The 72,089-nt window shown below is 44.8% G+C and overlaps 1 protein-coding gene and 1 pseudogene across 11 annotated transcripts; one reads left to right on the top strand and one right to left on the bottom strand.

Moving 5' to 3' along the window:
- The first annotated feature begins 1,861 nt into the window (after positions 1–1,861).
- LOC109883389 (DNA-directed RNA polymerases I, II, and III subunit RPABC4-like) lies at positions 1,862–4,134 on the top strand (annotated as a pseudogene).
- Positions 4,135–16,871: 12,737 nt separating this feature from the next.
- Positions 16,872–49,770, bottom strand: rnf19a (ring finger protein 19A, RBR E3 ubiquitin protein ligase). 11 transcript variants are annotated; one of them, XM_031789163.1, is made up of 10 exons: positions 49,075–49,770; positions 41,192–41,400; positions 40,898–41,042; positions 38,097–38,259; positions 28,452–28,566; positions 28,097–28,258; positions 26,035–26,248; positions 21,943–22,083; positions 20,589–21,742; positions 16,872–20,520 (listed from the first exon to the last, which is right to left on the bottom strand). In XM_031789163.1, the coding sequence occupies exons 1-9, from the start codon at positions 49,662–49,664 to the stop codon at positions 20,977–20,979; spliced, it is 2,505 nt and encodes an 834-aa protein (XP_031645023.1). In that variant the 5' UTR covers positions 49,665–49,770; the 3' UTR covers positions 16,872–20,520; positions 20,589–20,976. The 11 variants fall into 11 exon arrangements, with proteins under 11 accessions (XP_031645023.1, XP_031645029.1, XP_031645027.1 ...); XM_031789169.1 differs by having other exon boundaries at positions 16,872–20,450; positions 20,568–21,742; XM_031789167.1 differs by having other exon boundaries at positions 16,872–20,422; positions 20,487–21,742.
- Positions 49,771–72,089: the final 22,319 nt, after the last annotated feature.

The raw sequence follows: 72,089 nt of genomic DNA on the forward strand, positions 1-72,089 counted from the left end.
TAGGAATCATTGCAAAACCTCTTGTATGATGGCTTATACACAATTTTAGGTCCAGACTTTGGAACTTTGGCTTTTCTAGATATGACTATTATATACCTTAACCATAACCCTTGCCTTAATTAACCATTTTCAATTTCAACTTCAGTGGAGTAGGGACGTCCCAAGGATTCCAGATAGCATCGACCCATAATGGACCAATTACAATGGAGGAGTAGGTACAGTGCCTTGCGAAAGTATTCGGCCCCCTTGAACTTTGCGACCTTTTGCCACATTTCAGGCTTCAAACATAAAGATATAAAACTGTATTTTTTTTTGAAGAATCAACAACAAGTGGGACACAATCATGAAGTGGAACGACATTTATTGGATATTTCAAACTTTTTTAACAAATCAAAAACTGAAAAATTGGGCGTGCAAAATGATTCAGCCCCCTTAAGTTAATACTTTGTAGCGCCACCTTTTGCTGCGATTACAGCTGTAAGTCGCTTGGGGTATGTCTCTATCAGTTTTGCACATCGAGAGACTGAATTTTTTCCCCATTCCTCCTTGCAAAACAGCTCGAGCTCAGTGAGGTTGGATGGAGAGCATTTGTGAACAGCAGTTTTCAGTTCTTTCCACAGATTCTCGATTGGATTCAGGTCTGGACTTTGACTTGGCCATTCTAACACCTGGATATGTTTATTTTTGAACCATTCCATTGTAGATTTTGCTTTATGTTTTGGATCATTGTCTTGTTGGAAGACAAATCTCCGCCCCAGTCTCAGGTCTTTTGCAGACTCCATCAGGTTTTCTTCCAAAATGGTCCTGTATTTGGCTCCATCCATCTTCCCATCAATTTTAACTATCTTCCCTGTCCCTGCTGAAGAAAAGCAGGCCCAAACCATGATGCTGCCACCACCATGTTTGACAGTGGGGATGGTGTGTTCAGGGTGATGAGCTGTGTTGCTTTTTAAGCCAAACATAACATTTTGCATTGTTGCCAAAAAGTTCAATTTTGGTTTCATCTGACCAGAGCACCTTCTTCCACATGTTTGGTGTGTCTCCCAGGTGGCTTGTGGCAAACTCTAAACGACACTTTTTATGGATATCTTTAAGAAATGGCTTTCTTCTTGCCACTCTTCCATAAAGGCCAGATTTGTGCAATATATGACTGATTGTTGTCCTATGGACAGAGTCTCCCACCTCAGCTGTAGATCTCTGCAGTTCATCCAGAGTGATCATGGGCCTCTTGGCTGCATCTCTGATCAGTCTTCTCCTTGTATGAGCTGAAAGTTTAGAGGGACGGCCAGGTCTTGGTAGATTTGCAGTGGTCTGATACTCCTTCCATTTCAATATTATCGCTTGCACAGTACTCCTTGGGATGTTTAAAGCTTGGGAAATCTTTTTGTATCCAAATCCGGCTTTAAACTTCTTCACAACAGTATCTCGGACCTGCCTGGTGTGCTCCTTGTTCTTCATGATGCTCTCTGCGCTTTTAACGGACCTCTGAAACTATCACAGTGCAGGTGCATTTATACGGAGACTTGATTACACACAGGTGGATTGTATTTATCATCATTAGTCATTTAGGTCAACAGAGATCCTCACTGAACTTCTGGAGAGAGTTTGCTGCACTGAAAGTAAAGGGGCTGAATAATTTTGCACGCCCAATGTTTCAGTTTTTGATTTGTTAAAAAAGTTTGAAATATCCAATAAATGTCGTTCCACTTCATGATTGTGTCCCACTTGTTGTTGATTCTTCACAAAAAAATACAGTTTTATATCTTTATGTTTGAAGCCTGAAATGTGGCAAAAGGTCGCAAAGTTCAAGGGGGCCGAATACTTTCGCAAGGCACTGTAACCAATCACGGATCACGGTAGGATGGTGACAGAGGTAAGGGAGAATCTGAACGCTGTGGCTAGCGAACAATCAGACTCCGTGTCGCGGCGGTTCGGCACGGCTGTGCTGTGATTGGTCAGAGATGGGGATGGAGAAGAAAGTGAAGCGAGTATGGAGCAGGAAAGAGAAAAAGAAAGCGGGAGAGAAATTGAGTTTGGGATTAGAAGGGGAGCGAGAGGTCTATGGAGGCAGAAAGGAAGTTTGAGGAGAGCAACAGTTTCCAACGCTAGCGGCAGTTCAGCGGTAGAGAGGGCAGAGGAAGGGCAAGGACGTGAGGAGGAGCATAAAGGGATTCTTGCCTATGTACATATTCTCATTCACCCCTTTAGATGTGTGTATGAGGTAGTTGTTGGTGAATCTACATATGTAGTTACATGATTGATGTACTACTGCAGCGCCTGCCTTACATGCTGACTAGATCGGGCACGTGTGTGCTTCCTTAGCGCCATCACAAATATGTTGATTTTGTCCATCCAATCCAGATGCGACCAGGACGTGCAGGTTGAAATATCAAAACAATCTCTTAACCAACTATTTTAATTTGGGGACAGGTCGATACACAATAAATATTCATGGCCATTTAGCTAGTTTGCTGTTGCTAGGTCATTTGTCCTGGGAAATAAACATTGGGTTGTTATTTTACCTGAAATGCACAAGGTCCTCTACTCTGACAATTAATCCACAGATAAAAGGGTAAACGGAGTTTGTTTCTAGCATTCTGTCCTCCAGGCTTCTAATGATTTTTTCTTTGGACTTTATATGGCGGTTGGCACCCAACTTTAAGGTGCATTACTACCAACTGGACTGTAGTGTGGACCTCATTTCAGCTTCCAGTCACCCACGTAGGTATATGTACTACTGCAGCTCCTGCCTTACAGAATGATTACCAGTATGTCTGTGATGTAGTAGCTGCTAAAATGTTTTTCTCCTAACAGAATGCCACACTGAAAATGAAATTAAAGCCCGTGATCCAATCAGATGCAGAGAGTGTGGATACAGAATCATTTACAAGAAGAGAACAAAGAGATGTATCCTTTGAAATATATTAAGGTTTTAAATAGGTGCTGAAACCTCTAGGAATGAATCCAGGGTTTTATGATCAAAAAGGTGGGGAGTTTGGCAATGGGCACGGTTGGCGCGGCTGAATTTGAGAGAATTTGAAGCTCCTTATCTTTTGTTTCATTGCATTTTTTAAAGCCAATTTCTTGCCATTCAAATTTCAATGGAGCCTATATACATTTTTGCAGTTGTAAAGTTTAATTTCCTGCTATTCTACACATTTTGCCATGAAGCTGAGAGAAAATATTGCAGTTTTAAAGAGAATTTCCTGCAATTCTATGCAGTTTGCCATGGCTGTGCTTTTGCTCAAACTTATCAAAATCAATACTTTTTTAAATGAATTAACAATTCTCCTTACTGTCTAGATTTGATTGATTGTTAGTTCTCAAAGATTATAGTACAAAAAAAATATGGGCCCCCCCACCCTCATACAATCCTGCAGGTGGAGGTTCTGGGCTGGCGTGGTTACACATGGTCTGCTTTTGTGAGGCCGGTTGGACGTACTGCCGAACTCTCTAAAACGATGTTGGAGTAGAGAATCGAACATTACATTCTCTGGCGAAAGCTCTGGTTGACATTCCTGTAGTTAGCATGCCAATTGCACACTCAAAGCTAGAGACATCTGTGGCAGTGTGTTGTGACAAAATGGTGCATTTTAAAGTGGTCTTTCATTGTCGCCAGCACAAGGTGCACCTGTGTAATGATCATACTGCTTAATCAGCTTCTTGATATGCCACACCTGTTAGGTGGATGGATTATCTTGGCAAAGGAGAAATGCTCACTACCAGAGATGTAAACACATTTTTGCACAAAATTAGAGAGAAATTAGCTTTTTGTGCATTAAAAAAATGTCTGTGATTTTCTTCAGTTTATGATACCAACACTTTACATGTTTTATATTTTTGTTCAGTGTGTATAAATACTTTTCTTACAGTTTGGACTTGGGCGGCCGAAGAAACGCTTAGGCGGCCTGGTCTGCCCAGTGGTTTCTTTGGCAGACAAATCCCTGGAATCATTAGTGTACATTATAGAAAAATGCCCTGAAATAGACTAGCGTCCTGTCTAGGGGCTCAAGCTGCCTCACGCAACATAAACAGGATGTAGGCTCCTACTCCTATGAGCCATTCCGATTCGCACACAAGCCAAAACTACATTCCTTGACTCTGACTCCAGTGGTTGTGTTTGACGCCCGGTGAAGTTGACGACGACAACATTGGCTAGGCACATTTTTATTATGTTCGTTTTTAGGGTGTAAATAAATTTGATTTACAAGTCACTAACTCTTTATTCTTTCTAAGAAATTCCACCTTTGACAGGCTTGGGAAGCTGTGAGATGAGAGGGCCAAGCCTATGGGTTCGTAGCTTCAACCCCGCAGCACACACACACACACACCAACTGATTAATGGACTGCTGAATACATATTTTTCTCTTGCTTTGTTTGCTCTTTTCAGTATTATGTCTACCTCTGATAAGCTACACAGGAAAGGGCTGAAAACAGCCCATATTAATATATGCAGCCTTAGAAATAAGGTTAATCAAATCAATAACTTGCTAACAAAAGATAACATTCATATATTAGTCATTTCTGAGACTCACTTAGATAATTCATTTGATGATACAGCAGTAGCAATACAAGGATATAACATTCATAGAAGAGAGAGAATTGCATTTAAGGAAGAGGTGCTGCTATATATTCAGAGCCATATCCCTGTAATGCTTATAGGGGAGGTGCTGTATATATTCAGAGCCATATCCCTGTAATGCTTATAGGGGAGGTGCTGTATATATTCAGAGCCATATCCCTGTAATGTTTATAGGGGAGGTGCTGTATATATTCAGAGCCATATCCCTGTAATGTTTATAGGGGAGGTGCTGTATATATTCAGAGCCATATCCCTGTAATGTTTATAGGGGAGGTGTTGTATATATTCAGAGCCATATCCCTGTAATGTTTATAGGGGAGGTGCTGTATATATTCAGAGCCATATCCCTGTAATGCTTAGAGAATATCTTGTCGTGTTATTGAAGCGTTGTGGTTGCAGGTTCACTTGGCACATCTAAAGCCCTTTCTTTTGGGGTGTTGCTATAGTGCAAACAGTCAGTATCTAAATCATGTGTGAAATGTTTGATAGTGTATGTGATGTAAACAGAGAGGTCTACTTTCTTGGGGACCTGAATATTGACTGGTTTTCCAGTTATTGATAAACATGCATCTCAAGGACATTCAGTCTCGTCCCGAAGCCATTCCTGCATTGTCTTGGCTATGTGCTTAGGGTTGTTGTCCTGTTGGAAGGTGAACCTTCACCCCAGTCTGAGGTCTTAGAGCAGGTTTTCATCAAGGATCTCTCTGTACTTTGTTCTGTTCATCTTTCCCTTGATACTGATTAGTCTCCCAGTCCCTGACACTGAAAAACACCACCATGCTAGGGATGGTGCCAGGTTTCTTCCACAAGTGATGCTTGGCAAAATAGTTCAATCTTGGTTTCATCAGACCAGAGTATCTTGTTTCTCATGGTCTGGGAGTCTAGGTGCTTTTTACTAAGTAGCTTCCGTCAGGCCACTCTACCATAAAGGCCTGATTGGTGGAAAGCTACAGAGATGGTTGTCCTTCTGGAAGGTTCTCCCATCTCCACAAAGGAACTCTGGAGCTCTGTCAGAATAACCATCTGATTCTTGGTCACCTCCCTGACCAAGGTCCTTCTCCCTCGATCTCTAGCTCTAGGAAGAGATGTCTCGGAGCTCTACGGACAATTCCTTCGACCTCATGGCTTGGTTTTTGCGCTGATGTGTGCCTTTCCAAATCATGCCCAATCAATGTAATTTACCACAGGTGGAATCCAATCAAGTTGTAGAAACATCAAGGATGATCAATGGAAACAGGGTACACTGGAGCTCAATTTCTAGTCCCATAGCAAAGGGTCTAAATACTTATGTAAAAGAGGTATTTCTGTGTTATTTTTAATACATTTGCAAAAATGTCTAATCCTGTTTTCACTGTCATTATGGGGTATTGTGTGTAGATTGAAGGAAAAGTATTTCATCATTTTTTAAATAAGGCTGTAACGTAACAATGTGGAAAGTGAAGGGGTCTGAATACTTTCCGAATGCACTGTATGTCATAGCTTTAATATGAACCAAGAGTAAAGTGTTTGTCCTCAGGCCTGGAATGAAAGCCAAAGTAATTCTGCTACCCAAGAATGGTAAAGCAGCCTTTACTGGTTTTAACAGATGACCGATCAGCTCTTTGCAAACTTTTTGACCAAATACAACAGACTTTCAGCAGGCTTATAAATAAAGGGCACTCCATGTGTACTGCACTGACACTGACTGGTTGACAGAAATTTATAAAAAAATATCCTAGGAGCTGTTAGATTTCAGTGCAGCCTTTGATATTATTGACCATAACCTGTTGTCAGAAGTATATATCTAATAGAACTGAGGGTTTGTGTTACTGGAAGCTTCTCTGTCGAACATGAAGGGTGTGGTGTACCATAGGGCAGCTCTCTGGGCCCTCTACTCTTTTCTATTTTTACCAATGACCTGCCACTGGCATTAAAGAAAGTAAGTGTGTCCATGTATGCTGATAATTCAACCATATACCCATCAGCAACCACAGCTAATGAAGTCACTGAAACCCTTAGAGTTGCAGTCTGTTTTGGAATGGGTGGCCAGTAATAAACTGGTCTTGGAACGTTTCTAAAACTAAGAACATTGTATTTGGTACAAATCATTCCTTAAGTTCTAGATCTCAGCTGAATCTGGAAATGAATGGTGTTGCTGTTGAACAAGTTGAGGAGACCAAATTACTTGGTGCTACCTTAGATTGTAAACTGTCGTGGTCAAAACACACAGATTCAATGCTTGGACAAATGGGGAGAGGTCTGTCTGTAATAAAGAGCCTCTGCTTTTTTGACACCACACTCCAAGAAGCAAGTCCTGCAGACTCTAGTTTTATCTTGTGTAGGGCTGGGCGATATGGCCTTAATATATTTTTTTCAAATGATATCGAAACTCAGCAAAAAAAGAAACGTCCTCTGTCACCTGCTTTGATTTTCAGCAAACTTAACATAAGATTCAACAACTGAACAAGTTTCACAGACATGTGACTAACATAAATTGAATTATTTGTCCCTGAACAAAAGGGGAGGGTCAAAATAGTAACAGTCGGTAACAGTATCTCCTCCTCATGGACTGCACCAGATTTGCCAGTTCTTGCTTTGAGATGTTACCCCACTCTTCCACCAAGGCACCTGCAAGTTCCCAGACATTTCTGGGGGGGAATGGCCCTAGTCCTCACCCTCCGATCCAACAGGTCCCAGACGTGCTCAATGGGATTGATCTGTGCTCTTCACTTGCCATTTCAGAATACTGATATTCCTGTCTATACTGCAGGAAATCACGCACAGAACGAGCAGTATGGCTGGTGGCATTGTCATGCTGGAGGGTCATGTCAGGATGAGCCTGCAGGAAGGGTACCACATGAGGGAGGAGGATGTCTTCCCTGTAACGCACAGCGTTGAGATTGCCTGCAATGACAGCAAGCTCAGTCCGAGGATGCTGTGACACCGCCCCAGACCATGACGGACCCTCCACCTCCAAATCGATCCCGCTCCAGAGTACAGGCCTCGGTGTAACGCTCATTCCTTCGACTACAAACACGAATCTTACCATCACCCCTGGTGAGACAAAACCGTGACTTGTCAGTGAAGAGCACTTTTTGCCAGTCCTGTCTGGTCCAGCGAAGGTGGGTTTGTGCCCATAGGCGACGTTGTTGCCGGTAACGTCTGGTGAAGAACTGCCTTACAACAGGCCTACAAGCCCTAAGTCCAGCCTCTCTCAGCCTATTGCGGACAGTCTGAGCACTGATGGAGGGATTGTGCGTTCCTGGTGTAACTCAGGCAGTTGTTGCCATCCTGTACCTGTCCCGCAGGTGTGATGTTCGAATGTACCGATCCGGTGTTGTTACGTGAGGACTGTCCGTCCTGTCTCCCTGTAGCGCTGTCTTAGGCGTTTCACAGTACGGACATTGCCCTGGCCACATCTGCACTCCTGATGCACTTCCCCCCCCCCCCCCCCCCCTTATTTATTTCTGCAGTGAGGAGTCACCCCCTTTAGAGAATAATTTGTAACTTATCAGCAGGGTCCAAACTTATTCCATTTCAGAATGATGGAGACCACTGTGTTCTTGAGGACCTTCAATGCTGCAGACATTTTTGGTACCCTTCCCCAGATCTGAGCCTGAGCTTCCTTCAACCTCATGGCTTGGTTTTTGCTCTGACATGCACTTTCAAACAATGTCAAAACAATTGAATATACCACAGGTGGACTCCTAGTTGTAGAAACATCTCAAGGATGATCAATGGGAACAGGAGGCACCTGAGTCTCATAGCAAAGGGTCTGAATAATTATGTAAATAAAGTATAACATTTTTTTTTTAAATCTAAAAACCTGTTTTCTCTGTCATTATGGGGTATTGTGTAGATTGAGGAGGACAATTATTTATCTAATCCATATTAGAAAAAGGCTGTAATATAACAAAAGGTGGAATAGGTGAATGGGTCTGAATTCTTTCCGACTGCACTGTATCTACAGTTTAAAATATTACATTTCACAACACTTTGTGTTCCCTCAGACCACGACTATCAAACATCTACAGTACCCGTGTCTGTATGAGTCTGTGCCCGTGTGTCTCTTCACAGTCCCCCGCTGTTCCATAAGGTCATTAAAACATCTGATTCTACTGCATCAGTTACTTGAGTTCCATAAACAGTTGAAGTCTTAAGTTTACATACACTTAGGTTGGAGTCATTAAAACTCGTTTTTCAACCACTCCACACATTTCTTGTTAACAAACTATAGTTTTGGCAAGTTGGTTAGGACATCAACTTTGTGCGTGACAAGTAATTTTTCCAACAATTGTTTACAGACAGATTATTTCACTTATAATTCACTGTATCACAATTCCAGTGGGTCAGAAGTTTACATACATTAAGTTGACTGTGCCTTTAAACAGCTTGGATAATTCCAGAAAATAAATAGCTTTAGAAGCTTCTGATAGGCTAATTGACATAATTTGAGTCAATTGGAGGTGTACCTATGGATGTATTTCAAGGACTACCTTCAAACTCAGTGCCTCTTTGCTTGACATCAATGGGAAAATCTAAAGAAATCAGCCAAGAGCTCAGAAAAAAATGGTAGACCACAAGTCTGGTTCATCCTTGGGAGCAATTTAAAAATGCCTGAAGGTACCACGTTCATGTGTACGAACAATAGTACGCAAATATAAACACCATGAGACATGGGGACAAAGACCATACTTTTTGGAGAAATGTCCTCTGGTCTGATGAAACAAAATTAGAACTGTTTGGCCATAATGACCATTATGTTTGGAGGATAAAGGGGGAAGCTTGTAAGCCGAAGAACACCATCCCAACCGTGAAGCACTGGGGTGGCAGCAGCATGTTGTGGGGGTGCTTTAATGCAGGAGGGACTGGTGCACTTCACAAAATAGATGGCATCATGTGGCAGGACAATAGATATAAATATATTGAAGCAACATCAAGACATCAGTCAGGAAGTTAAATCTTGGTCACAAATGGGTCTTCCAAATGGACAATGATCCCAAGCATAGTTCCAAAGTTGTGGCAAAATGGCTTAAGGACAACAAAGTCAAGGTATTGGAAAAATCACTTGTGGGAAGCTTGATTGCCCCAAGTTAAACAATTTAAAGGCAATGCTACCAACTACTAATTGAGTGTATGTAAACTTCTGACCCACTGGGACTGATGAAAGAAATAAAAGCTGAAATAAATCACTCTATTATTCTGACAACTCACATTCTTAAAATAAAGTGGTGATCCTAACTGACCTAAGACAGGAACTTTTTACTAGAATTAAATGTCAGGAATTGTGAAGAACTGAGTTTAAATGTATTTCTCCAAGGGGTTTGTAAACTTCTGACTTCAACTGTATGTAATAACACGGGTCCTGTTTCAGTAATGATGTCAGACCTTCTTGTTGCGTGTCTGATAATCTACCATTTATATAGGAGTGGTTAAAACATGATAATAATGGTCCACTGAGTATATCAAAACAAGTTGTGTAAACATCCACTGGTATGCCATCCAGCCCTGCAGTTTTCCTTGAAGGCCCCAATTGCATCAAGAAGTTCCTCCTCTGTAATTTGGCACATGAGTCTTTCTGTACAGATATTAATTTTATATTATTATTAAGAAAAAAATCCATATAATTAGTGTCAGTTAGTGGAGATGGAGGAGACTGAAACGAGAACATTCTTAAAGTACTTTACTTCCTTTCAAAATATAATTTGGTTGATTCATGCATGACTCCATTTGTAGCATTTCTATATTGAAGATCGAAAAACAATTTGATGCATTTTTCGCCATATCCCATCCAGTTCGCTTTATTTGATAATATATTACACTGGATTTTTCTTGAATTAAGTTCCTCCATTTATTTTTCCTCTAACTTATTCTGTGCTACCAGACTTGACACACTGCACAATTTATAGTCCAATATTTACACGTGGATGGGGGATCCTTCTGATATTATAATTAAGTTAAAATGTTTATTCTATTAAACTGAGCCATTTACTTATGTTCCTATTCTTATATGTTCTTATTGTAATTGAAGGAACCTGCTAGTAAGCATCTCATTGGACGATGTATTTTCCCGATACGCATGGTATACTGAACAACTAATAAAACTTCAAACTATTTTTACCAGGGAGATCAGATTGGCAACTCAAGTGCATTGTGATTATTTAACTAGGCAAGTCCGTTAAGAACAAATTCTTATTTTCAATGACGGCCTAGGAACAGTGGGTTAACTGCCTTGTTCAGGGGTAGAACGACAGATTTTTACCTTGTCAGCTCGGGGATTCGATCTTGTAACTTTTCGTTTACTAGTCCAACGCTCTAACCACTAGGCTACCTGCCGCCCCAATAAGTGCATCGATGACGTTGTCCCCACAGTGACCGTACGTACATATCCCAACCAGAAGCCATGGATAACAAGCAACAACCTCATCGACACCTCCCGCTATGCCCTCTGACGGTTCATCAAACAAGCAAAGCATCCATACAGTAATAAGATTTAATCCTACTACACTGGCTCTGACGCTCGTCAGATGTGGCAGGGCTTGAAAACTATTACAGACTACAAAGGGAAACCCAGACGCGAGCTGCCTAGTGACGAGAGCCTTCAAGGCAAGCAACACTGAAGCATGCACGAGAGCACCAGCTGTTCTGGATGACTGTGATAACGCTCTCGGTAACCGATGTGAGCAAGACCTTTAAACAGGTGAACATTCACAAAGCCGCTGGGCCAGATGGATTACAGTGTCAGTGTCTCCTGATCCCTCCTGTCTCAGCCTCCAGTATTTATGCTGGAGTAGTTTGTGTCGGGGGGCTAGGGTCAGTTTGTTATATCTGGAGTACTTCTCCTGTCCTATCCGGTGTCCTGTGTGAATTTAAGTATGCTCTCTTTCGATCTCTCGGAGGACCTGAGCCCTAGGACCATGCCTCAGGACTACCTGACATGATGACTCCTTGCTGTTCCCAGTCCACCTGGCCGTGCTGCTGCTCCAGTTTCAACTGTTCTAAATGTTGGTCATTTATGAACATTTGAACATCTTGGCCATGTTCTGTTATTATCTCCACCCGGCACAGCCAGAAGAGGACTGGCCACCCCACATAGCCTGGTTCCTCTCTAGGTTTCTTCCTAGGTTTTGGACTTTCTAGGGAGTTTTTCCTAGCCACCGTGCTTCTACACCTGCATTGCTTGCTGTTTGGGGTTTTAGGCTGGGTTTCTGTACAGCACTTTAAGATATCAGCTGATGTACGAAGGGCTATATAAATACATTTAATTTGATTACCAGGACGTTTACTCAAAGCATGCAATAACCAATTAGCAAGTGTCTTCACTGACATTTTCAACCTCTCCCTGAGTCTGTAATACCTACATGTTTCAAGCAGACCACCATAGTCTCTGTTCCCAAGAACACTAAGGTAACCTGCCTAAATGACTACCGACCTGTAGCACTCACATCTGTAGCCATGAAGTGCTTTGAAAGGCTGGTCATGGCTCACATCAACACCATCATCCTGGAAACCCTAGACCCAGTCCAATTTGCATCTGCCCCAACAGATAAACAGATGATGCAATCTCAATCCACCTGTCCCTTTTCCACCTGAACAAAAGGAACACCTATGTGAGAATGCTGTTCATTGACTACAGCTCAGCGTTCAACACCATAGTGCCCACGAAGCTCATCACTAAGCACCTCCCTCTGCAACTGGACCCCTTGACGAGCCGTCCCCAGGTGGTAAGAGTAGGCAACAACACGTCTGACACGCTGATCCTCAGGGGTGTGTGCTTAGTCCCCTCCTGTACTCCGTGGCCTAACACGACCCTGACGACAACAGTGGTAGGCCTGATCACTGACAACGATGAGACAGCCTATAGGGAGGAGGTCAGTGAACTGGCAGTGGTGCCAGGACAACATCCTCTCCCTCAATGTGAGCAAGACAAAGGAGCTGATCGTGGACTACAGGAAAAGGCGGGCCGAACAGGCCCCCATTATCAACAGGGATGTAGTTGAGCGGGTCGAGAGTTTCAAGTTCCTTGGTGTCTACACAAACAATCTATCATGGTTCAAACACACCAAGACAGTCGTGAAGCAGGCACAACAAAACCTTTTCCCCCTCAGGAGCCTGAAAAGATTTGGCATGGGTCCCCAGATCCTCAAAAAGTTATACAGCTGCACCATCGAGAGCATCCTCTTCAAAAGCCAAGTCAACAAACAGATCACTGACCATCTCAAATCCCACCGTAGCTTCTCCTCTGTGCGATCTGGTTTCCGAGCCGGTCACACCGCAGCCACGCTCAAGGTACTAAACGATATCATAACCGCCATCGATAAAAGACAGTACTGTGCAGCCGTCTTCATCGACCTGGCCAAGGCTTTTGACTCTGTCAATCACCATATTCTTATCGGAAGACTCAGTAGCCTCGGTTTTTCTAATGACTGCCTTGCCTGGTTCACCAACTACTTTGCAGACAGAGTTCAGTGTGTCAAATCGGAGGGCATGTTGTCCGGTCCTCTGGCAGTCTCTATGGGGGTACCACAGGGTTCAATTCTCGGGCCAACTCTTTTCTCTATATATATATATATCAATGTTGCTCTTGCTGCGGGCGATTCCCTGATCCACCTCTACACAGACGACACCATTCTGTATACTTCTGGCCCTTCCTTGGACACTGTGCTAACATCCAAACGAGCTTCAATGCCATACAACACTCCTTCCGTGGCCTCCAACTGCTCTTAAAACGCTAGTAAAACCAAATGCATGCTTTTCAACCGTTCGCTGCCTGCACCCGCACGCCCGACTAGCATCACCACCCTGGATGATTCCGACCTAGAATATGTGGACATCTATAAGTACCTAGGTGTCTGGCTAAACTGCGAACTCTCCTTCCAGACTCATATCAAACATCTCCAATCCAAAATCAAATCTAGAGTCGGCTTTCTATTTCGCAACAAAGCCTCCTTCACTCACGCCGCCAAACTTACCCTAGTAAAACTGACTATCCTACCAATCCTCGACTTCGGCGATGTCATCTACAAAATAGCTTCCAATACTCTACTCAGCAAACTGGATGCAGTTTATCACAGTGCCATCCGTTTTGTTACTAAAGCACCTTATACCACCCACCACTGCGACCTGTATGCTCTAGTCGCCAGAACGACTGGCTCCAGGTCATCTACAAGTCTATGCTAGGTAAAGCACCGCCTTATCTCAGTTCACTGGTCACGATGGCAACACCCACCCGTAGCACCCGCTCCAGCAGGTGTATCTCACTGATCATCCCTAAAGCCAAAACCTCATTTGGCCGCCTTTCCTTCCAGTTCTCTGCTGCCTGTGACTGGAACGAATTGCAAAAATCTCTGAAGTTGGAGACTTTTATTTCCCTTACTAACTTTAAACATCAGCTATCTGAGCAGCTAACTGATCGATGCAGCTGTACATAGTCCATCGGTATATAGCCCACCCCATTTACCTACCTCATCCCCATACTGTTTTTATTTGATTTACTTTTCTGCTCTTTTGCACACTAGTATCTCTACCTGCACATGTTCATTTATCACTCCAGTGTTAATCTGCTAAATTGTAATTATTCACTCCTATGGCCTATTTATTGCCTACCTCCTCATGCCTTTTGCACATATTCTTTTTTTTCTCTACCGTTATTGACTTGTTTATTGTTTACTCCATGTGTAACTCTGTGTTGTTGTCTGTTCACACTGCTATGCTTTATCTTGGCCAGGTCGCAGTTGCAATTTTAAAAAAAAACTTTATTTAACTAGGCAAGTCAGTTAAGAACAAATTCTTATTTTCAATGACGGCCTAGGAACAGTGGGTTAACTGCCTGTTCAGGGGCAAAACGACAGATTTGTACCTTGTCAGCTCCGGTTAATAGTCCAACACTAACCACTAGGCTACCCTGCCGCCCCTGGTTGCAAATGAGAACTTGTTCTCAACTAGCCTACCTGGTGAAGTAAAGGTGAAGTAAATAAATAAAAAATCCCGACTGGTTGCATCACCGCCTGGTGACTCCCCACTTAAGGCGCTACAGAGGGTAGTGCGAACAGCCCAGTACATCACTGGGAACAAGCTTCCTGCCATCCAGGACCTATATAATAGGCGGTATCAGAGGAAAGCCCAGAAAATTGTCAGAGACTCCAGTCACCCAAGTCATAGATTGTTCTCTCTGCTACCACATGGCAAGAGGTACCGGAGCGCCAAGTCTAGGACAAAAAGGCTCCTTAACAGCTTCTACCCCCAAAGCCAGAAGACTCCTGAACAATTAATCAAATGGCCACCCGGACTATTTACATTGACACACATCTCCCCTTTTGTTTGTCCACTGCTGCTACTCCCTGTTTATTATCTATACATAGTCCCTTTACCCCTACCTACATGTCCACTGCTGCTACTCCCTGTTTATTATCTATACATAGTCCCTTTACCCCTACCTACATGTACACTGCTGCTACTCCCTGTTTATTATCTATACATAGTCCCTTTACCCCTACCTACATGTCCACTGCTGCTACTCCCTGTTTATTATCTATACATAGTCCCTTTACCCCTACCTACATGTACACTGCTGCTACTCCCTGTTTATTATCTATACATAGTCCCTTTACCCCTACCTACATGTACACTGCTGCTACTCCCTGTTTATTATCTATACATAGTCCCTTTACCTTAACTAACATGTACCCCCTGCACACTGACTCTGTCCAGGTCATCTACAAGTCCAGTACACCTTGTATATAGCCTCCACATTGACTTGGTACCAGTACCCCTTGTATATAGCCTCCACATTGACTCTGTACCGGTACCCCCAGTATATAGCCTCATTATTGTTATTCTTAGTGTTACTTTTTATTTTAGTCTACTTGGTAAATATTTTATTCTTCTTGAAGTGCACTGTTGGTTAAGGGCTTGTAAGTAAACATTTCACGGTAAGGTTGTATTCGCCGCATGTGACTAATAAAGTTTGATGTGATGTCATCCCTCTACCAGATTAATCCCTACCAACCAGTCAGAGATGAGAAGTCTACTCCACCTCAGGTTTGATGTCAGAGATGAGACTGCCACAGAAGACTGTATAGGAGGCTGATGAAGACCTGGGAAGGCTGTTCAGGCCTCACAGAGTTGACATGAACTATGCTGGATGTTGGGCTCTGGCCGGTTCTGACGCCATCTGACTCCAAAGAGCATCATTAAAGCATTGTGTGGACAACGGCGGAGTGTTCAGTAACACAGGGCAGGCAGCTGCTTCCTTCATTTCCTTTCTGGAGACTAGATGCAATGCAGCTTCTTACACTTACATTTGACTCATCCAGAGCGACTTGGTTAGTTCATTCTGTACCTTGGCGCGCTCAGACTCCCTGCAGCAGCACACTAGAGAAAGGAGGTCAGACTCCATAAAGTGCACTATTGACCAGGGTCCATAGGGCTTTAATCAAATGTAGTGCACTATTAACCAGGGTCCATAGGGCTTTAATCAAATGTAGTGCACTATTAACCAGGGTCCATAGGGCTTTAATCAAATGTAGTGCACTATTAACCAGGGTCCATAGGGCTTTAATCAAATGTAGCGCACTATATAGGGGATAGGTCCATAGGGCTTTAATCAAATGTAGTGCACTATTAACCAGGGTCCATAGGGCTTTAATCAAATGTAGTGCACTATGTAAGGGATAGGGTGCGATTTGGGATGCATTCCCAAAATCTCAGAAGCTGCGAGTGACTAGATTTCTTGCCACTAAACTGCAGATTATGCAGAGAGGCTCTAGAAACACAATGTGGGAGAGATGTGGTGTTCCTCATCGAGATTCAAGTTCAACCATATATTGGGGAATTGTAATCTGAACCTCAGAGAAATAACATCCTTGTGTGTATATAACATACACTGCAGAGTATTTTACATGAGGACCTGTATTGAGTCATGTGAACCATTATTGGGCACTGTTGCCTACTTATTTTTATCACCACAACACTCCAAACTGGTCACACTTGTAACACGGCCAGTCTTTCATTCAAAACCTGCCATTGTGCATTCATTTTGGATTGTTAACATCTCCCAACAGAACCATTAATGTGAAATGTAATGAACCTTGGTTTAAATCACCAAAACATAATATATTTTCACTGTATTCGGTTTAACTATCAGTTAAACCAATAGCAAACAACGCAAGAGACGTGTTTCAAATCACCCTTAGAAGTCATGAGTTATGATGTTACTGTAGATTACCCAACTAAACTGACAGAAAACCTATAATCAATGAAGACATCCTCCAACATCAGTCATGAAAAAAAAAGTTAGATTTTTCAGATATAATTGTAACATAAGTGTACAGTTTTTATTTAATTAGGCAAGTCAGTTATGAACAAATTCTTATTTACAATGACAGCCCACCCTGGCCAAACCCTAGCCTGGACAACGCTGGGCCAATTGTGCGCCGCCCTATGGGACTCCCAATCACAGGCGGTTGTGATACAGCCTGGAATTGAACCAGGGACTGTAGTGACGCCTCTAGCACTGAGATGCAGTGCCTTAGACCGCTGAACCAGGGTCTGAAGTGATGCCTCTAGCACTAGAAATAGCATAAACTCCTCTCTATATGAGGCCTGGCACTAGTCTTCAAAGTATCATACAGAATCATATTATCAATCCAGACTGATAGTTGCACAGCACCACAACAGTAGATAAATGAACAGTTTAGGGTCAACCTTTAGGTTTAGAGAATTTAACTCTGGACTGACAAGCCAGCCCCCCCCTAAACCAGTTCCCCTCTAGTCAGGGCCTGATTTAGACCTGGGACACCAGATGGGTGCAATTCATTATCAGATAGAACAGGAAACCAGCAGGCTACAGACCTCGTAGGGTAAGAGTTGAATATCCCTGGTTTAGAGCACACATCCATGCACTCTGAGAATCACAGGTACATGAACATAGCCTCAATCCTAACGCTTTCCGTGTTCAAAGATGAATCGTTTCGTTTGAACATGTACTAACACGCCAAAAAATACCCCCCCCCCCCCCCGAAGACGTCTCATTCTTGATGAAACCATAGCCAAGACTGTTGTCACAGTGTTGACTGTAGCCAAGACTGTTGTCACAGTGTTGACTGTAGCCAAGACTGTTGTCACAGTGTTGACTGTAGCCAAGACTGTTGTCACAGTGTTGACTGTAGCCAAGACTGTTGTCACAGTGTTGACTGTAGCCAAGACTGTTGTCACAGTGTTGACTGTAGCCAAGACTGTTGTCACAGTGTTGACTGTAGCCAAGACTTGTCACAGTGTTGACTGTAGCCAAGACAAGACCTTTGTTACAGTGAAGAAGTGGAAGGGAACTGTACAGCTGAAGCGTTTCCCCCCCTAATCCTTCAAATAAACACTAAGCTATAGGTGAATGTTACTCATTAAATCAGATCATGGACCGCTTGGCAGAAGGTTTGTCTTAAATGCTACACTATATAGGGAATAGGGCTCCATTGGACACCGCCTCGGTCTGCTCTGCAGAGCAACACTACACCCCTCATCAGGGGTCCTCAGGAGTGAGGGTTCAACCACAGTAGCCTGTTCTGTCTTTGGTAGGCTAGGTGGTTACCAGATTGGTGTGTCCATTAGCATCTAGACTTGTTAAACACAATGACGGGATGGTTAGCATCTCTTGACTTGTTAAACACATTGATGACGGGATGGTTAGCATCTTGACTTGCTAAACACAATGACGGGATGGTTAGCATCTTGACTTGCTAAACACAATGACGGGATGGTTAGCATCTTGACTTGCTAAACACAATGACGGGATGGTTAGCATCTTGACTTGTTAAACACAATGATGACGGGATGGTTAGATAGGATCTGTAGCGATAACAACACTTAGACATTCTGCTTTTCTCTACATTTCTTTGGTTGCGTCCCAGATGGCACCCTATTCCCTATATAGTGACCAGGGCCCATAGTAGTGCACTACACAGGGAATGGGACACAGTCCTGTATCTATTGAAGAGACAGGATGAGGTGCAAACAGACAGAAGCAGCTTTTTCAAAAAGGCAACATAGGTAGAAAAATCCTAATTTGCATGGTTCCAATGGAGAGGTGTTTGAAACGACCTGAATGCATCACCGTTAGCCTGGCTTGTCCCCTCCAACTGGTGATAATGACCTACAACTTGAAGACAGCACAGATCATGAACTCAGGCTTAAATCACCATAGCCTTTTAATTAGAAGTGATGTAGATCTATAACAGAATGAAAAGAGAGTCAACCTCTTATCGCTCCCTTTATACCAAACGACCGCTGTTGTCCTCCTACTGATGATGGGCCAGCTCAACTCGGAGGCCTGATTCTTTCTGGAATATTTACTTATATTGTAAATCCAATCCTGACAGTTAAAATCTGTGTTGTTTAAGAAGACAAAGGGTTAAATTAGTTGACTCTTCCTTCCCTCTGCTCACCCCAACCCCGCCTGGCCTCCCCTAACACAGGATCTGACCTCACAGGGCTCAACATGGAAAATACTAAAACTACAGAACAATATTCATCAACATCTTAAAAGTAATATTCATTTTTTTTTATAGAATTATGGAAAAAATAAAAATGACTTATTGACTGGTCCCTCTTAGGTCAGTTTGACCTTTACTTTGACCGGTTTATATTATAACTGAAGCTTGACAATCCTTTACGCTGCGGTGTGATGCGACTGGCTGGCTGGCTGGCTGTTCACCACAGACATAGAAGTCTGTGTCTCAAATGGAACCCTACTCATCTAGTAACGCAGTACATGGTGAATATGATGCCACCTGAGACAGGGTTCGTTTTGAGTTGGATCCATAGGAGCTTCCTGGATGGACAGTCGTGTGGCCTTCTGGAGAATCTGTCCCCCATGTGAAGGCTAGTATAGAACACTGCTACATCATCACCCCACTGATACACCGGCCATACACCTCGTACTCTGTCCTCGTACATTTAACTGGAACTTTCCATGGGCCTTGGTCCATCTAAATGTTACCACCGACCAAAAACACTCCGGACATGAGATTTAATCAAGACTTCACATCCAGACTGCCAACGTCTCTTCTAAATGAATAAAACCCTTAAACCAGTAGGAGAGCTTTCTCCCTCCCTATAGCCTGTCTACCTTATCCCTCCACCTGTAGCATCACCCAGTCTACCTTATTCCTCCACCTGTATCACTACCCAGCCTACCTTATTCCTCCACCTGTACCACTACCCAGTCTACCTTATTCCTCCACCTGTATCACTACCCAGTCTACCTTATTCCACCACCTGTACTACTACCCAGACTACCTTATTCTTCCACCTGCGTCACCACCCAGTCTACCTTATTCCACCACCTGTATCACCACCCAGTCTACCTTATTCCTCCACCTGTATCACCACCCAGTCTACCTTATTCCTCCACCTGTATCACCACCCAGTCTACCTTATTCCTCCACCTGTATCGCCACCCAGTCTACCTTATTCCAGTCTACCTTATTCCTCCACATGTATCACCACCCAGTCTACCTTATTCCTCCACATGTATCACCACCCAGTCTACCTTATTCCTCCACATGTATCACCACCCAGTCTACCTTATTCCTCCACCTGTATCACCACCCAGTCTACCTTATTCCAGTCTACCTTATTCCTCCACCTGTATCACCACCCAGTCTACCTTATTCCTCCACCTGTATCACCACCCAGTCTACCTTATTCCAGTCTACCTTATTCCTCCACCTGTATCACCACCCAGTCTACCTTATTCCTCCACCTGTATCACCACCCAGTCTACCTTATTCCAGTCTACCTTATTCCTCCACATGTATCACCACCCAGTCTACCTTATTCCTCCACCTGTATCACCACCCAGTCTACCTTATTCCAGTCTACCTTATTCCTCCACCTGTATCACCACCCAGTCTACCCTATTCCAGTCTACCTTATTCCTCCACCTGTATCACCACCCAGTCTACCTTATTCCTCCACATGTATCAACACACAGTCTACCTTATTCCTCCACCTGTATCACCACCCAGTCTACCTTATTCCTCCACCTGTATCACCACCCAGTCTACCTTATTCCAGTCTACCTTATTCCTCCACCTGTATCACCACCCAGTCTACCTTATTCCAGTCTACCTTATTCCAGTCTACCTTATTCCTCCACATGTATCACCACCCAGTCTACCCTCAACCATCACATGATTTTATCTTCCATATTAGCAGACATGGATAAAACACCTCTCCTCCTCTGCTGTCCTGTCTTTCTCTCTACTCTTCCGTAAAACGAGCTTGCCCACTCAGTAAACAGAAGTGGATTTCAGGCTAGCTGTGAAAAAAGCTGGCATAAACATTAGGTCAGTCTGTAGTAGTAGCCCTGGAGTCAGCCAGCCAGTCAGCCAGCCAGCCAGCCAGCCTGCCAGGAGAGTTTATATCTCAGTCTGAATGCAGCCACTCCTCACAGGGCTGGAAGGCTGCTGGGATACGACACCTCCGTCCAACATGTTGTTATTGGTCTCCTTCAGGACCTCCTCCACCGCGAGGGAGTCCAGCTCCTCCTGCGTCGTCCTCATCAGCCCTAAGCTCTCCTCGGCGATGTAGAGGAGCATACCTCCTCCTACCCCTCCTTCTGTGTAGACGGGGGCCGCGGAGGAAGGTGAGGAGGAGGAGGATGCAGCGGGACAGTTCTCCAGATGGTCGTTCTCCACCTCCGGCAGGGCGGTGACGGTGACCAGGTCTGTTCCCAGGGAGGTGAGGGGGCGCTGGGGGTGGAGGTCAATGCAGCAGGGGGTGAGAGGAGGAGGTCTGGAGGTCTCCGGATCAGAGCAGCTGAACTCTGATAAGTGGCTGCAGTGGGAGTCTGCTACGGAGGGCAGGGAGCCGCTGAGGGAGTCGAACTCTGAGGAGTTGGTGCTGCGCTGCTCTAGGAGCTGAGCATCCATGTCCTCACGGGTCTCCTGGATCTTAGTTCCTCCGCTGGTCTTCTTAGTCCTCAGCTTGCCCTTGCTCTTCTTGCCCCCCGAGGAAGAAGGGTCCTTCACCCATTTGGAGGAGCGAGACTCATGGGGGCAGCCGGAGGGACACACTCCAACCCCTCTCCCCTCGCCGCTGGCGTCGTCCAGGCTGCTGCTGTTGCTATGGTGATGTAGTTTCTTCTCCTGCTTCCCCTCCATGTCCACCTCCAGATTACCCTCTCTGTAACCATGACAACAAGACATGTTAACACCACCTCCAGACAGTTCTATGTAACCATGACAACAAGACATGCTAACAGGTTGGTGATTGGTGATCATATAGGGACAGTAGTATTGGGTGACTGTGCAAAACCATCTAGTGGTGAAGTTGACAACAATGTCAACTACCAGAACTGAACCAGTGCTACGGAGGGTGCTGACCTGTCCAGAGGCATGTAGTTGAGAATGGATCCAGCCATTGCTTTGGTGCTAGTGTTGTCACTGATGGTCCCCAAGCTGACATTGGCCGACTCCCCACTCAGACTACCCTGCTCCTTCTGAACGTCAGCCTGGACCTCCAACCTGGGTAGAGAAGGAGATAAACATCAGAGATATACAGTGTTGTGAGGAGGAAGGACAGAGATAGTGTTGTGAGGAGGAAGGACAGAGATAGTGTTGTGAGGAGGAAGGACAGAGATAGTGTTGTGAGGAGGAAGGACAGAGATAGTGTTGTGAGGAGGAAGGACAGAGATAGTGTTGTGAGGAGGAAGGACAGAGATAGTGTTGTGAGGAGGAAGGACAGAGATAGTGTTGTGAGGAGGAAGGACAGAGATAGTGTTGTGAGGAGGAAGGACAGATGGATGGCACAACATTTATTACATTTATTTTATAAATAAAGATATGCAACACCAGCGCTCCTGTGTGAAAAAGTATTTGTCCCCTTACTCTCACTAACTGGTTGTGCCTCCTTTAGCTGCACTGACTCCAACCAAACACTTCCTGTAGTTGTTGATCAGTCTCTCACATCATTGGAGGAATTATGGCCCACTCTTCCATGCAGAACTGCTGTAAATCAGCAACATGTCGGTTTTCGAGCATGAACTGCTCGTTTCAGGTCCTGCCACAACATCTCAAATCGGGTTTAAGTCTTTCACTAGGCCATTCCAGAACTTTACATTTAAAAAAATCCAAGATGGCGCTGCAGTAGGACGTGTGTGTTTGTCTGTCCTATCCCGTGTAAATAGCCAGTCTTTCGCGTATATATCTTAATCTCACTTTCTATCTACGAACTAATTATACTTTCCTCACCCAATGTGGTACGGATCTGCTATTTTCATTCCTTATAACTGGAACTTCCATCAGGTGCTAGCCAGCTAACTAGAACCTAGTCTTTATTAGCCATGGCTAGCGGTCCTCTAGCCAGCTAACTAGCACCTAGTCTTTATTAGCCATGGCTAGCGGTCCTCTAGCCAGCTAACTAGAACCTAGTCTTTATTAGCCATGGCTAGCGGTCCTCTAGCCAGCTAACTAGCACCTAGTCTTTATTAGCCATGGCTAGCGGTCCTCTAGCCAGCTAACTAGCACCTAGTCTTTATTAGCCATGGCTAGCGGTCCTCTAGCCAGCTGACTAGCTAATAGTCTTTGTTAGCCACGGCAAGCAGTCCTCTCCTTTTTACCCCATCATCAGCAAGCCTTAGCTCGGAAAACACCAGCCAGTCTGCACAGTGCGATATCAACCCAGAGCATATCGGACTGCTTCTCTCTACCACATCACCGGATTCCTGCCGCTCCGGATCATTACACCGGATCATCGCAGCTAGCTAGCTGCAAACGAGTGGCTACTGTTCGCTAACGCTTCTGTCCCGAAGCAAGCACCAGTTAGCCTTGAGCGAGCCTCGAGCCAGGCCCATATACCAACTAATTCTAGGGCTACAATACCTCCTTCGCCAATTGGCCTGGACCCTTTATTGTCGGCACGGAGCCCCGCCGATCCATCACGACTGGACTGCCGACATGATCGCCCGATGTGGTCTCAACAGGCTATTCTGTAACAATGTCGCCGAAGAACCATCTACTAGCCCCGGCCTGTTAGCTTTTCTGAACGCTGTGTCCCCTGCCTGCCTAGCGTAGTAATGACTACCGAACGGCACCCTGACTCACCTAGCGTAGTAATGACTACCGAACGGCACCCTGACTCACCTATTGCTGCTCTTTTGACCCTATGATCACTCGGCTACACAGCAGATGCCCTCTGGACTGTTTCAATAACACGGTACCTCATTTGGTTTATCTGTCTGCCCCAGCCTCGAACTCAGGTCCTGTATGTACCTCACTGACCCTCTGCCCGTTCATCGCCATTTACCCGTTGTTGTCTTAGCTCTCCTGATCAACACCTGTGATTGCTTTCTCAATATGTCTAGTTTCGTCTCTCAATATGCCTTGTCTACTGCTGTCTTGGCTAGTTTCTACTGTTTTATATCACTGTAGAGCCCTCAGTCCTGCTCAAAATGCCTTAAATAGCTCTTTCATCCCACCCCACACAGATGCGGACCTCATCTGGATAAACTTGTCCCCTCCAGAGATGAAACCGCTCATCGTCACTCAACGCCTAGGTTTACCTCCACTGTACGCACATCCTACCATACCAGTCTGTACATTAAGCCTTGAATATATTCTACCACACCCAGAAATCTGCTCCTTTTACTCTGTTCCGAACATACTAGACGACCAGTTTTGATATCCTTTAACCGTACCCTTATCCTCCTCTGGTGATGTGGAGGTTAACACAGGGACCTGTAGCCCCCAGTACTACACCTATTCCCCAGGCGCTCTCATTTGTTGACTTCCGTAACCATATAAGCCTTGGTTTCATGCATGTCAACATCAGAAGCCTCCTCCCTAAGTTTGTTTTACTCCCTGCTTTAGCACACTCCGCCAACCCTGATGTCCTTGCCGTGTCTGAATCCTGGCTTAAGGAAGACCACCAAAAATTCTGAGATTTCCATCCCTAACTACAACATTTTCCGTCAAGATAGAACTGAAAAAAGGGGGAGGAGTTGCAGAGTTGTGTCATACTATCCAGGTCTGTGCCCAAACAGTTAGAGCTTCTACTTTTAAAAATCCACCTCTTCAGAAATAAGTCTTGTTTTTGACCCAGCAGTGCCCTGGACACCATATGTGAATTAATTGCCCCCCATTTATCTTCAGAGTTTGTACTGTTAGGTGACCTAAACTGGGATATGCTTACCCCGGCAGTCCTACAATCTAAGCTAGATGCCCTCAATCTCACACAAATGATCATGGAACCGACCAGGTACAACCCTAAATCCGTAAACACGGACACCCTCATCGATATCATCCTGACCAACCTGCCCTCTAAATACACCTCTGCTGTCTTCAACCAGGATCTCAGCGATCACTGCCTCATTAACTGCATCCTCATCACTGTCAAACGCTCCCTAAAACACTTCAGCGAGCAGGTCTTTTTAATTATCCTGGGAGGATATTGACCTCATCCCGTCAGTGGAGGATGCCTGGTTATTCTTTAAAAGTGCCTTCCTCACCATCTTAAATAAGCATGCCTCATTCAAAAGATTTAGAACTAGGAACAGATATAGCCCATGGTTCACTCCAGACCTGACCGCCCTTGACCAGCACAAAAACATCCTGTGGCGTACTGCATTAGCATTGAATAGCCCCGGCGATATGCAACTTTTCAGGGAAGTTAGGAAAGCAAAGGCAAGCTTTTTCAAACAGAAATTTGCATCCTGTAGCACAAACTCCAAAAAGTTCTGGGACAACTCCCAGGTGCCCACTGCACCGAGGCTAGGAAACATTGTCACCATTGATACATCTACGATAATCAAACATTTTTCTACAGCTGGCCATGCTTTCCACCTGGCTACCCCTGCCCAGGTCAACAGCCTTGCACCCCCAACAGCAACATGCCCAAGCCCTCCCCATTTCTCCTTCACCCAGATCCAAGAGCTGGCCACCTGGCCAAACTGATCAATCGGGGGAGAAGAGCCTTGGTCAGGGAGGTGACCAAGAACCCGATGGTCACTGACAGAGCTCAAGAGTTTCTCTGTGGAGATGGTTGTCCTTCTGGAAGGTTCTCCCATCTCTGCAGCATTCCACCAAATCAGGCCTTTATGGTGGAGTGGCCAGACGCACGCCACTCCTCAGTAAAAGGCATGGCGGCCCGCTTGGACTACACCAAAAGGCAGCTAAAGATTCTCTGGTCTGATGAAACCAAGATTGAACTCTTTGGCCTGAACGCCAAGCATCACGTTTGGAGGAAAACTGGCACCATCCCTACGGTGAAGCATGGTGGTGGCAGCATCATGCTGTGGGGATGTTTTTAAGCGGCAGGGACTGGGAGACTAGTCTGGATCGAGGGAAAGACGAACGGAAGAAAGTACAGAGAGATCCTTGATGAAAATCTATGAAATCAAAGACAGACTTCTAAAGAAGCCTGAATTATTCTGAACAGTAAGTTAAAGGGATTCTGGCTTCTCCACTCTAATACCCTACCTGTTATAACAGTTGACCATGGCGCTGCCAGACAGAGATCCGGTGATGCTGGCCCCAGCCAGAGCCATGGTGGAGGCATTCTCACTCAGGTTGTCCCTCATGGCGCCCATCCGGTCCATGTGGCTCCCGCTGGCACTCAGACTGCCTGTCATGCCCCCCACACTGCCCTCTCCGATGCTGGGGTTGTGTCTGGTCTCTGCCACCGATGTGGCGTCTGAGGAGAATAATATAATACATGTCACTTCAGATGCCATATTACACAGGGCCATGTTCAGCGGGACAACATTGTGGATAATGTTCAGAAGGACATTTGTTGTCAGTAACATATTCCTCTGACATGTAATTATCATTATCTTTTTGTCTGAACAGGGCCCAAAGATTTTTCACCATCACCTGATCATGTGATGAGGTGGTGATGGAGGTGAGTGGTGATGATGGAGGTGAGTGGTGATGATGGAGGTGAGTGGTGGTGGTGGAGGTGAGTGGTGATGGTGAGTGGTGATGGTGGTGGAGGTGAGTGGTGATGGTAGTGGTGGTGAGTGGTAGTGGAGGTGAGTGGTGGTGAGTGGTAGTGGAGGTGAGTGGTGGTGAGTGGTAGTGGAGGTGAGTGGTGGTGAGTGGTAGTGGAGGTGAGTGGTGGTGAGTGGTAGTGGAGGTGAGTGGTAGTGGAGGTGAGTGGTGGTGAGTGGTAGTGGAGGTGAGTGGTGGTGAGTGGTAGTGGAGGTGAGTGGTGGTGAGTGGTAGTGGAGGTGAGTGGTGGTGAGTGGTGAGTGGTAGTGGAGGTGAGTGGTGGTGAGTGGTAGTGGAGGTGAGTGGTGGTGAGTGGTAGTGGAGGTGAGTGGTGGTGAGTGGTAGTGGAGGTGAGTGGTGGTGAGTGGTAGTGGAGGTGAGTGGTGGTGAGTGGTAGTGGAGGTGAGTGGTGGTGAGTGGTAGTGGAGGTGAGTGGTGGTGAGTGGTAGTGGAGGTGAGTGGTGGTGGTGGAGGAGAGTGGTGGTGGTGATGGAGGTGAGTGGTGATGAGTGGTGATGGTTGATGGTGAGTGGTGATGGAGATAATGAGGGGCGATGGTGGTGGTGGGTGAGTGATGGGTGATTATGATGGTGGTGGAGATGGGTGGTGATTATGATGGGTGGTGGAGATGAGTGGTGGAGATGATGGGTGGTGGAGATGAGTGGTGATTATGATGGGTGGTGGAGATGAGTGGTGATTATGATGGGTGGTGGAGATGAGTGGTGATTATGATGGGTGGTGGAGATGAGTGGTGATTATGATGGGTGGTGGAGATGAGTGGTGATTATGATGGGTGGTGGAGATGAGTGGTGATTATGATGGGTGGTGGAGATGAGTGGTGATTATGATGGGTGGTGGAGATGAGTGGTGATTATGATGGGTGGTGGAGATGAGTGGTGATTATGATGGGTGGTGGAGATGAGTGGTGATTATGATGGGTGGTGGAGATGAGTGGTGATTATGATGGGTGGTGGAGATGAGTGGTGATTATGATGGGTGGTGGGGATGGGTGGTGATTATGATGGGTGGTGGAGATGGGTGGTGATTATGATGGGTGGTGGAGATGAGTGGTGATTATGATGGGTGGTGGAGATGAGTGGTGATTATGATGGGTGGTGGAGATGAGTGGTGATTATGATGGGTGGTGGAGATGAGTGGTGATTATGATGGGTGGTGGAGATGAGTGGTGATTATGATGGGTGGTGGAGATGAGTGGTGATTATGATGGGTGGTGGAGATGAGTGGTGATTATGATGGGTGGTGGAGATGAGGGGTGATTATGATGGGTGGTGGAGATGAGGGGTGATTATGATGGGTGGTGGAGATGAGGGGTGATTATGATGGGTGGTGGAGATGAGTGGTGATTATGATGGGTGGTGGAGATGAGTGGTGATTATGATGGGTGGTGGAGATGAGTGGTGATTATGATGGGTGGTGGAGATGAGTGGTGATTATGATGGGTGGTGGAGATGAGTGGTGATTATGATGGGTGGTGGAGATGAGTGGTGATTATGATGGGTGGTGGAGATGAGTGGTGATTATGATAACTCACCAGTTGCAGCCGCTGCACTTCCGACGTTCATCTCATTCTCGTCATCAAAATCGATGCGGACCCCTTTCCCGTTACCGGCGGAGACGCCACACCCACCGCTGCGACACAGAGAGATGGGCACCACCCCGTAGACGTATGCCAGCATGATGGGCACGCCGATACCTGGAGACACAATCAGAAAGCACAGAAGCTCCTGCTAATGGTGGATCTGAATGACATACTAAAGAATAATATACAACGTTCCCCTGGGAGTGACAGAGGATATTGAAGATGGCTTGTCTTGTATAGAGACCAGTTAACATTTTAACTCAACTAACCTCCAGATATGATAAGAGCACTAGGGAGAGGGACTTACCAACAGTAACTGCTGCCACCACGGGGGAGACAATGACAGATAAGGTCACGCCACCTGCTATCACCAAGTTCCTCTTATGTTTGGAGATGTCCTTTCCTTCATAGCGATTGTGAATCTGAGGAGAGGGAGGAGGAAGAGAAGACGAGTTGGAGGAAGAGAGGGAAAGAAGAGAAAGTGGAGAGGTAGGAAGAAGAGGGATGAAGGAAGAGGAGAGGGATGAAGAGGAAGGAGATGGATGACGAGACAAGAGGAGGAGAGGGGGGAGGTGGTGAGGGTAAAGGAGGAGAGGAAAGAGAGGATATGTCAGTAACAGGGACGTCAGACTTTAACACAGGGGGATTACGGACTGCAGCAACCCCCAGATAGATAAACCAAACCCATCCAAACCAAACTAAAAGCCTCATTAAAGATGACCCTGAACTTAATGAACAACTAAGCTCCTACTTCCAACTAGAGCTCAGCTAAAGTTAGACAGTGGATCGTTATTTTTGTAATCATATGTTGCCAACATGTTTGTTGCAGGGTTCCGTTAGCTGGTAAATGCTGTTTTTGACAATAAATACAATGGTTGCCAGCCAAACTGTTAGAAATAGCAGTGGATGATATTCTTCATAGGATAAATCCTCATAATGCAGGTGTGTGTGCTTCCATTTTTACTCATGCAGAAGAGGTGAGGTCCTCATAAAAGGACTTCAGCTAAGTGTACCCCTACTGGGTAAGATTGTGCTGATTATCCGTTTGCAGTGTGCCCCCCGAGAGGGGATTCTTCACCAAAACAGAGTAGACTGCCTCCAGATCAGTCCTTCAGGACAATGTAGCGAGGCTGATGAGCAACAAGCTGCTCCAAGGAGTTGGACAGTTTTGACTTCCCGCTTCCAGTTTTGACTTCCCGCTTCCCGTTTTGACTTCCCGGACAACTTTGAGCAGACAAAGTTCCACCGTAAACACAAGTAAATTAGAGGCAAATTGTGTTGGTCAGGCACGTCCTAGCAGTTGTGCTGCCTCCCTGGATAAGATCAACGTGTGTCAGGTTTTTATTTTACCTTTATTTAACTAGGCAAGTCAGTTAAGAACAAATTCTTATTTTCAATGACGGCCTAGGAACAGTGGGTTAACTGCCTTGTTCAGGGGCAGAACCACAGATTTGTACCTTGTCAGCTCGGGGATTTGAACTTTCAACCTTTCGGTTACTAGCCCAACGCTCTAACCACTAGGTAGGATGGAGTGGATTGATAGATTAGCGTAAGTAATGTGTATCATGCACAATTGGTGCATTTCAGTTGAGCTTGGAAACGAAATATCGTTGCCAACTACTCACATCGGAGTTACAATGTTATCAATCACTAGGCAGCTGTCAATGGGATTTATACGTTTAAATGAATGATTAGAATATTCCACCCTGAAACCATATGATTGTATGAAATTGATTAGAATCATGAGATTATTCTAATGATGTGTGTGGTTTTAGTCAGTAGAATTATACATCAGTGAGTGTAGTTTTTAGTCAGAATTAGGGTATAACAATATATCTGTACAATATGTCTATTGTAGTATCTTAAAAACAGACCGTCTGAGCAAGATTCGGTGCCGACCGTGGCTGGGGGCCACAGAGTACCTCCCAGGGTCTCCCTATCTTGAGGGAGGACGGGGAGTGATTCTCACGGACTCCCCTAATCTTTGTCGGCTGGGTAGCAGGACAGTGTGTGTGTAGGATACCTAATGTTTGTGTGTGAAAGTATGTGCGTAAGAAGCCAGTATAAAATGAATGGTTTTGTACAAGAGACCAGCGCTCTCATGAATAAACCTTATTGACTATTTAGCTGGGCCTCCGTCTGTTTCATTCGACCAGTATCTTGCCAATTCTAGGTTACAGACTGAGTAGTATAATTGAATTGGGTTATGAACCTTGAGAACAGAATTCTCTTTAACAGCAGCCCACTGTCTTACAGTAGGAAACAGTTGTTAATCACTAGGCAGCCCACTGCCTTACAGTAGGAAACAGTTGTTAATCACTCATCTCTAAGAGACAGAACACGTCTCCTTCCTGAGCGGTATGACGGCTGTGTGGTCCCATGGTGTTTATACTTGCATACTATTGTTTGTACAGATGAATGTGGTACCTTCAGGTGTTTGGAAATTGCTCCAAAGGATGAACCAGACTTGTGGAGGTCTACAATTCTCTTCTAAGGTCTTGGCTGATTTCTGTTGATTTTCCATGAAGTCAAGCAAAGAGGCACTGAGTTTGAAGGTAGGCCTTGAAATACATCCACAGGTACACCTCCAATTGACTCAAATTATGTCAATTAGCCTATCAGAAGCTTCTAAAGCCATGACATAATTTCCTGGAATTTTCCAAGCTGTTTAAAGGCACAGTCAACTTAATGTATGTAAACTTCTGACCCGCTGGAATTGTGATACAGTGAATTATAGGTGAAATAATCAGTCTGTAAACAATTGTTAGAAAAATGACTTTGTGTCATGCACAAAGTAGATCTCCTAAACAACTTGCCAAAACTATAGTCTTAACAAGAAATGTGTGGAGTGGTTGAAAAACAAGTTAATGACTCCAACCTAAGTGTATGTCAACTTCCGACTTCAACTGTGTATCACATGACACAAGGCACGGCAGTTCAAATAAATTTAGCTAAACATAACCCTTTTCCTTGCCTGCTACGAAAACTCAAATCTGACGTTAATTTGACAAAAGCTGGATCCCTGCTAGCCATGACCGTCCGGCCCTGGCGTTCATTTACAGTTTAATTTATTAGGCCTCATTTAAAATGTTCATGCCTAGGCTAAATTAAACGAGAGGCCTAGATTGAATTTGAAAACAGCTGTTTTGTTATTTATTTCTTAAAATGTTCATACAGATGGTTTATAGGACAGGTCGTTCACAAGTTATATTAGACAAATATATTTCTAGGTTGTGTTTAATTACAGTGTAGGTGGCTTTTTCTTCTAAGCTGAATGTTTTACCTTTAAGTGATAATCGTTTATGATTTATAGCAGGGATGAAGATGCAATGGGCAATGTTATGCTTTTCAATAAAACCCTATATTCTATTATTTTAAGATGATTTACAATAACCCTAAATGCGATTGAGAACCATAGCTGGATGCTACCCATCCAATGCATATGTATGTCTGGTCAATTTCTCAAATGTCCGGTCAATTAAAAATCTTGCCGGTCACGTTGTCCAGCACCAACCCTGGTTGGATCCCATACATTGGTTCGGTTTCAACCCCCCCCCCCGCGTAGTGCCCTACACCATGTTGGCCATTACTCCCACCATACACAGTCTGCCGTTGACACTACTCAACGTCATAGATTCTAGACTGAGTCTCAGAACCCTGGTGTAGAATACTTTATCTAATCAATGGTTCTAATCTCATCTCATACAAAAAAAAAAATGACATTTTCGTCTTTTGAGCTTCTAGTCATGAAATCTATGCAGCCTACTCAATCACTTTTTATAGCTACTGTTTACAGGCCTCCTGGGCCATATACAGCGTTTCTCACTGAGTTCCCTGAATTCCTATCGGACCTTGTAGTCATAGCAGATAATATTCTAATCTTTGGTGACTTTAATATTCACATGGAAAAGTCCACAGACCCACTCCAAAAGGCTTTCAGAGCCATCATCGACTCAGTGGGTTTTGTCCAACATGTCTCTGGACCCACTCACTGTCACAGTCATACGCTGGACCTAGTTTTGTCCCATGGAATAAATGTGGTGGATCTTAATGTTTTTCCTCATAATCCTGGACTATCGGACCACCATTTTATTACGTTTGCAATTGCAACAAATAATCTGCTTAGACCCCAACCAAGGAACATCAAAAGTCGTGCTATAAATTCACAGACAACACAAAGATTCCTTGATGCCCTTCCAGACTCCCTCTGCCTACCCAAGGACGCCAGAGGACAAAAATCAGTTAACCACCTAACTGAGGATCTCAATCTAACCTTGCGCAATACCCTAGATGCAGTTGCACCCCTAAAAACAAAAAAAAATGTCTCATAAGAAACTAGCTCCCTGGTACACAGAAAATACCCGAGCTCTGAAGCAAGCTTCCAGAAAATTGGAACGGAAATGGCGCCACACCAAACTGGAAGTCTTCCGACTAGCTTGGAAGGACGGTACCGTGCAGTACCGTAGAGCCCTTACTGCTGCTCGATCATCCTATTTTTCTAACTTAATTGAGGAAAATAAGAACAATCCGAAATTCCTTTTTAATACTGTCGCAAAGCTAACTAAAAAGCAGCATTCCCCAAGAGAGGATGACTTTCACTTTAGCAGTGATAAATTCATGAACTTCTTTGAGGAAAAGATTATGATTATTAGAAAGCAAATTACGGACTCCTCTTTAAACCTGCGTATTCCTCCAAACCTCAGTTGTCCTGAGTCTGCACAACTCTGCCAGGACCTAGGATCAAGAGAGACGCTCAAGTGTTTTAGTACTATATCTCTTGACACAATGATGAAAATAATCATGGCCTCTAAACCTTCAAGCTGCATACTGGACCCTATTCCAACTAAACTACTGAAAGAGCTGCTTCCTGTGCTTGGCCCTCCTATGTTGAACATAATAAACGGCTCTCTATCCACTGGATGTGTACCAAACTCACTAAAAGTGGCAGTAATAAAGCCTCTCTTGAAAAAGCCAAACCTTGACCCAGAAAATAAAAAAAATTATCGGCCTATATCGAATCTTCCATTCCTCTCAAAAATTTTAGAGAAGGCTGTTGCGCAGCAACTCACTGCCTTCCTGAAGACAAACAATGTATACGAAATGCTTCAGTCTGGTTTTAGACCCCATCATAGCACTGAGACGGCACTTGTGAAGGTGGTAAATGACATTTTAATGGCATCGGACCGAGGCTCTGCATCTGTCCTCGTGCTCCTAGACCTTAGTGCTGCTTTTGATACCATCGATCACCACATTCTTTTGGAGAGATTGGAAACCCAAATTGGTCTACACGGACATGTTCTGGCCTGGTTTAGATCTTATCTGTCGGAAAGATATCAGTTTGTCTCTGTGAATGGTTTGTCCTCTGACAAATCAACTGTAAATTTCGGTGTTCCTCAAGGTTCCGTTTTAGGACCACTATTGTTTTCACTATATATTTTACCTCTTGGGGATGTTATTCGAAAACATAATGTAAACTTTCACTGCTATGCGGATGACACACAGCTGTACATTTCAATGAAACATGGTGAAGCCCCAAAATTGCCCTCGCTAGAAGCATGTGTTTCAGACATAAGGAAGTGGATGGCTGCAAACTTTCTACTATTAAACTCGGACAAAACAGAGATGCTTGTTCTAGGTCCCAAGAAACAAAGAGATCTTCTGTTGAATCTGACAATTAATCTTAATGGTTGTACAGTCGTCTCAAATAAAACTGTGAAGGACCTCGGCGTTACTCTGGACCCTGATCTCTCTTTTGAAGAACATATCAAGACCATTTCGAGGACAGCTTTTTTCCATCTACGTAACATTGCAAAAATCAGAAACTTTCTGTCCAAAAATGATGCAGAAAAATTAATCCATGCTTTTGTCACTTCTAGGTTAGACTACTGCAATGCTCTATTTTCCGGCTACCCGGATAAAGCACTAAATAAACTTCAGTTAGTGCTAAATACGGCTGCTAGAATCCTGACTAGAACCAAAAAATTTGATCATATTACTCCAGTGCTAGCCTCTCTACACTGGCTTCCTGTCAAAGCAAGGGCTGATTTCAAGGTTTTACTGCTAACCTACAAAGCATTACATGGGCTTGCTCCTACCTATCTCTCTGATTTGGTCCTGCCGTACATACCTATACGTACGCTACGGTCACAAGACGCAGGCCTCCTAATTGTCCCTAGAATTTCTAAGCAAACAGCTGGAGGCAGGGCTTTCTCCTATAGAGCTCCATTTTTATGGAACGGTCTGCCTACCCATGTCAGAGACGCAAACTCGGTCTCAACCTTTAAGTCTTTACTGAAGACTCATCTCTTCAGTGGGTCATATGATTGAGTGTAGTCTGGCCCAGGAGTGGGAAGGTGAACGGAAAGGCTCTGGAGCAACGAACCGCCCTTGCTGTCTCTGCCTGGCCGGTTCCCCTCTTTCCACTGGGATTCTCTGCCTCTAACCCTATTACAGGGGCTGAGTCACTGGCTTGCTGGGGCTCTCTCATGCCGTCCCTGGAGGGGGTGCGTCACCTGAGTGGGTTGATTCACTGTTGTGGTCATCCTGTCTGGGTTGGCGCCCCCCCCCCCCTTGGGTTGTGCCGTGGCGGAGATCTTTGTGGGCTATACTCAGCCTTGTCTCAGGATGGTAGGTTGGTGGTTGAAGATATCCCTCTAGTGGTGTGGGGGCTGTGCTTTGGCAAAGTGGGTGGGGTTATATCCTTCCTGTTTGGCCCTGTCCGGGGGTGTCCTCGGATGGGGCCACAGTGTCTCCTGACCCCTCCTGTCTCAGCCTCCAGTATTTATGCTGCAGTAGTTTATGTGTCGGGGGGCTGGGGTCAGTTTGTTATATCTGGAGTACTTCTCCTGTCCTATTCGGTGTCCTGTGTGAATCTAAGTGTGCGTTCTCTAATTCTCTCCTTCTCTCTTTCTTTCTCTCTCTCGGAGGACCTGAGCCCTAGGACCATGCCCCAGGACTACCTGACATGATGACTCCTTGCTGTCCCCAGTCCACCTGGCCATGCTGCTGTTCCAGTTTCAACTGACCTGAGCCCTAGGACCATGCCCCAGGACTACCTGACATGATGACTCCTTGCTGTCCCCAGTCTACCTGGCCATGCTGCTGCTCCAGTTTCAACTTCCACCTGACTGTGCTGCTGCTCTAGTTTCAACTGTTCTGCCTTATTATTATTCGACCATGCTGGTCATTTATGAACATTGAACATCTTGACCATGTTCTGTTATAATCTCCACCCGGCACAGCCAGAAGAGGACTGGCCACCCCACATAGCCTGGTTCCTCTCTAGGTTTCTTCCTAGGTATTGGCCTTTCTAGGGAGTTTTTCCTAGCCACCGTGCTTCTCCACCTGCATTGCTTGCTGTTTGGGGTTTTAGGCTGGGTTTCTGTACAGCACTTTGAGATATCAGCTGATGTACGAAGGGCTATATAAATAAATTTGATTTGATTTGATCTCCTAAAATGGCAAAAAAAAACACACAAAAAACAGACGTAGGCTGAGCAGACAGTAGAACCATCTGGAGACTGATGTAGTTGGACAGTCACATGACCTTCCCAGAACTGGGAATGGATGGTGTGTCAATACACCCAGTCAATATAAAGATACAGGCGTCCTTCCTAAGTCAGTTGCCGGAGAGGAAGGAAACCCATTGGGGATTTCACCATGAGGCCAATGGTGACTTTAAAACAGAGTTTAATGGCAGTGAAAGGAGAAATCTGAAGATGGATTAACAACAGTTAAGCCCCAATATTAACCTAAATGACAGAATGAAAAGGAAGCCTGTACAGAATAAAAATATTTCAAAACATGAATCCTGTTTGCAACAAGGCACTAAAGTCATACTGCAAAACATGAATCCTGTTTGCAACAAGGCACTAAAGTCATACTGCAAAACATGAATCCTGTTTGCAACAAGGCACTAAAGTCATACTGCAAAACATGAATCCTGTTTGCAACAAGGCACTAAAGTCATACTGCAAAACATGAATCCTGTTTGCAACAAGGCACTAAAGTCATACTGCAAAACATGAATCCTGTTTGCAACAAGGCACTAAAGTAATACTGCAAAACATGAATCCTGTTTGCAACAAGGCACTAAAGTCATACTGCAAAACATGAATCCTGTTTGCAACAAGGCACTAAAGTAATACTGCAAAACATGAATCCTGTTTGCAACAAGGCACTAAAGTCATACTGCAAAACAATGTGGCAAAGCAACACTTTTTGTCCTGAATACAAAGTGTTCTGTTTGGGACACATCCAACACTGAAGGTGCGTAGTCACTGAGAACCACACTCCATATTTCAAGCATAGTGGTGGCTGCATTATGTGGAACTACGTTGTAGCTTTGGCTCAATGTGGTGGCCAGGTGGAACTACGTTGTAGCTTTGGCTGAATGTGGTGGCCAGGTGGAACTACGTTGTAGCTTTGGCTCAATGTGGTGGCCAGGTGGAACTACGTTGTAGCTTTGGCTCAATGTGGTGGCCAGGTGGAACTACGTTGTAGCTTTGGCTCAATGTGGTGGCCAGGTGGAACTACGTTGTAGCTTTGGCTCAATGTGGTGGCCAGGTGGAACTACGTTGTAGCTTTGGCTCAATGTGGTGGCCAGGTGGAACTACGTTGTAGCTTTGGCTCAATGTGGTGGCCAGGTGGAACTACGTTGTAGCTTTGGCTCAATGTGGTGGCCAGGTGGAACTACGTTGTAGCTTTGGCTCAATGTGGTGGCCAGGTGGAACTACGTTGTAGCTTTGGCTCAATGTGGTGGCCAGGTGGAACTACGTTGTAGCTTTGGCTCAATGTGGTGGCCAGGTGGAACTACGTTGTAGCTTTGGCTCAATGTGGTGGCCAGGTGGAACTACGTTGTAGCTTTGGCTCAATGTGGTGGCCAGGTGGAACTACGTTGTAGCTTTGGCTCAATGTGGTGGCCAGGTGGAACTACGTTGTAGCTTTGGCTCAATGTGGTGGCCAGGTGGAACTACGTTGTAGCTTTGGCTCAATGTGGTGGCCAGGTGGAACTACGTTGTAGCTTTGGCTCAATGTGGTGGCCAGGTGGAACTACGTTGTAGCTATGGTTTTATTTCTACTGGTCAAGCCACAACTGAGCGAGACAGATAAAAAAACTTTTGGTTGTACTCAACCTCTGACACTAGCACCTCTATTTCAGTTTCATAAAATAAAGAATGAATGAAACGGCGTTGTATATTCCCAACATAATTTAAAGGGATGATTTTGACCATATGCTTAATTTGGGGCATTATTAAATGCAAATAGCCAAGGCTGTGCATGAGCATTGAGGCTGAGAACAATTGGTATTTCAATGGTTCTCTGCTACCGGTGTGCGTATGGCTCTCATAGGACACTTTTTCTATGCGTACGACCATTCTAAATGCTTTCGTAAGTAGCATTACTCAATATTGATAAATGAGGCCCCAGATATACAATGCTCTGAGACTTACCCAGAAAAACTCCTCATTAAATCGCTACCGAAGGTCATTTTAACATTATTGACTCAGGCGTGTGAATACTTACGTAAATGAGATATTTCTGCATTTAATTTTCAATAAAATTGGCAAAAATGTCTAAAAACACGTTTTCACTTTCTCATTATGGGGTAGTGTGATATAGATGGGTGAGACATCTCTTTGATCCAGGCTGAAACAACAAAATGTGGAAAAATTTAAGGGGTGTGAACACTTTCTGAAGGTACTGTATATAATGAATTTATAAGTCCAATAATGTACATCGCAATTAAGGATTCTCTCTTTAAAGCAGCAGTAACATTGGCAGTGACAGCTGTATGAAATACCTCCCTGTTTCCCTCTGTTTTCAATGTGCTACTAGTACAATCAGATGCCTTTAACTGTTTGTAGCTGTGCGTGTCAGTGGCTTTTGAGGGTCATCTATACACATTCCAAAAAAAAAAAAGGTTCTAAACTATTCCTGTGTCCAAACTCACCTTCCTCCCCACGTAGACAGGGATGCCTATGATCATGGCGGGGATGGCGATGCCAGCGATCAGAGCGATGCCCACCGGTGCGCCCACCAGCGTGCCCAGCTGCCACAGAATCTTCTTCTTCCTGCTCCATGGCTTCTTACCCCAGAAGGTACATCCTGATGGGCTGGGGGAGAGAGAGAGAGGACATTACAACACCATCCTGACGGGCTGGGGGGAGAGAGAGGACATTACAACACCATCCTGACGGGCTGGGGGGGAGAGAGAGAGGACATTACAACACCATCCTGACAGGCTGGGGGGAGAGAGAGGACATTACAACACCATCCTGACGGGCTGGGGGGGAGAGAGAGAGGACATTACAACACCATCCTGACAGGCTGGGGGGGACGGAGAGAGAGGACATTACAACACCATCCTGACGGGCTGGGGGGGAGAGAGAGAGGACATTACAACACCATCCTGACAGGCTGGGGGGGACGGAGAGAGAGGACATTACAACACCATCCTGACAGGCTGGGGGGGACGGAGAGAGAGGACATTACAACACCATCCTGACAGGCTGGGGGGGACGGAGAGAGAGGACATTACAACACCATCCTGACAGGCTGGGGGGGACGGAGAGAGAGGACATTACAACACCATCCTGAAGGGCTGGGGGAAAGAGAGAGGACATTACAACACCATCCTGACAGGCTGGGGGGAGAGAGAGAGGACATTACAACACCATCCTGACAGGCTGGGGGGGACGGAGAGAGAGGACATTACAACACCATCCTGACGGGCTGGGGGGAGAGAGAGAGGACATTACAACACCATCCTGACAGGCTGGGGGGGAGAGAGAGAGGACATTACAACACCATCCTGAAGGGCTGGGGGGAGAGAGAGAGGACATTACAACACCATCCTGATGGGCTGGGGGGAGAGAGAGAGGACATTACAACACCATCCTGATGGGCTGGGGGGAGAGAGAGAGGACATTACAACACCATCCTGACAGGCTGGGGGGGACGGAGAGAGAGGACATTACAACACCATCCTGACGGGCTGGGGGGAGAGAGAGAGGACATTACAACACCATCCTGACAGGCTGGGGGGGAGAGAGAGAGGACATTACAACACCATCCTGACAGGCTGGGGGGGACGGAGAGAGAGGACATTACAACACCATCCTGACAGGCTGGACGGAGAGAGAGAGGACATTACAACACCATCCTGATGGGCTGGGGGGAGAGAGAGAGGACATTACAACACCATCCTGACGGGCTGGGGGGGACGGAGAGAGAGGACATTACAACACCATCCTGACAGGCTGGGGGGAGAGAGAGGACATTACAACACCATCCTGACGGGCTGGGGGGGACGGAGAGAGAGGACATCACAACACCATCCTGACAGGCTGGGACGAGAGAGAGGACATTACAACACCATCCTGACGGGCTGGGGGGAGAGAGATAGGATATTACAACACCATCCTGACGGGCTGGGGGGGAGAGAGAGAGGACATTACAACACCATCCTGACGGGCTGGGGGGAGAGAGAGAGGACATTACAACACCATCCTGACGGGCTGGGGGGGAGAGAGGACATTACAACACCATCCTGACAGGCTGGGGGGAGAGAGAGAGAGGACATTACAACCCCCATCCTGACGGGCTGGGGGGGAGAGAGAGGACATTAAAACACCATCCTGACGGGCTGGGGGGAGAGAGAGGACATTACAACACCATCCTGACGGGCTGGGGGGAGAGAGAGAGGACATTACAACACCATCCTGACGGGCTGGGGGGAGAGAGAGGACATTACAACACCATCCTGACGGGCTGGGGGGAGAGAGAGGACATTACAACACCATCCTGACGGGCTGGGGGGAGAGAGAGGACATTACAACACCATCCTGACGGGCTGGGGGGGACGGAGAGAGAGGACATTACAACACCATCCTGACGGGCTGGGGGGACGGAGAGAGAGGACATTATAACACCATCCTGACGGGCTGGGGAGGACGGAGAGAGAGGACATTACAACACCATCCTGACGGGCTGGGGGGGACGGAGAGAGAGGACATTACAGGTTAGAAAAGCAATGTGTGCAAACCAATCATATCCCTTTTCCCTCAATGAAAACAGCGATGTGTTATAAACATTTACATTAAAGAGCAGCTGCCTTTAAAAAGCAACAAATCTCTTTGAAAACAGCCCATGTGGCATCAATATGAGTCAGAAAGTTATTCTAGGGTAAAAATGTACTACAAAGTGTAAATAGGATCCTTTGTCATAAAGTCTGTCTTGTCTAAAATGGAGTTTGGAACATCCGTGCGTCACACAATATGTAAATGAAGGTTGGGTCCATTTGTCCACTAACATGGGGAGAGCAGCTGCAGTGTTTGCTCTCGATCCAATAGACAGACCCACCCCATCTTTGTTTCCGGAAGCCAACAGGTTGAGAAATACTGCATCAAACACCTTAGTTAGATGTCAAACTGCTCAACTAAAAACATCCAACAAAAATTTCCAACATTTATTACAGATGTCTTGAGTTATCTTGGACTCATTCTGGTAAAATGTTTTTTTTTCTAATGAGCAACAGAAAAGCATAGGTACCAATCAGCGTGTTCAGTGGTTCTAACATTGGTCATTTATCAAACGCTCTGATCCAAAGTGACTTAAATTAATGTAATGCCTATGAGGTAAAAAAAAAAAACAACCACATATCACAGGCATTACAAATAAAACTCAATCCGTACAGGCAAGACAAGTGTGAGAGTTAGTTGAAGACATGGTTGTAGTTTGTCAGCCCCTCACCTCAGGTAGTGCAGGTCAGAGATCTCCTTCATGCAGAGCCAGCAGAACTCACAGCCGCACACGGCACAGGTCATGTGGTTACAGCTGCCGTCGTTCATCTTGATGATGTAAGCAGCGCAGCGCGGACACGGCTTGATGTCATCAGCTGGTGACAGTGAGAGAGAAGGAACGGACAGATCAGATTCATCCTCTGTGTGAACTGATAAGAGCTGTGAGGAGGTATAAGCTGTGAGGAGGTATGAGCTGTGAGGACGTATGAGCCGTGAAGCGGTATGAGCCGTGAGTGAGTGTTACCTGCAGCACCACTCTCCTGGCTGTAGTTGAGAGATGAGGAACGGAAGGTGCGTAGCCTCAGGCTCTGGGCTCTCTGCTGCCGGGCGGCATCACACGTCTGGTTGGGGTGCCACAGCTGTTTACAGTGGTAACAGAACTCTGTGCCACAACCCTCACGCCCACACGTGATCTTAGGACAGCTGGCACAGCCAAAGGCAATGACTGCATACCTGGGGAAAGGAGAACAAAAACAAAAATGGTGGCCATTAGTCCCAGAGGTTTCGGTTAGAATCAGTAGTGCAGAAGGACACCAGGGGCGATGGGGGGGGGCTTTATTTGGCTCATCGCACTCTAGCGACTCCTTGTGGCGGGCAGGGCTGACCTCGGTCGTCAGGTGAACGGTGTTTCCTCCGACACATTGGGGCGGCTGGCTTGGGGTTAAGCAAGAGGGTGTTAATAAGCGCAGTTTAGCTGGTCATGTTACGGAAGACGCATGACTCGACCTTCACCTCCTAAGCCCGTTGAGGAATTGCAGCAATGCGACAAGATTGAAATTGGGGAGAAAGGGGGGGGGGGGGGTAAAGAAACATATTGATCTGGCGAGGAGAAACACACAGGTTTAACCCATTTACATCAAATTGAAGTTACCCTATTTACAGCCTCTTAACCCCATCGGTCACGAGACCCCAGCAAAAATAATCGCTTCATTTATGTGCGTATCAAGTAGAGGTCGACCGATTAATTAGGGCCGATTTTTTACACCTCTATTTTATCTTTAGGCAAGTCAGTTAACACATTCTTATTTTCAATGACGGCCTAGGAATGAGGCAGAACGACAGATTTTGACCTTGTCAGCTCGGGGGATTCAATCTTGCAACCTTACAGTTAACTAGTCCAACGCTCTAACCACCTGCCTCACGAGGAGGCTGCCTGTTACGTGAATGCAGTAAGCCAAGGTAAGTTGCTAGCTAGCATTAAACTTCTCTTGTAAAACAATCAATCAACGACTGTCGTTGCTCCAATGTGTACTTAACCATAAACATCAATGCCTTTCTTAAAATCAATACACAAGTATATATTTTTAAACCTGCATATTTAGCTAAAAATAAATCCAGGTTGGCAGGCAATATTAACCAGGTGAAATTGTGTAATTTCTCTTGCGTTCATTGCACGCAGAGTCAGGGTATATGCAAAAGTTTGGGCCGCCTGGCTCTTTACGAACTAATTTGCCAGAATTTTACGTAATTATGACATAACATTGAAGGTTGTGCAATGTAACAGGAATATTTAGACTCATGGATGCCACCCGTTAGATAAACTACGGAACGGAATAAACGTTTTGTTTTCGAGGTGATAGTTTCCGGATTTGACCTAAGGCTAGTATTTGATATAGCAGTCTGACTGAGGGGTGGTAGGCAGCAGCAGGCTCGTAATAGTCAAAGGTATATGGTTTAGAGAGAAATAGTTGACGCGTTATAATTCCTGTAATAACTTGCGGCTGAACTTGAGAGGTTCCTTCGTTATTTTACCGTTCATGTCTTCCATAGAGAATGTCTTGATCTACTTCCAATAAGGTCTGTGTTTCATGCAGGTTAGGGTGCAGGTTTAAACCGCCTCTGCGTTTTGATACCCGTGTAAATCGCACTAGGATAAGGTAACGTTTGTCAACATATTTTCATAAATCCACTATACAATTTTTTTTATCTTCGCTTATATTTAGCCAATATTGATCAGAGGTACCTTGTCCTATGGATATCTACACAGTTATAAAATTGGCAAGGTGGTGTAAACCTACACGAAACACAGAACTTATTTTAAGTGAATCTAAAAAATATCCTATGGAATAAATGAAGGAACCGCTTTTCAGATTTTGCTAGAAGGTGTCATGGGAATTATGACTCGCACTTTGGTAGTCAATTCTTACCATGTCCATTATTAAAATAGAATTTCCTGCATATAGAAATTACAGTTTTGTTTTCAACATTCATCACAGGTAACTTGAACTGTATTTTTATTCAAACAGTTGAGAGTATTTGTCTCCTAAGCACTCTTCAGTATCATTGTCACTTCAGAGCTGTGTGTTTTACAGATGGCAGAGAAAAGCAGAGCACCAGTGTGGGACTATTACATGGAATTGGCACCAGGGAAAGCAAGGTGTCTTATTTGTGATAAAGATGTAAGCATGGGGTCAGCAACGGCTAAATCAAAAAATACCACCAACCTGTGGAATCACCTTAAGAACACACATCCAAAAGCCCATATGTATTATATTAAGTTAAAATAAAAGTGTTCATTCAATATTGTTGCAATTGTCATTATTACAAAAATGTGTTAAAAAATGTCAGCATTTTAAAAATCGGCCAATTAAATCGGCATCGGGGTTTTTGGTCCTCCAATAATCGGTATCGGCGGTGAAAGGTCATAAATCGGTCGACCTCCAGTATCAAGGGTTTTACCATTTCCTTTACAGGACAACCAGGAAAAGTAGAACTGTGTTGGAATATTGCTGAGGGGACTAAAATAGCCAAATCCACTAATTTCAAGATGTGTCCACATACTTCTGTGTAAGGTTATATCTATATCGCCTTTCTACCTCAAAATCAATGTAACGTGGTTAACCTTAAATCTAAATCATCTTTTACATTTGAATAAAATTCAAACAGAGAACCCAGAGATCATGGGAAAAGACTGCACTTGACCATTTCACTTGAATCATTCCCATGGTGAATCACTAGCTACACTATGAAACTACACACTATTGAATCATTCCCATGGTGAATGACTAGCTACACTGAAACCACACACTATTGAATCATTCCCATGGTGAATGACTAGCTACACTGAAACCACACACTATTGAATCATTCCCATGGTGAATCACTAGCTACACTATGAAACCACACACTATTGAATCATTCCCATGGTGAATGACTAGCTACACTGAAACCACACACTATTGAATCATTCCCATGGTGAATCACTAGCTACACTATGAAACCACACACTATTGAATCATTCCCATGGTGAATGACTAGCTACACTATGAAACCACACACTATTGAATCATTCCCATGGTGAATCACTAGCTACACTGAAACCACACACTATTGAATCATTCCCATGGTGAATCACTAGCTACACTATGAAACCACACACTATTGAATCATTTCCATGGTGAATCACTAGCTACACTATGAAACCACACACTATTGAATCATTCCCATGGTGAATGACTAGCTACACTGAAACCACACACTATTGAATCATTCCCATGGTGAATCACTAGCTACACTATGAAACCACACACTATTGAATCATTCCCATGGTGAATCACTAGCTACACTATGAAACCACACACTATTGAATCATTCCCATGGTGAATCACTAGCTACACTATGAAACCACACACTATTGAATCATTCCCATGGTGAATCACTAGCTACACTATGAAACCACACACTATTGAATCATTTCCATGGTGAATCACTAGCTACACTATGAAACCACACACTATTGAATCATTCCCATGGTGAATCACTAGCTACACTATGAAACCACACACTATTGAATCATTCCCATGGTGAATCACTAGCTACACTATGAAACTACACGATATTGCAGAGACTTTTTTAATGTTATTTAACTAAGCAAGACAGTTAAGAACACATTCTTATTTACTATGACAGCCTACCTATTACCAGCTGCAATTGATATGGTGAAAACAATGTGTGTGGAGGCAGAGGGACAGAAACTCACACCAATACCTTTGTCAGAAAACACAAAGAATGTATGCTATTGCTAGCAATCAAGAGAAAACGGACTGAATGACTCAAACTCCCCAGATTATACTCTCCAAATGGACGTGAGCTGTGAGGGCCCAGATGATTGACTAAACACGTCACCGGATGCTATTCATGAGGACATATTGTTCCGTCTCACGATTCGGGAGCATGAAATGGCACAGGGGATGATTAGGCCTCTGCACTAGTTATGAATGTGTTTCTTTCTGCTATATGGACACGTTGGATGATACACCGAGAACAACTGGCAGCAAAAGAGCTGAGCACAGAACTCAGATATACTGCAGCAGGGAATTTCCTGTTCACAAAACTATGGAGATATGGGATCTCCAAAGATTGTGGTCATACGCAGATCCTTAAAAACATAGGTGCTGCTGGGATAAAGAAAACTAGTATAGAACAATAGGAGAGATATGGGATCAGAGCATGACCATGTTCTATATCACCCCAAGGCTTGGTGGTTATCCAGGGGAGTGGTGGAAAGATGTTTCACAACATGGGCCAGCATCCCTGTGGAGCGCTTTCGACACCTTGTAGAGTCCACCCCCAGACGATGAGGCTGTTCTGAGGGCAAAAGGGGGTGCAACTCAATATTAGGAAGGTGTTCCTAATGTTTTGTACACTCAGTGTAAATCTGTCACTCATTGAAAGCCAGTCTAAGAAGTGGAGAATCTGTTCTACCAATGAGAATGACATTTCCACTTCTTAGACTGGCTATTTGTTATAGATCTGTCACTCTCATTGATAGAACAGATTCTCCACTTTTTAGACTGGCTTTCAATGAGAATGACAGATCTACACTGAGTGTACAAAACATTAGGAACAAGTTCCTAATATTGAGTTGCACCCCCTTTTGCCCTCAGAACAGCCTCAAATCGTCTGGGGATGGACTCTACAAGGTGTTGAAAGCGCTCCACAGCGATGCTGGCTCATGTTGACTCTACAAGGTGTCCAAAGTGCTCCACAGCGATGCTGGCTCATGTTGACTCTACAAGGTGTCCAAAGTGCTCCACAGCGATGCTGGCTCATGTTGACTCTACAAGGTGTCCAAAGTGCTCCACAGCGATGCTGGCTCATGTTGACTCTACAAGGTGTCCAAAGTGCTCCACAGCGATGCTGGCTCATGTTGACTCTACAAGGTGTCCAAAGTGCTCCACAGCGATGCTGGCTCATGTTGACTCTACAAGGTGTCCAAAGTGCTCCACAGCGATGCTGGCTCATGTTGACTCTACAAGGTGTCCAAAGTGCTCCACAGCGATGCTGGCTCATGTTGACTCTACAAGGTGTCCAAAGTGCTCCACAGCGATGCTGGCTCATGTTGACTCTACAAGGTGTCCAAAGTGCTCCACAGCGATGCTGGCTCATGTTGACTCTACAAGGTGTCCAAAGTGCTCCACAGCGATGCTGGCTCATGTTGACTCTACAAGGTGTCCAAAGTGCTCCACAGCGATGCTGGCTCATGTTGACTCCAACGTTTCCCACAGCTCTGTTAAGTAGACTGGATGTCCTTTGGGTGGTGGACCATTCTTGACACAGAGGAAACTTAAGCGTAAAGAAATCCAGCAGCATTGCCACACCGGTGCACCTACTACCATAACCCATTCAAAAGGCACTTAAATCTTTTGTCTTGCCCATTCACACACTGAATGACACACATATACAATCCAAGTCTACATAGGCTTACAAATCCTTTAACTTGTCTCCTCACCTTCATCAACACTGATTTAAGTGGATTTAACAAGTGACATCAATAAGGGATCATAGCCGTCACCTGGTCAGTCTGTCATGGAAAGACTCCCATTTCTAGGTGAATTTGGTCGGGTTGAAAAGGTACATATTACAGCTGTAAGACATTGTCTTGAATCTAGGTTGTGCCTTCAGATTCTCTCAATGACTTCTCAAACTCCCAACACCGGCCTGGTCTGTTTCACAGGCATTCTGGGAAGTCTGGCGATGTTGTGCCTCTGGGTTTAAAAAAAAAAACTCTGTGATAACATGGGAGTAGCATGTGACAGGATAGGGCTGGGCAGGCAGGACACTAATATTACCCAGTGTTGCACTTCTGAAATACAAGAATACATTTTACCACTGGAGCTTAATCACACAGACTCATCAGAAACACAACCTATTTTTTTTATATTCCTTTCACCTGTTGATCTGGTTACTCGGTACACCTGACCTACCGTTGAGACAATGATTTATCAATGACCGCAGCTCAGTTAATCCCTACCATTGTGTCGCCGAGTCATCATAATGCTTCAGCAAATGTACATTATACCAGGGGAGTTGGTAGACACAATGTAAGTAGCCTAATTTATGTCCCTCTAACTGCCCTGAATGCCTCTACTGATCCTACAGCTATTGTATACAGTAATCATGTGCATATGAACCAGATTTATACTGTTAGCACTGAGGCGGTGTGCCCTAGTAGGAAGTCCACTGTGTGCAGCTCACTCTGCACTAACATAAATAACATGAGAATGTCTACTTCTGCTATGAAAACAAGCAAGCATCCCAGAAAAGTTGTTAAAACATGTACCTTAAATATTGACTGGCTTTCATCAAGCTGCCCACTCAAGAAAAACCTTCAAACTGTAACCAGAGCCTGCAACCTGGTTCAGGTTGTCAGTCAACCTACCAGGGTCGTTACAAACAGCACAGGAATGAAATCATCAACATGTATTGATCACATCTTTACTAATACTGCAGAAATGTGCTGTAAAGCCGTATCCAGATCCATGGGCTGTAGTGATCACAATATAGCATAGCAATATCTATGAAAACCAAAGTTCCAAAGGCTGGGCCTAATATAATGTATAAAAGGTCAGGCTGGGCCTAATATAGTGTATAAGAGGTCAGGCTGGGCCTAATATAGTGTATAAGAGGTCAGGCTGGGCCTAATATAGTGTATAAGAGGTCAGGCTGGGCCTAATATAGTGTATAAGAGGTCATACAATACGTTTTGTAGTGATTCATGTTGATGAAAGAATATCTGTTGGTCCGTGGTGTAATGAGCATCCAGACGTTACAACTTGCTTATCCCAGTTACTAATAAACATGCACCCAAGAAGAAACTACACTATGAAACAAAGTTAAGTGACAACAAAATATAGTAAAACGCTTTGGAGCACCTTCAATTCAATTTTGGGAAAAAAGGCAAACTCAGTTCCATCTTTCATTGAATCAGATTCAGATTCATCACAAAAACGATGGATATTTCTACTTTAAAGAAGTTTTCATTACTTAAACTTAGACATGACATGCCAGCAACAAACACTGACACTACACATTCAAGTATATATGACCAAATTATGAAAGAATTGTAATTTTTAATTCCATAAAGTGAGTGTGGAAGAGGTGAAAAACATTATTGTTCTCTATTAACAATGACAAGCCACCGGGATCTGACAACTTGGATGGAAAATTACTGAGGATAAGTGGACAATATTGCCACTATTTGCCATATCTTCAATTTAATCCTATTAGAAAGTGTGTGCCCTCAGAACTGGAGGGAAGCTCAAGTCATTCCACTACCTAAGAATAGTAAAGCCCCCTTTACGCGCTCAAATAGCCAACCAATCAGCATGTTACCAACCCTTAGTAAACTTCTGGAAAAAATGGTTTGATCAGATACAATGCTATTTTACAGTAATTTAAAATTGACAACAGACTTTCAACACGCTTATAGGGAAGGACATTCAATGTGGATAAAGAGTTACCTGTCTAACAGAACACAGAGGGTGTTCTTTAATGGAAGCCTCTCCAACATAATCCAGATAGAATCAGGAATTCCCCAGGGCAGCTGTCTAGGCCCCTTCATTTTTTCAATCTTTACTAAAGACATGCCACTGGCTTTGAGTAAATTGTCTATGTATGCAGCATGGCTGGCCCATAGATGTACACAGAGAGCTAACAATAATATACATGTCAATCTCTCCTGGCTCAAAGTAGAGGAGAGATTGACTTGATCATATATAACCGTTTTAATTTTGCCGGACCCCAGGAAGAGTAGCTGCTGCTGCCTTGGCATAATAAATAGAAATACAAATGAACCGTAATGACTGATAATGAACTCTGCCTATTGCCGTGAGGTGTGTCTCTTACCCGCAGTCGGGGGCGGGGCACCAGCGGCAGTCAGGGTCGGCCACCAGCCATCGTCTCAACATGAACTCCTCGTACTTCTCCATGAGGGGCTGGTCTCCCAGGATGATGCGGATGTCGTGGGGGTTGAATCGCTCAGAGCACTCTGGACAGCTGATGTTGACGCGCGACTCACTGATCTCTATTCGTAAGTACTGGCGCAGGCAATCCGCACAGGAGCGGTGGTGGCAGGTCATGATGTCAGGGAAACGGTCTCTGGCGTGGCGGAGGAGACAAAGAGGACACTCCAGGAACTCAGAGGAAGAGGCCACAACGGGGGCGGAGAGCGTCGAGGTCTTGTCTCCATGACATATCTCTGAATGGATGCTCTCCACGCTGGCGATCCCGTCCACACCGCCACCCTGTAAGTCCTGTGATTTCCTCTTGGGGTCTCGATCCCCACGGTGGCGCCGGCTGAACAGCGAGCGCAGGGAGAGGCGTCTCTTCTTGGGGGCCTTCCTGACGGAGGGCAGGCTGATGGAGGAGGCTGCTGAGTGGAGGTCCCTCTCAGACCCAGAACCCCCCCGATCCCCCCTCAGCTGCTGCAGGCTCATCTCCCCACCAGAGGAGGCTCCTCCTCCACCAGGCAGGGGGGCATCCACAGGGAGGGAGGGGGATGGTGAGAGGGGCTGGGGGGACAGGGTGTTAAGGAGCAGGCGCAGGCTGGTAAGACATGGTGGTGGTCTCTGGTGGCGGCCTGGGCCTGCTCTCCAGGTCTGGTCTCGTATGGCCCACAGGGCTGGATCTGTTCTGGACACCACCTGGAGGGAGAGAAGGAGTGGGTCAGTGACTGAACACAGAAACAGGGTCAGAGACAGACGTTTTGGTCAAGGGAAGTGTTCTCACGGTTTCAGTTAGAGAAGACATTTCCTCATTTAGTACAGAAAACATGTGCAACACTGGAAAAATTCCTCAACAGTTTACTAATATCAATAGATAATATCTAATGTGTGGTCAGAGAAGTGTTCTGGGACATAGGCTAGTTAATGTCATGGAACATCTAAGTGGGTGCTGAAAAAGATATACAGTAAGGAGAATTGGATCACTGAAACAAGATAATTATACTACTTCCTGGTGAAACAACATGACACGTGTGTTGGGTTCATCAAAGAGCAAGTCAAAGGTGCAGTACCAGTAATCACATCAAGACACAGAACACACCGTAGGAGATACGGAACACACCGTAGGAGATACGGAACACACCGTAGGAGATACGGAACACACCGTAGGAGATACGGAACACACCGTAGGAGATACGGAACACACCGTAGGAGATACAGAACACACCGTAGGAGATACAGAACACACCGTAAGAGATACAGAACACACCGTAAGAGATACAGAACACACCATTGGAGATACAGAACACACCATTGGAGATACAGAACACCTCCTTACCACAAAGTTGGATGCACAGAATCGTCTAGAATGTCTTTGTATGCTGTAGCATTAAGATTTCCCTTCCGTGGAACAAAGGGGCATAGCCCTACCCATGAAAAACAGCCCAGACCATTATTCCTCCTCCACCAAACTTTACAGTTGGCTCTATGCATTGGGGCAGGTAGCGTTCTCCTGGGATCCACCAAAACTAGATTTGTATGTCAGACTGCCAGATGGTAAAGCGTGATTCAACATTCCAGAGAAAGCGTTTCCACCGCTCCAGAGTCCAATGGTCGGCAATCTTTACACCACTCCAGTCAACACTTTGTATTACGCATGGTTATCTTCGGCTTGTGTGTGGCTGCTTGGCCAGGGAAACCCATTTCATTAACGGTTATTTTGCTGACGTTGCTTCCAGAGGCAGTTTGGAACTCTGTAGTGAGTGTCGCAATCGAGGACAGACAATCTTTACGCGCTTCAGCACTCTGCAGTCCCATTCTGTGAGCTTGTGTGGCCTACCACTTCACGGCTGAGCTGTTGTTCTCCGAGATGTTTCCACTTCACAATAACAGCACTTACAGCATTCTAGCGGTTGGCCGGGGCGGCTCTAGCGGTTGGCCGGGGCGGCTCTAGCAGGACAAACATTTGATTAACTGACTTGTTGGAAAGGTGACATTCTATGACGGTGCCACATTGAACGTCACTGAGCTGTTCAGTAATGCCATTCTACTGCCATTGTTTGTCTATGGACATTGCATGGCTGTGCTCAATTTTTATACCCCTGTCAGCAATGGGTGTGGCTGAAATAGCCTCACCCACTAATTTGAAGTGGTGTCCACATACACTTCAAAAGTATCTGGATCCAACAGATGCATATCTGTATTCCCTGTCATGTGAAGTTCATAGATTAGGGCCCAATTAATTATTCAATGTAGTGATTTTCTGAACTGTAACTTTGAAAATCTTTGATTTAAATATACATATATTTTTTTTTTCCCGGTGTAGTTTCCACTTGTAGGTTGTGGTGAGTTTGTCTGTATGGCTGATGGGGTTGTACACTTCCCAGTTCTCAGCCTGGCCATTTGGATATTTGTTCCTCTGCTGACACCCTTAGCCCAGTGTGTGAATCCTTTCACGAAGTGTGTGTCGTGAAGGTGTGTTCGGAAGATATCAATTGCGTAGGCGCTTTCTCTCTCTCTCTATCGTCTCCTTTTCAAAACCCATTGGATTAGAAAGCCAGAGGTCTCTCCCCTCTGACCTTCTCCTCCAATGGGTTTTGAGGGGACGTGAAGACAACACCTGGATTGTACAATATTATTATTCTCTAAATTCTTCAAGCTCTGTCAGGTTGGTTGTTGATCATTGCTATACAACCATTTTCAGGTCTTGACATAGATTTTCAAACGAACTCGGCCACTCAGGAATATTCAGTTTATTTTTAATTTCACCTTTATTTAACCAGGTAGGCTAGTTGAGAACAAGTTCTCATTTACAACTGCGACCTGGCCAAGATAAAGCAAAGCAGTTCGAAACATACAACACACATGGAATATACAAACAATCAATAATATAGTAGAAAAGTCTATAATCAGCATGTATACAGCACTGTGTTCTTGGTTAGCAACTCCTTTGTAGATTTGGCCTGGTGTCATAGGTTATTGTCCTGCTGAAAGGTGAATTAATCTCCCAGTGTCTGGTTGGAAAAAAGACTACCAGTTTTTTTTTCTAGGATTTTGCCTGTGCTTATCTCCATTTAATTTTGTATCCTGAAATGCCTCAATCCTTAATGATCACAAGCATACCCATAACTATGCTTGAAAATATGGAGTGGTACTCAGTGACTTATTTGATTTGTCCCAAACATAACACTTTGTATTCAGGACAAAAAGTTAATTGCTTTGCAATATTTTTTGCAGTATGACTTTAGTGCCTTGTTGCAAACAAGATGCATGTTTTGGAATATTTTTATTCTGTAAAGGTTTCCTTATTTTCACTCTGTCATTTAGGTTAGTATTGTGGAGTAACTACAATGTTGTTTTCTCCTGTCACAGCCATTAAACTCTGTAACTGTTTTAAAGTCACCATTGGCCTCGTGGTGAAATCCCTGAGCGGTTTCCTTCCTCTCCGGCAACTGAGTTAGGAAGGATGCCTGTATCTTTGTAGTGACTGGGTGTATTGATACACCATCCAAAGTGTAATTAGTAACTTCACCATGCTCAAAGGGATATTCAATGTCTGTTTTTAATTTGTACCCATCTACCAATAGGTGCCCTTTGTGAGACATTGTAAAACCTCCCTGGTCGTTGTGGTTTAAGCTGTGTTTGAAATTCACTGCTCAACAGAGGGGCCTTACAGATAATTGTATGTGTGGGGTACAGTGACGAGGTCATCCAGCTCTCACACAGTCCCTGCAGTCCCTTTATGTGACTTGTTAAGAAATTTTTACTCCTGAACTTATTTAGGCTTGCCTTAACAAAGGGGTTGAATACTTATTGACTCAAGACATTTAAACTTTTCATTTTTAATTAATTGTGGCCTGGAGCCATTACAGCCCCGGGGTGAACTCTCCCCTTAACATACTGTAGCACTCCTTGGGCAAACATCTGCAGTCATATATCAGACACGGGGCTCTCCTCTCTGCAGTGTTGTTCATGCCTGAAACTGAAGCCTGCCAGCAGAAAACTCCTAATCAGGAGAGAACTTGTCTACATTGTACAGCTTTACTAGTTTAGTATCAAGTTACATTTTATCACATGCTTGGTAAACAGGTGTAGACTAGCAGTGAAATGCTTACCTGCAGGCCTTTCCCAACAATGTAGAGAGAAGGCTAAATAATACAGTAATAATACACAATGAGTGTGCTAGTACAGAGTCCATGTTCTGTTTCATATCTGTGGGCCGGAGGACCTCAGTATTGTCATAGCGTTTGCTGTCATTAAATGTGAAGACTGTTATATTATCAAATCAATTCTGTGTAATGGTTCTGTAATTAAACGAATCATGGAATAGTAATTAACTAGGTAGTCGGGGCACCACGGGAAAATGTTGTTTATGGAGGAGGTTCACCTTCCAACAGGACAACGACCCTAAGCACACAGCCAACGCAAAGCAGAAGTGGCTTCGAGACAAGCCTCAATGTCCTTGAGTGGCTCAGCCAGTGCCCAGACTTGAACTCGATCAAACATATATGGAGACCTAAAATAGCTGTGCAGCAACGCTTCCCATTCAACCGGAGAGCTTGAGAGGATCTGCAGAGAAGAATGGGAGAAACTCTACAAATACAGGTGTGCCAAGTTTTTAGCATCACAACCAAGAAGACTCAAGACTGTAAATGGCTGCCAAAGGAGCATCAACAAGTAAAGGGTCTGACTACTTCTGTAAATACAATCAGTTAATCTTTTTATAAATTAGCAAAAACATTTGAACCTTTTTTGCTTTGTCATTATGGGGTATTGTGTGTATATTGAAGAGGGAAAAAATATTTAATACATTTTAGAATAAGGCTGTAACGTAACAAAATGTGGAAAAACTGAAGGGGTCTGAATACTTTCCAAATGTATTGTATATGTAGGCTTATGTAATGTATGGAACTGACATGATCCCCTACTCTACATTTCTGAGAAAATCAATTCTATAAAGTAGGCCTTGCTACATTTATTTTTACCCCTTTTTCGTAGTGTCCAATTGTTGTAGTAGCTACTATCTTGTCTCATCGCTACAACTCCCGTACGGGCTCGGGAGAGACGAAGGTTGAAAGTCATGCGTCCTCCGATACACAACCCAACCTAGCCGCACTGCTTCTTAACACAGCGCGCATCATCGCTGGTGTGCAATGAGACAAGGACATCCCTACATCCCATCCCTAGCCAATTGTGCGTCGCCCAACGGACCTCCCGGTCGCGGCCAGCTACGACAGAGCCTGGGCGCGAACCACCTAGCTACATTTCATTCAGTAATGTTACACCCTCCTGAACAGGCCCCGGGTCAGGGCCTGGCCATTGGTCGGGGGTAGCGTCCCAGGGCCATTGGTAAGGGTAGGGGAAACCTGGCACCCTCTCTACGGTGAAGCATGGCGGTGGCAGCATCATGCCGTGGGGATGTTTTTCAGCGGCAGGGACTGGTAGACTAGTCTGGATCGAGGGAAAGACGAACGGAGGAAAGTACAGAGAGATCCTTGATGAAAAGTGCTCTGGAGCTCTCAGGACCTCAGACTGGGGTGAAGGTTCACCTTCCAACAGGACAACAACCCTAAGCACACAGCCACTCCTGCGTTGTCTTGGCTATCGGACAAGTCGCTGAATGTCCTTGAGGCCCAGCCAGAGCCCGGACTTGAACCTGAACGAACAATATGGAGAGACCTGAAAATAGCTGTGCAGCGAGCGGTGCTCCCCATCCAACCTGACAGAGCTTGAGAGGATCTGTAGAGAAGAATGGGAGAAACTCCCCAAATACAGGTGTGCCAAGCATGTACTACCATACCCAGGAAGATTACTTATGTAAAGGTGATACATTTTTTTATTCGTAATATATTAGCAAATATTTCTAAAAACCGTTTTTTCTTTGTCATTATGGGGTATTGGGTTTAGATTTAAGAGAAAAAAATGATTTAATAAATGTTAGAATAAAGCTGCAACGTAACAAAGCAAAAGAAATTCAATCAAATCAAATGTATTTATATAGCTCTTCGTACAACAGCTGATATCTCAAAGTGCTGTACAGAAACCCAGCCTAAAACCCCAAACTTGTCAGTTTACTTTTCATAGCTGATCATTAAGAGTATCTCTACCACTCCTGCTGTCTCTAGAGTTGAAAACAGCAGGTCTGGGACAGGTAGCACGTCCGGGTCTGAATACTTTGATGGCACTGCCCCCCCCCCCACACACACACACACACACACAGTTTGGAACCACTGATTTAAAGCGCAATAATGTGTTCTCTCTCAAGTATGTTGCCATGATTGTCAGCTATGTAGCTGCTCTGGGGCTAGGCGATATGGCCTAAAACTCAGTGGTTCTTCCTTTTAAAGTTGCGGCAGCACAGCTTGCGGGCTGCCGCAGAATTCTATGCACGTTATTTAAGTGTCAGCCATTGTTGCCATTAATGGTAGTTAGTGCTAGTTTGCCCACCAGAGGGCATCTTTGAGAAGCTAAGTTACTGAAATGATATAGGCCTAAAGCTCCAAGACGCAAACAGAGCCTTGAATTGAACAGACTATATGGGATTGATTTTTAGAAATGTAGCTTCATTCATTTGAACATGATGGTTTTTCTCTTCCAAGAGAAACAAAAAATGTGAGTATAGTGCAGAATAATCCTTACATTTCCACATAAACATCTGATTGATTTATAAAGACCCGTCCCCATGCTGTGTCATTCAGTGACATTTATTCTCATAGTAATTCCTTATGGATCCATCCAGATGTTAGACAACATTTGGTGGGCTATGCAAAAGAGATGGGAGAAGTGACATGCCTCGCAAACATCCATTGATACTGTACATTTAAAGTCCCTAAAGTTGGCAAAGGAGTCCATTGTCCTGTTGATAGCCCATCAAGGACATGTTGTTTGCAGAGTTCAAACACTTGTGAATGCCTCCAGCTGTACATAACTACTGTAAATAAAATAAAAACACAGCATCTACAGTGGTACAAGTATATTACTGAATTCAACTTATTTTTTTACGTTTTAAAATATATAATGTTTATTTTGCTACTGCCTACAGTACATAGTAAACATGGTAAAGTACTTAATTCCTTACATAAGGGAGAGCAGGCCATGTCCAGACTTTCTCAGTGACCTCAAGTACTCATTAACTCTGTCTTTAACGCTTTTTGCATCAGTCACTAGTGAGACTCATGTATACTGTGATCGCTCATCTTTGTTGTTGTGAGTTGTAGGGGAAGGGGCTTGGGAGAAAGAGGTGAAGCGAGAGGTTTCACTCTCACCAAAAACGGTCTAAAATAAGCCCAATGCATTTCTATGCCCTTATTTTGACCCCAAGCTTGTCGCCTGCCTTCCCTCCTTCGGGACAAGACTCCCACTGTTAGGGGCAGACATGAGCATCTCATTTGAGAGATCTCTGGTGTAATTGGGAAGGTGCACATAAGGAGTGAAGGAGACTAAACCAAAAAGACATGAGAACAAGTAGACAAACGCTCATAATAAATCCTTGATTGTTGCGATACAGACATTTGGAATTTCACACAACAGCATTAATTTGATATATCACATCGGCTGTAAACCGCTCTACTGATAATCTCAGTACGTCCTCCCTGGGATGATAATCTACTGTTGGCGTCTGGGAATGCCAACCCCTCCCCCCCAGACAAACGCCTTTGTTCACCGTTCCACGGGAGCGGGCAATACTCAGCATATCATAAGGTCCTAAATAATGTCCAAGTCTACCTCTCTCCCTGCTCGACTGAATCGCTTGGTAGTAACAAACAAGTCCTCCAACACCTATCAAAAACTGCTAAACTACCCTCCTGTTCCCTGGGCCTGACACCGCCGAGCCAGCCTCGACCCCGGGCCTGACATCGCCGAGCCAGCCTCGACCCCGGGCCTGACACCGCCGAGCCAGCCTCGACCGATGGGCCTGACAACGCCGAGCCAGCCTCGACCGATGGGCCTGACACCGCCGAGCCAGCCTCGACCCCGGGCCTGACACCGCCGAGCCAGCCTCGACCCCGGGCCTGACACCGCCGAGCCAGCCTCGACCCCGGGCCTGACAACGCCGAGCCAGCCTCGACCGATGGGCCTGACAACGCCGAGCCAGCCTCGACCGATGGGCCTGACAACGCCGAGCCAGCCTCGACCCCGGGCCTGACACCGCCGAGCCAGCCTCGACCCCGGGCCTGACACCGCCGAGCCAGCCTCGACACCCGGCTCCTGATACCCAAAGGAATGAAAAGCAGTGGATGGCCCCATCGTCAAATCATCCCCACCGCCCATGGGTGACTGCTATGGTCCCATGATTTCTCTCCAGTTTACAAGCTCCAAGATGAACTTTGACTGCCCAAAAATATCCAAGTCACTATACGCGATCCCAGACTCTGCTTTTGGCATGCAAGCTGTTTTAATTAGTTCCCAGCATCCAGTGCAAGAAAGAGAGGTAAATTCACTACCGAACTCCCTCCAATAAAAACGAAAACAGCCTAAACCCAACAGTCAGAACATGTTACGTTTTTTTCCAACTGTCAATCACACTCGAGTAATCTGAGACCCACGAGCTAAGCCCAAGGGACTACTAAGGGGGAGGGGGGGGTTCTTGAACATTTGCTGTGTCATTCCAAAAAGTGATCAAATTCAACATCTTCTCAGACTCCAACCTTGACGTCCACTGCCTTTCAGAGACACGGCTCCATAAAAATTCTACATCTGCTGCTTTGTGCCTGGCTACAATGTTTTCAGGAGAGACCGGATGGAAGGAAGAGGGGGTCTGCCCGGCTGCAATGTTTTCAGGAGAGACCGGATGGCAGGAAGAGGGGGTCTGCCCGGCTGCAATGTTTTCAGGAGAGACCGGATGGAAGGAAGAGGGGGTCTGCCCGGCTGCAATGTTTTCAGGAGAGACCGGATGGAAGGAAGAGGGGGTCTGCCCGGCTGCAATGTTTTCAGGAGAGACCGGATGGAAGGAAGAGGGGGTCTGCCCGGCTGCAATGTTTTCAGGAGAGACCGGATGGCAGGAAGAGGGGGTCTGCCCGGCTGCAATGTTTTCAGGAGAGACCGGATGGAAGGAAGAGGGGGTCTGCCCGGCTGCAATGTTTTCAGGAGAGACCGGATGGAAGGAAGAGGGGGTCTGCCCGGCTGCAATGTTTTCAGGAGAGACCGGATGGAAGGAAGAGGGGGTCTGCCCGGCTGCAATGTTTTCAGGAGAGACCGGATGGAAGGAAGAGGGGGTCTGCCCGGCTGCAATGTTTTCAGGAGAGACCGGATGGCAGGAAGAGGGGGTCTGCCCGGCTGCAATGTTTTCAGGAGAGACCGGATGGAAGGAAGAGGGGGTCTGCCCGGCTGCAATGTTTTCAGGAGAGACCGGATGGAAGGAAGAGGGGGTCTGCCCGGCTGCAATGTTTTCAGGAGAGACCGGATGGAAGGAAGAGGGGGTCTGCCCGGCTGCAATGTTTTCAGGAGAGACCGGATGGAAGGAAGAGGGGGTTTGATTATTTACATTAAAGAACATATCCGATGTAAACAAATTGAGCGGCCGTGATAATGAACTAGAAGGTATTGGCCTAAAGAATCCACTGTCTCCTCAAATGCCTAATAGCCTTAAGGAATGTACAGACCCCTTTACACCAAAACACTGTTTTTGACCAGTTTAATTAAGGGAATGTCATTTCAGGACATTGTTCATCTTAAAATGGGAGATTTTAACATGAATTATGAAGACAAGTCTTGTAGGAAAATCCTAAAACGGATCATAAATACCTTCGACCTCACAGCTCGTAAAAAGGCCAACCTGGGTGACTTGTCTTACGGACAGAACCCCTCCACTGGTTTCGTGGGCACAGCACCAGTGAATGACACTCAACAGGTTCATCACCATAAGGGACGTTTCTGAGTCAGAGTTGAACAAGATGATTAGCTCTCTAATGAACTAAAGCAAATCAAATTTTATTTGTCACATACACATGGTTAGCAGATGTTAATGCGAGTGTAGCGAAATGCTTGTGCTTCTAGTTCCGACAATGCAGTAATAACCAACAAGTAATCTAGCTAACAATTCCAAAACGACTACCTTATACACACAAGTGTAAAGGGATAAAGAATATGTACATAAAGATATATGAATGAGTGATGGTACAGAGCGGCATAGGCAAGATACAGTAGATGGTATTGAGTGCAGTATATACATATGAGATGAGTATGTAAACAAAGTGGCATAGTTAAAGTGGCTAGTGATACATGTATTACATAAAGATGCAGTAGATGATATAGAGTACAGTATATACATATACATATGAGATGAATAATGTAGGGTATGTAAACATTATATTAGGTAGCATTGTTTAAAGTGGCTAGTGATACATCATATCCCATCAATTCCCATTATTAAAGTGGCTGGAGTTGAGTCAGTGTGTTGGCAGCAGCCACTCAATGTTAGTGGTGGCTGTTTAACAGTCTGATGGCCTTGAGATAGAAGCTGTTTTTCAGTCTCTCGGTCCCAGCTTTGATGCACCTGTACTGACCTCGCCTTCTGGACGATAGCGGGGTGAACAGGCAGTGAAAGCCAAAGATGTTTGGACTGGACTCCACCTTACCTACAAAGAGGTCACTGACTGGTCCCATTAGTAAGGAGGGGGGGGGGGGGGTCCAAGGGTCTGGAGGTCAACCATAAGAACACCCATCTTTAAATCTTCTACACGCAATGCAGTTTGGCTTCAGAACAAACCACTCCACAGAAATGGCCAACTACTTTCTTCTGGAAAACGTGAAGTCCAAAATGGAGCAATGTTACAAGGGTCTCAATGACTCATGTTTCCATCTCAATGTAAGAAGAAGTAAAAAACACTCTGTATGTTCTTCACAAAGAGGACAACCGATGCTACTGAACCAGATGTCGAAACCCTAGACCGAATCCAATCTGCATACCGCCCCAACAGATCCACAGATGATGCAATCTCTACTGCACTTCACACTGCCCTTTCCCATCGGGACAAAAGGAACACCTGTGTGAGAATGCTGTTAATTTACTACAGCTCAGCGTTCAACACCATAGTGCCCTCAAAGCTTATCACTAAGCTAAGGACTGGGACTAAACACCTCCTCCAGCAACTGGATCCTGGACTTTCTGGCGGGCCGTCCCCAGGTGGTAAGGGTAGGTAACAATACATATGCCATGCTGATCCTCAACACAGGGCCCCTCAGGGGTGTGTGCTCAGTCCCCTCCAGTACTCCCTGTTCACTCATGACTGCATGGCCAGGCACAACTCCAACACCATCATTAAATTTGCAGACGACACAACAGCGGTAGGCCTGATCATCGACAACGACGAGACAGGTCAGAGACCTGGCCGGGTGCTGCCAGGACAACAACCTCTCCCTCAACGTGATCAAGACAAAGGAGCTGATCGTGGACTACAGGAAAAGGAGGACCGAGCACGCCCACATTCTCATTGACAGGGCATTTAGTGGAGCAGGTTGAAAGCTTCAAGTTCCTTGGTGTCCACATCACCAACAAGCCATCCAAACACACCAAGACAGTCATGAAGAGGGCATGACAAAGCCTATTCCCTCTCAGGAGACTGAAAAGATTTGGCATGTGTCCTCGGACCCTCAATAAATTCTACAGCTGCACCATCGATAGCATCCTGCCTGACTGGTTGCATCTGTCTGGTATGGCAACTGCTCGGCCTCCGACCGCAAGGCACTCCAGGGTAGTGTGAACGGCCCAGTACATCACTGGGGCAAAGCTTCCTGACATCCAGTACCTCTATACCAGGCGGTGTCAGAGGAAAGCCCTACAAATTGTCAAGGACTCCAGCCACCCTAGTCATAGACTTCACGCAGCTACCACATGGCAAGCGGAACCGGAGCGCAAAGTCTAGGTCCAAGAGGCTTCTCAACAGATTCTACCCTCAAGCCATAAGACTCCTGAACAGCTAATAAAATTGTTATTTGCACCCCCCTCCCTCTTTTACACTACTGCTACTCTGTTTATTATCTATGCATAGTCACTTTAACTCCACCCAGATGTACATATTACCTCAATTACCTAGACTAACCTGCGCCTCCACACATTGACTCTGACCCCCTGTATATAGCCACGCTACTGTTATTTTACCGCTGATGTTTAATCATTTGTTTTAAAAAACAACAACCTTTTCTTAAAACTGCATTGTTGGTTACGGGCATGAGGTCCTAAGCATTTCACTGTCAGGTCTACTACACCTTTTGTATTCAGCATTTCACTGTAAGGTCTACTACACCTTTTGTATTCAGCATTTCACTGTAAGGTCTACTACACCTGTTGTATTCAGCATTTCACTGTGAGGTCTACTACACCTGTTGTATTCAGCATTTCACTGTAAGGTCTACTACACCTGTTGTATTCACCAGTTCACTGTGAGGTCTACACCTGCTGTATTTGGCGCATGTGACAAATAAGATAAGATTTGACTAGTTGGGCGGAAGCTTGCTGTACCAACATTAAAACCCATTCAGTGCATCTACAAACAGGCTCCCAAAGTGCTTGATAGAAAGCCCAATAGACACTTAAATCCTCAGAAAGCATGAGCTCCTATATTGGGAAAATCTTGTGCAATACAACGACATGTCTTGTATTCAGCAGGAAGCCTGGCAGGTAGGAGCACTGAGCCAGTAACCGAAAGGTTGCTGGATCGAATCCCTTAGCTGACTAGGTAAACATCTGTCGTTCTGGCCCTGAGCAAGGCAGTAAACCTACTGTTCCCCGGGCGCCGAAGACGTGGATGAATACATTCAGTTGTACAACTGACTAGATATCCCCCTTTCCAGATCCTAAATGGCCTGGCTACCCTCCACTTAAAATGTTAAAATCAAACAGAAATCCCAAACCCACTGCGGCAGATCCACAAGGTCTGCCATGAGAGGTGACTATAGTTCCCTTAAGGAAAAGCAACTTTAGTAAATCCACTTTCTCTGTGAGAGCTTCCCATGTCTGGAATACACTGCCATCAGACACACATAACTGCACCACATATCACACTTTCACAAAAAACAAAGACATGGCTAAAGGCCAATCTGATTTGTGAACATAATCCCTAGCTGTGTACTGCCGCTTTCCATGTTGTCTGTTGATTGTTTAGTGTGTAAACGGTTATTGTTTTAATAACCTGCTGAGGGACTGCAGTTGAAAATTACCCGGCTCGCTAGAACTTTTACTGTAAAGTTGATTAATGTGCACTGTCCCTGTAAACATAAACGCAATAAAGTAAATCAAATGGCTAGCTAGCTAGTAGTTACAATAACACAAATAAGCCAAACATGAACATTAGCTCGCAAATAGAAAGCTAGCTAGTTAGCTAAAAATGGTAATTGATCAGAACTCCGGGTAAAATTAAAATATGTTGGGTAGTTAGCTAGTCAGATGCCAACATCATTGTCTAGTTTGCTAGTAAACTGACTGAAATGTATTTTGTACAATTTGCTCGCTAGCTAACGTCAACTAAATGGCTTTCTGTATAACGTTACAATTTATAAAGTAGTCAAAAGGACAGTCGCAACATATTTGTAAGCTAATATAATTAGCCTATTCGCTATCTAATTTTAAACTATTTCAAACATTTGGAGGGGGGGGGGGGTGTTTTAATGTTAGCTAGTTAGTCATCCAGATGGCTAACGGTAGCTAGCGGGCTACAGCCAACACTTCGGGGAAGTCGAAACTCATCGGGGCGGTTTTTACCAAAGAAATGTTCCTGTTATGAAAACAGAAGCTTAGCGAAGTTATCTAGGCAGGAGAATCGAGTTTAGTAACATATTACAGAACAAAACGAATAACTAAATGAATAGATTATATTGAAAGCGTATTATCTTTCCTAAGCTAACTAGTTAGCTTGCAGGCCGTCGTTGCATTGATTTAGGAAGCTACTTCATTCCGACTTACCGTTTCAAAAACAAAGATCCACCTCACGGTTTGTCCCGTAAAGGGGGTGAAATGGAACTACAACGATTCACCGATGTTACTTCGGTATAACAATGGATTGATCACAAAATGGCATTTGTGTTCTTCGTTGTAACGAGTTACTTCTCCGTTCCAGACTTCTGCCCTTCCCATTGGAAACACCGACCGACCGGTTCCTTGTGGATGATTCAAACGATCACTACGGAATCTCGCGAGGACACGTACACAGTTGTTCAAGTCTTTGGACAGGCCCTTGTGGTACCGGCAAAAGTTGCATTGTGGTCACGGACCAGGCTGCCCCATCAAGAAAACATTAAGTGAAACATTTTCAGGAAACATTACAGTTCAATGTGTCTCCTAAAGCAAGACGCACTACATAGTTCAATATTTCTCCTAAAGCAGGAAACATTGCAGTTCAATATGCCTCCTAAAGCAAGACGCACTACATAGTTCAATATTTCTCCTAAAGCAGGAAACATTGCAGTTCAATATGCCTCCTAAAGCAAGACGCACTACATAGTTCAATATTTCTCCTAAAGCAGGAAACATTGCAGTTCAATATGCCTCCTAAAGCAGGACACACTACATAGTTCAATATTTCTCCTAAAGCAGGAAACATTGCAGTTCAATATGCCTCCTAAAGCAGGACACACTACATAGTTCAATATTTCTCCTAAAGCAGGAAACATTGCAGTTCAATATTTCTCCTAAAGCAGGACACACTACAAGGTTCAATATGCCTCCTAAAGCAAGCCGCACTACATAGTTCAATATTTCTCCTAAAGCAGGAAACATTGCAGTTCAATATGCCTCCTAAAGCAGGACACACTACAAGGTTCAATATTTCTCCTAAAGCAGGAAACATTGCAGTTCAATATGCCTCCTAAAGCAGGACACACTACATAGTTCAATATTTCTCCTAAAGCAGGAAACATTGCAGTTCAATATGCCTCCTAAAGCAAGACGCACTACATAGTTCAATATTTCTCCTAAAGCAGGAAACATTGCAGTTCAATATGCCTCCTAAAGCAAGACGCACTACATAGTTCAATATTTCTCCTAAAGCAGGAAACATTGCAGTTCAATATGCCTCCTAAAGCAGGAAACATTACAGTTCAATATGCCTCCTAAAGCAGGACAGTTCAATATGCCTCCTAAAGCAGGACACATTGCAGTTCAATATGCCTCCTAAAGCAAGACACATTGCAGTTCAATATGCCTCCTAAAGCAAGACACACTACAAGGTTCAATATGCCTCCTAAAGCAAGACACATTGCAGTTCAATATGCCTCCTAAAGCAGGACACACTACAAGGTTCAATATGCCTCCTAAAGCAGGAAACATTACAGTTCAATATGCCTCCTAAAGCAGGACAGTTCAATATGCCTCCTAAAGCAGGACACATTGCAGTTCAATATGCCTCCTAAAGCAAGACGCACTACATAGTTCAATATTTCTCCTAAAGCAGGAAACATTGCAGTTCAATATGCCTCCTAAAGCAAGACGCACTACATAGTTCAATATTTCTCCTAAAGCAGGAAACATTACAGTTCAATATGCCTCCTAAAGCAGGACAGTTCAATATGCCTCCTAAAGCAGGACACTGCATTTCAGTCTTAGAGGTGTCACTACAGACCCTGGTTCAATTCCAGGCTGTGTCACATTGAGTCGTCCAGGTTAGGGTGTGGCCGGGGTAGGCTGTCATTGTTAATATGAATTTCTTCTGAACTGACTTGCCTAGTTAAATAAAGCAATGTGTCATGACTGGCCGGGCCAAGTTACCGTGGACCACAAACCTAGTTTGAGGAGAGTTTACAGTCTAACCAGACACCTAAGTATTTGTAGTTGTCCACGTATTCCAAGTCAGAGCCGTCCAGAGTAGTGATGTTGGACAGACGGGCAGGTGCAGGTAGCGATCGGTTGAAGAGCATGCATTTAGTTTTACTTGTATTTAAGAGCAATTGGAGGCCACGGAAGGAGAGTTGTATGGCATTGAAGCTTGCCTGGAGGGTTGTTAACACAGTGTCCAAAGAAGGGCCAGAAGTATACAGAATGGTGTCATCTGCGTAGAGGTGGATCAGAGACTCACCAGCAGCAAGAGCGACCTCATTGATGTATACAGAGAAGAGAGTCGGTCCAAGAATTGAACCCTGTGGCACCCCCATAGAGACTGCCAGAGGTCCGGACAGCAGACCCTCCGATTTGACAGACTGAACTCTATCAGAGAAGTAGTTGGTGAACCAGGCGAGGCAATCATTTGAGAAACCAAGGCTGTCGAGTCTGCCGATGAGGATGTGGTGATTGACAGAGTCGAAAGCCTTGGCCAGATCAATGAATACGGCTGCACAGTAATGTTTCTTATCGATGGCGGTTAAGATATCGTTTAGGACCTTGAGCGTGGCTGAGGTGCACCCATGACCAGCTCTGAAACCAGATTACATAGCAGAGAAGGTATGGTGAGATTCGAAATGGTCGGTAATCTGTTTGTTGACTTGGCTTTCGAAGACCTTAGAAAGGCACGGTAGGATATATATAGGTGTGTAGCAGTTTGGGTCAAGAGTGTCCCCCCCTTTGAAGAGGGGGATGACCGCAGCTGCTTTCCAATCTTTGGGAATCTCAGATGACACGAAAGAGAGGTTGAACAGGCTAGTAATAGGGGTGGCAACAATTTCGGCAGATCATTTTAGAAAGAAAGGGTCCAGATTGTCTAGCCCGGCTGATTTGTAGGGGTCCAGATTTTGCAGCTCTTTCAGAACATCAGCTGAACGGATTTGGGAGAAGGAGAAATAGGGAAGGCTTGGGCGAGTTGCTGTGGGGGGTGCAGTGCTGTTAACCGGGGTAGGAGTAGCCAGGTGGAAAGCATGGCCAGCCGTAGAAAAATGCTTATTGAAATTCTCAATTATGGTGGATTTATCAGTGGTGACAGTGTTTCCTATCTTCAGTGCAGTGGGCAGCTGGGAGGAGGTGTTCTTATTCTGCATGGACTTTACAGTGTCCCAGAACTTTTTTGAGTTAGTGTTGCAGGAAGCAAATTTCTGCTTTTAAATCCCCATCTTGTGTAACACGTGTCATATTGTGTTGGCCCACTAGGGAGCTGTTTCGTTGTACTAAGTTCTAATCAATAGCCTAGACTGTGTGTTTGTGTATCTTATATTATAATTTTAGCTTGTTAGTAAATAAATAATCAACTCAATTGGTGTGGTATGGACTTATTTGTTGAGACTTGGGTTTGTGCAGATTCCCGGATTATGCAACGTTCAGAATGAGACTGTAGAGGAAATTGATTGATTAGCAACTGTTGTAAAATCGATATTCTGATATTCTTTGAGTTAATTTGGGAAATAGAAACTCAATAAAACCAAACTTTACCATGGTGCCCCAGGTTAATGAGTTAATAATGACCTCATTCATTTAATCACTTTGTTTTAACCGTTAATCACTCGATGAGCAGCAGTCGTCACATTAATCAATACAACGTCACGACAAGTGTCTCTGTGTGTGACGTCAAGATGTCACTAAGCTTCCAATGAAATGTAGGAATGACTCACCTTCTAAAATGATTGACTGTAGTTCTGTGATGACTAAACTGTTTTGGTTGCTTGAAGGAGGGAGGAATTCACCCCATTCCTTCATCAGTGGAAGCCTGGAATGTCAGCTGGGGCTACCTGGAGGAAAAGAAGATTTGGAAATTCTAAAAGTACATCAGTTGTGATTGAATGGATGGGGATTCGGTCACGACTCAGTCAATAACCTATAGTGGAGACCTCATAGGCGGCGCTCTCTCTCCGTCTCCCACTTGGAACACATGATGAGGTCCAATGAGGACTGATTCTGCCACAGTTTGAGCACTGAGTAGTCCATGTGTGCATCAAAAATGGCAACCCTTTTACAGTGCCTTCAGAAGGTATTCACACCCCTTGACTTTTCCCCCCTAAAGAAGTTGTGTTACAGCCTGAATTTAAAATGGATTAAATTGAGATTTTTTTTGTCGCTAGTCTACACACAATACCCCATAATGTCAAAGTGGAATTATGGTTTTGGAATCTTATACAAAGTCATTTAAAATGAGAAGTTGAAATTTCTTGAGTCATTAAGTATTCACCACTTTGTTATAGCAAGTTCAGGAGTAAAAATATGCTTAACAAGTCACATAATAAATTGCATGGACTCACTCTGTGTGCAATAATAGTGTTTAACTTGATTTTTGAATGACCTCATCTCTGTACCCCAGACATACAATTATCTGTAAGCTCCCTCAGTCAAGCAGTGAATTTCAAACACAGATTAAACCACAAAGACCAGGGAGGTTTTACAATGCCTCTACCTATTGGTAGATGGGTACAAAAATAAATAGACATTGAATATCCCTTTGAGCATGGTGAAGTTATTAATTACAAAGACACAGGCGTCCTTCCTAACTCAGTTGCCGGAGAGGAAGGAAACCGCTCAGGGATTTCACCATAAGGCCAATGGTGACTTTAAAACAGTTACATAGTTTAATAGCTGTGATAAGAGAAAACTGAGGATGGATCAACAACATTGTAGTTACTCCACAATACTAACCTAAATGACAGAGTGAAAATAAGGAAACCTGTACAGAATAAAAATATTCCAAAACATGCATCATGTTTGCAACAAGGCACTAAAGTCATACTGCAAAAAATGTGGCAAAGAAATGAACTTTTTGTCCTGAATGCAAAGTGTTATGTTTGGGACAAATCCAATACAACACATTACTGAGTACCCTTTCTGTCACGTCTACTCCCGCTCCGGCGTTCAACATCACTGGTTTACTAACCACCGGTCCTGGCAGCCCATCATTACTCACACCCCATCATTAGGCACACCTGGACTTTATCATTACCCTGATTACACCCCATTTATTTAGCCCTCATTTGTCATCAGGCCTTAGGTGTTATTGCTTGTGTCTCATGTTCAGTATGCGGCCCATGTTTGTTATTTTGTACCTGTTCAGTATTAAAGTCCCCTTCTGCACCTGCTTTCTGACTCCCGGAGTACATGTTACACACTCTCCATATTTTCAAGCATACTGGTGGCTGCATCATGTTATGGGTATGCTTGTAATTTTTAAGGACTGGGGAGTTTATTAGGATAAAAATAAACAGAATAGAGCTAAGCACAGGCTTAATCATAGAGAGGATCACATCACTTCATCTCATGCAATGTTTTTAAAAAAATGTATCATTTCTTACATTGTTAGCCCAAAAAATCTTAAGTGTTATTACATACAGCCGGGAAGAACTATTAGATATCAGAGTGATGTCAGCTTACCAACATTACGACCAGGAATACGACTTTCCCGAAACGAATCCTTTGTTCACATCACCACCCAGGGCATTTGATCTGAATCCAAAGGCCGACACAAAACAACGTCGCTGCAGAAGAGGTAGATGGAGCGGCCTTCTGGTCAGACATCGGAGGTTTGCACACCACCCACCACTTCCGAGTATATTACTCGCCAATGTCAAGTCTCTAGATAACAAGGTAGACAAAATTAGGGCAAGGGTTGCTTTCCAGAGAGACATCAGGCATTGTAACATACTCTGTTTTACAGAAACACGGCTCTCTCGGGATATGTTGTCAGAGTCGGTACAGCCACCTGGATTCTTTATGCGAAGGACGGGGGTATATGTTTCATGATTAACGACTCATGGTGTAATCGTAACAACATACAGGAACTCAAGTCCTTTTGTTCACCTGACCTAGAATTCCTCACAATCAAATGCTGACCATATTATCTCCGAAGAGAATTCGCATCAGTTATTCTCACAACCGCGTACACCACGCCCCCTCAAGCAGATACCACAACGGCCCTCAATGAACTTCACTGGACTCTATGCAAACTAGAGACCATATATCCTGAGGCTGCATTTATTGTAGCTGGGGATTTTAACAAAGCAAATTTGAGAACAAGGCTACCTAAATTCTATCAGCATATTGATTGCAGCTCTCATGCGGGCAATACACTGGATCACTGCTTCTCTAACTTCCGAGATGCATACAAGGCCCTCCCTTCGGCAAATCTGACCACGACTCCATTTTGCTCCTCCCTTCCTGTAGGCAGAAACACAAACAGGATGTACCCGTGACAAGAACCATTCACGCTGGTCTGACCAAACGTAATCCACGCTTCATCAATGTTGTTGTTCGACGCTATGCGGAACGTGATCGAAGCAATCTTGAAGCGTGGAATCCGATTGGTCGGACCAGCATTGAACAGACCTGAGCACGGGTGCTTCCTGTTTTAGTTTCAGTTTATAGGCTAGGAGCAACAAAATGGAGTCGTGGTCAGCTTTTCCGAAAGGAGGGCAGGGGAGGGCCTTATATGCGTCGCGGAAGTTAGAATAACAATGATCCAGCGTTTTGCAAGCCCGGGTTGCGCAATCGATATGCTGATAGATATTAGGGAGCCTTGTTTTCAGATTAGCCTTGTTAAAAGCCCCAGCTACAATAAACCACCGCGTTTAACCAAGGTAAGGTGACCTGGAATATGGTGGAATACAAAAAGTGTAGTTAGTCCCTCCGCAAGGCAATCAAACAAGTGAAATGTCGGTATAGGGACAAAGTGGAGTCGCAATTCAACGGCTCAGACACGAGACGTATGTGGCAGGGTCTATAGACAATCATGGACAACAAAAAGAAAACCAGCCCCGTCACGGACACCGACGTCTTGCTTCCAGACAAAATAAACACCTTCTTTGCCCACTTTGAGGATAATACAGAGCTACCAACGTGGCCCGCTAACAAGGACTGCGGCCCCCCCCTCTCCTTCTCCGTGGCTGACATGAGTAAGACATTTAAACATGTTAACCATCGCAAGCTGCCGGACCAGACATCATTCCTAGCCATGTCCTCAGAGCATGCACAGATCAGCTGGCTGGTGTGTTTGGGGACATATTCAATCTCTCCCTATCCCATGCAGTCCTCACATGCTTCAAGATGGCCACAATTGTTCCTGTACCCAAGAAGGCAAAGGTAACTGAACTAAATGACTAGTAGCACTCACTTCTGTCATCATGAAGTGCTTTGAGAGACAAGTCAAGGATCATATCACCTCCACCTTACCTGCCACCCTAGACCCACCTCAATTTGAATACCGCCCCAATAGGTACAGATGCACACTACACACTGCCCTATCCCATCTGGACAAGAGGAATACCTATGTAAGAATGCTGTTCATTGACTACAGCTCAGCATTCAACACTATAGTACCCTCCAAGCTCATCAGTAAGCTTGAAGCCCTGGGTTTGAACCCCATCCTGTGCAATTGGGTCCTGGACTTCCTGATGCGCCGCCCCCAGCTGGTGAAGGTAGGAAACAACATCTCCACTTGGCTGATCCTCAACAGTGGGGCCCCACAAGGGTGTGTACTCAGCCCCCTCCTGTACTCCCTGATCATCCATGACTGCGTGTCCATGCACACCTCCAACTCAATCATCAAGTTTGCATACGACACAACAATAGTTGTCCTGATTACCAACAACAAGACAGCCTACAGGGAGGAGGTGAGGAACCCAGGAAAACAACCTCTCACTCAACGTCAACAAAAGGAGATGATCGTGGACTTCAGGAAACAGCAGAGGGAGCACCCCCCTATCCACATCGAAGGGACTGCAGTGGAGAAGGTGGAAAGATTTAAATTCCTGGGCGTACACATCACAGACAAACTGAATTGGTCCACCCACATAAACATGTGGTGAAGGTGCAACAGCGCCTCAAGAGGTTGAAGACATTTGGCTTAGCACCTAAAACCCTGACAAAGTTTTACAGATGCACAATTGAGAGCATCCTGTAGGGCTGTATCACTGCCTAGTACGGCAACTGCACCACGCACAACCACAAGGCTCTCCAGAGGGTAGTGAGGTCTGCACAATGCATCACCGGGGGCATCACCGGGGCCCTCCAGGACACCTACAGCACCCGATGTCACAGGAAGGTCAACAAGATAATCAAGGACAACAACCACCCGAGCCACTACCTGTTCACCCCGCTACCATCCACTCACCCCTGATCCTCACTAATCATGGAACTGTTTGACATCGGTCCAGTCGTGAACAGGTTTAACCTGCTACATGTGGTCTGAGTCCCATAATGATTCACAACAAACAATGATTGACGACATGTCACAAATTATTGCGTTAGCCGAATGTGATCCACTAATGCTAGCTACCCTCAGGAACAACTACACTGACATGACAGAGGAAATAAAGGTAAATGGAATGGCACGATGCAAAACCTAAGCTACAAATTGAAGAAAACGAACACTAAAGTGACAGTTATAAATGTATGAGTATTACTGACGGTGGCTCCCGATGGTGGGTAATATTTAACATGATACAAATTGCAAAAAAAACGGAGAAAAAGTTGGGAGTAGGCCAAATTTTAGACATTCTAAAGTGCATATATCAATTACAGTGGCCTATAGCTTGGGTGTCCACATTTTCGTCCACTCCAATTACGAGGGCACACAATTACAATTTTTAATAACGGCACAGCTATTTATAGCCTATCTCACAGTGGAAAAGGGGCTGCAATACATGTTATGTTTTTATTTAACTAGGCAAGTCAGTTAAGAACAAATTCTTATTTATGATGACGGCCTACCAAAAGGCCTCCTGCGGAGATGGGGGCTAAAAATATAGGACAAAACACACGACAAGACAGACACCACAACACAACAAAAAGAGAGACCTAAGACAACAACATAGCATGGCAGCAACACAACATGACAACATGGTAGCAACACAACATGGTAGCAGCACAACATGGTAGCAGCACAACATGGTAGCAGCACAACAGCACAAAGATAGATAGGGTGTATTGTGAAATGTATTATGTTCTAACGAGTTTAGTTGTACAATGGTTAGAAATAGCCAATGGGTTTTGAAATGCAGGGGTTGAAAATTACAGGCCTCATCTTTTTAAGTGGGAGAACTTGCACAATTGGTGGCTGACTAAATACTTTTTTGCCCCACTGTATA

Source organism: Oncorhynchus kisutch, linkage group LG14, assembly GCF_002021735.2.
Source record: "Oncorhynchus kisutch isolate 150728-3 linkage group LG14, Okis_V2, whole genome shotgun sequence".
Lineage (NCBI taxonomy): Eukaryota > Metazoa > Chordata > Actinopteri > Salmoniformes > Salmonidae > Oncorhynchus > Oncorhynchus kisutch.

Excerpts from the sequence above, each read along its gene's own strand:
- rnf19a (XM_031789163.1), bottom strand. The coding sequence starts at position 49,664 with ATGAGCCTGCAGCAGCTGAGGGGGGATCGGGGGGGTTCTGGGTCTGAG. Across the intron at positions 26,249-28,096 it reads AAGTGCAGCGGCTGCAACTG|ACGCCACATCGGTGGCAGAG; the intron begins GTGAGTTATCAT and ends TATTCTCCTCAG. Across the intron at positions 22,084-26,034 it reads ATGGTCAACTGTTATAACAG|GTTGGAGGTCCAGGCTGACG; the intron begins GTAGGGTATTAG and ends TTCTCTACCCAG.